This window comes from Notolepis coatsorum, assembly GCF_963971535.1.
Source record: "Notolepis coatsorum genome assembly, chromosome: 3".
NCBI classification, from domain to species: Eukaryota; Metazoa; Chordata; class Actinopteri; order Aulopiformes; family Paralepididae; genus Notolepis; species Notolepis coatsorum.
Genome location: NC_140167.1, coordinates 194477753 through 194549841, shown reverse-complemented (window position 1 = coordinate 194549841; position 72089 = coordinate 194477753). Strand labels below are relative to the sequence as shown.

General features: G+C 45.5%; 4 protein-coding genes across 4 annotated transcripts; all 4 read right to left on the bottom strand.

Moving 5' to 3' along the window:
- Positions 1 to 42586: 42586 nt before the first annotated feature.
- Positions 42587 to 44664, bottom strand: LOC311224718 (trypsin-1-like; the record flags this gene model as incomplete). Its single annotated transcript, XM_084309805.1, has 6 exons — positions 42587 to 42634; positions 42773 to 42874; positions 43017 to 43153; positions 43257 to 43507; positions 43617 to 43767; positions 44529 to 44664. 6 exons carry the CDS (start codon positions 44662 to 44664, stop codon positions 42587 to 42589), a joined length of 825 nt encoding a protein of 274 aa, XP_084165931.1.
- A 4007-nt stretch (positions 44665 to 48671) lies between these two features.
- LOC311224866 (trypsin-1-like) lies at positions 48672 to 50703 on the bottom strand (the record flags this gene model as incomplete). Its single annotated transcript, XM_084310000.1, has 6 exons — positions 48672 to 48719; positions 48811 to 48912; positions 49055 to 49191; positions 49295 to 49545; positions 49655 to 49805; positions 50568 to 50703. 6 exons carry the CDS (start codon positions 50701 to 50703, stop codon positions 48672 to 48674), a joined length of 825 nt encoding a protein of 274 aa, XP_084166126.1.
- Positions 50704 to 52803: 2100 nt separating this feature from the next.
- On the bottom strand, positions 52804 to 54835 carry LOC311224399 (trypsin-1-like; the record flags this gene model as incomplete). Its single annotated transcript, XM_084309365.1, has 6 exons — positions 52804 to 52851; positions 52943 to 53044; positions 53187 to 53323; positions 53427 to 53677; positions 53787 to 53937; positions 54700 to 54835. 6 exons carry the CDS (start codon positions 54833 to 54835, stop codon positions 52804 to 52806), a joined length of 825 nt encoding a protein of 274 aa, XP_084165491.1.
- Positions 54836 to 56935: 2100 nt separating this feature from the next.
- On the bottom strand, positions 56936 to 58929 carry LOC311225202 (trypsin-1; the record flags this gene model as incomplete). Its single annotated transcript, XM_084310408.1, has 6 exons — positions 58809 to 58929; positions 57919 to 58069; positions 57559 to 57809; positions 57319 to 57455; positions 57075 to 57176; positions 56936 to 56983 (listed from the first exon to the last, which is right to left on the bottom strand). Exons 1-6 carry the CDS (start codon positions 58846 to 58848, stop codon positions 56936 to 56938), a joined length of 729 nt encoding a protein of 242 aa, XP_084166534.1. The 5' UTR covers positions 58849 to 58929.
- Positions 58930 to 72089: the final 13160 nt, after the last annotated feature.

The following is a 72089-nucleotide window of genomic DNA, read 5'->3' as shown; positions in this document are numbered from 1 at the left end:
TTCACACTGCAGACCGATGCTAGTGGGATTGGCTTAGGAGCCGTACTGACCCAGCAGAGAGACGGACAGGACCATGTTCTTGCTTTTGCCTCAAGATTGTTGAAGCCAGCTGAAATCAACTATTCTGTCGCAGAGCGAGAATGTCTTGCTGTTGTATGGGCCGTGGAGAAGTGGCGGGCCTTGATCGAGGGTCAACGGTTTGAAGTAATTACCGACCACGCTGCCCTTGTTTGGGCTTTCAACAACCCCAAACCCACATCAAGGCTCATCAGGTGGACCATTCGGCTTCAGGATTTTGATTTCCAGGTGGTATACCGGAAGGGAAAATTGAACGTGGTACCTGATGCTTTGTCACGGGCATTCACAACCCCAGACTCCATCGCTGTGGCCTGTGTGACCAAGCAGAACAAAAGTGATTCTTCGGGATGCGATCTACCAGCGGATTGGGCAGAGATTGCTGACGCCCAAGCTTCTGACGCAGAATCCCAAGCGTTGATGGAGGAGATAGGAAAAGGAAATCCTAAAGCAGGTCGGATAGTCTATGTTCTTGAAAATGGAATCCTGTTCAGACAAATACCTGGTCAAACTCTAGGCCACAAGTTACAGCTTTTCGTGCCTAGATCACTAAGGGAGTCCTTTCTGAAGTATTATCATGACAACCCGCTTAGTGGTCACATGGGAAGGCTGAAGACACTGTTGCGACTGCTGGAGGTAGCCTACTGGCCTCAAGTCAGGAATGATGTGTGGGCCTATACAAAGAACTGTCTCATATGCCAGCAGTACAAACCTGGGTGTCAGAAACCGGCGGGTTTCCTTCAGTCCACCACGGTCAGCGAACCAGGGGAGATGTTGGGGATTGACTTGATGGGTCCTTTCCCCAGAAGTAAGAAGGGGAATCAGTATCTTCTGGTTATAGTAGACTACTGTTCTAAGTGGGTGGAACACTTCCCTTTACGAGACTCCAAAACACCAAAGATAATACATATCCTCAGACAGGAGATCTTCCTTCGCTGGGGAACCCCAAAGTACCTCTTATCTGACAGGGGCCCACAGTTCACCAGTCATCTCTTAAAAGAACTCTGTCGCCAGTGGGGTGTAGTAAAAAAACTGACCACAAGCTACCACCCCCAAACTAACTTGACCGAGAGAGTCAACAGAAACCTGAAGACCATGGTGGCCTCTTACGTCAAAGATCAGCATCAGGATTGGGATCTGTGGTTGGGCGAGTTCCGCTTTGCCATCAACACCGCCTACCATGAGAGTACTAGGTTCACTCCCGCAGAGATTGCGCTGGGAAGAAAATTGAAAGGACCTCTGGCGCGACTTCTATATCAGCCTCCCAAGCCGGACCAAAAGGCATACTCCATGTTAGAAAGGCAACAGCAAATCCTGCAACAAGTTCAGCAAAATGTGGCTCAGGCCCAGGAGCATCAAGCTCGAAACTACAATAGAAGAAGGTCTCCTGTCACATACCAAGTAGGAGAGAAGGTATGGGTTAAGCTGCACCCACAGTCTGATGCCAAGGCCATGTTTATGGCAAAACTTGCTCCAAAGTGGAGAGGGCCAGCCACAGTTCTCAGACATTTAGGGTCAGTGAACTACAGAGTAGCCATGGATAGCAGTCCCACCACCCATGAAACCTTGCATGTTGAGAACATGAAGATGTTTTATGGCAGTGGTACTACGCTTGGTGGGGGGGATGTGTAACATGCGTTACTTTATGAAGAAGATGTCAATGTGTTGATAAATGAAGTGTGGGCCCAATATGTTAGGATATGCCAATGTCAGCATATTTGGGTCACTTGACCTTTAAGATTCCAGGTATGGGTGTGGTTAGGGGCGGTCCCAACCATCAGGGGGCCATCTTGGATTGGAATCATGGCCTCATGGAGTTTTGTTTGCTACTGCTATTGTGAGAGGAAGGAGGGATTTTGCCAGGCGGCCTCCTAAAAGATTCTTCAGTAACCAAGGACAGGTCAGCTGCAGTGGTGTTTCCCAGTGGATTACTTCTTTTTCCTTTCCTTTTCTAAGATGTGGATCAACCCAGGACTTATCACCTTTTGGACACTCAAAGGTTTGAGTGTTGTTGGACACTGCTAACTCTACCATGCAGGCTGCATGGTCTGGTAGGCCTGAACATTATACACGGTACATTATATATGGTAACATGGTACATGGTAAACATACATGGTAACAATACATGGTAACATTATACATGGTACATTATACATGGTAAACATACATGGTAAACATACATGGTAACATCATACACGGTACATTATACATGGTAAACATACATGGTAAACATACATGGTAACATTATACACGATACATTATATATAGTAACATGGTACATGGTAAACATACATGGTAACAATACATGGTAACATTATACACGGTACATTATACATGGTAAACATACATGGTAAACATACATGGTAACATTATACACAGTACATTATATATGGTAACATGGTACATGGTAAACATACATGGTAACAATACATGGTAACATTATACACGGTACATTATACATGGTAAACATACATGGTAAACATACATGGTAACATCATACACAGTACATTATACATGGTAAACATTTATGTTGGGGCTAATGGACTGTAAAGCTGACAGGACCGTTCTTATTGGTTTGAGATGATTTTTGTTGTACCATAGTTGCTATGGGGTACCCCATTTATTTTGATCCTCTTTTTGGTTAATACAACACTTTGAATTTAACACTGTTCCAGTACTCTCATTCTTTATAGCTGAACAGGTTTGTTTATTATTATCAAGCTTGTTACAAGTGGACACTAGAAACACCAGTGGCTGCTCTATTTTAGTCTGGAGATGATCAACACAGTCCTTCCTTATTACCTCCATGACATCGGTTTCGACAAAGCCATGCTTTTTACTCTCTGACGCAATGTCATCGTCGATTCTAGTCCTCACAAAATAAAAAGGCCTGTCTCTCTTTAATATCTCATCCACAATATACAAGCTGTTTTCTTTCACTCTCATGGAATCCACAACGATGAACATGTCATAGCGGTCAAAGTCCATTTTCTTGATGTAGCTTCTGGAATTGAGTGAAGAGTTGTCTATGCCTGGAAGGTCCCAAACCCTAAGTGTCCTGTAAGGGTTTGGCCCGTGTTGCTACACGGACACATTGGTATGTTGCACATTACTTCCTGACTGACCTACTATTAAAGAGTCAACGTAATCACATCTCTCCGTCTATTATTATATGTAAACTAAAGGTACGAGGTTTACACAACATGGTGTCAGAAGCGGGGTCCCGTGACGGCTGAACACGTCTTTCAGCGCAGCCACGACTGTCTCCGCCGAAGCTACCTTAAGATGGGCAACTTCTATATATCGTGAGAAAAAGTCCACAATCACCATATAAGTCTTCTTCTCCCAGAAAAACAAGTCAGTAGCGACCCGCTGCCTGGGCCTTTCTTGCACTGGTGTGGGGACCAAGGGCTCTCTGCGTCCTGCCCTGTGTTGTGAACATGTGTCACACTTTTCCACCAGCTGATTGATGTATACCGACAGTCCGGGCCACCAGAATGACTGGTGTGCTCTTGCTCTGCACTTGACAACTCCTTGATGTCCAGCGTGCAGGTCATTAAGCACCTCCTGTCTGATGCATTGGGGAATCACGATCCTCTGACCACGCAGCAGTAGCTCACCAGCCAGTGTGAGGTTCTCTCTTTCTGGCCAGTATGTCCCCAACTCCGGTGGGAGGTCATGCTTCTCAGGCCAACCTGTCTTACAGTATCTGATGAGCTTTGCACAGACAGGGTCAACACCCTGTTTCTCCTGTATGCTCCTCAGCCTAGCTTCCGTGGCTGGGAGGCTTTGCACAACTGCATCCACGAACACTTTGACTTCTGTTTCCCGTGTGCTTGACAGGAGCTCTCGACAATGTGTTTGCTGTTATCAAGCACTTACCGGGCACATGTACAATATCGTATGTGAATCTCATCAGTCTCAGCCGAAACCTCAGAACTCTGGGTGGGAGCTCATCTAGTGCTTTGTTACTCAGCAATGGCACTAGTGGCTTATGATCAGTTTCCAGCCTGAATCTGACCCCCAGAAGGTAGGATGACAACCGCTCACATGCCCATGTGGCTGCCAACGCCTCCTTCTCTATCTGGGCATAATTCTTCTCTGGGCTTGACAGGCTCCTAGAGATGAACACGACCGGCTTCCATATCCCATCTGTCTGTTGCTGCGTCAGAACGCATCCGATACCGTAGGACGAGGCATCGGCCGATACGCACGTCTCTGCTGTAGGTGAGTACGGGACTAACACCCGCGGGGAAATTAACTCCGCTTTCAGTCTCTGAAAAGCTTCTTTTTGTGGGGCCTCCCAGACCCATTCATTCTTCCCGCACAACAGGTCTTTGATTGGGCGAGTGTACGAGGCCAGATAAGGTAAGAACTTGCCTATATATTGGGCCATCCCCATCAGTCTTTTCACTCCTTCGACGTCGGTAGGCTCAGGCATCTCCAAGATTGCTCTGACCGTAGCTGGATCCGGGGCCACCCCGTCTGCTGTGATGCGGTGACCCAGAAACATTATGCTGTTTTTTGCAAACTCACATTTTTCACTGTTCAGTGTCAGGCCTTCTGCCTGCAGTGTCTTTAGGACCCTGTGCAATCTCTCATTATGCTCCTATATGTCCTTTCCGTACACCAGTATGTCATCAGCATGACACTGGACACCTGTGCAGCCTTCTATCATCTGTGACATACGGCGTTGAAAATGCTCTGGGGCCGATGAAATCCCAAACGGGAGGCGATTGAATGCATACCGCCCGAACGGGGTGATGAAGGTTGTGAGTAGCTTGCTTTCCTCTGCCAGCGGGATTTGCCAGAAGCCAGCAGTAGCATCCAACTTTGTGAATATCTTCGCCCCTTCAAGCATGGCAAGTGTCTCATCCACCGCTGGGAGGATGAGTCTCTCTCTTCTGACATATTTGTTCAAAGGTGTCATATCTACACACAGCCGTATTTTTCCTTTAGTCGGCTTGGGAACCACGACTATGCCTGCGCACCACGGTGTGGGTCGTGTCACTTTGGAAATCACCCCCATCTTCTCCATACGCTCCAGTTCTGCTCTCACTGTCTCTCGTAGGGGCAAGGGCACACGACGTGGAGTTGACAGGGCGTATGGGACAGCATCGGGCTCTAGCTCAATTTTATAGGGCTCCTTTAGCTTCCCTAAGCCTGAGAATACGTTGGGGTATTGAACCTTGACATCCTCTTGCTGGGCTGCGACTGTGTGCAGCCGCTTTATGAGTCCAAGCGCCTCTATTGCAGGAAGGCCTAGGAGGGGCCTGGTTAGTTCTTCCACAACATAGATTATTTGTGCTGTTGTTCTCTTTCTAATGGTTAGCTCACCACTGAAGCAGCCTTTTGTATTTAACTTGTATTTTCCTGGTCCATACAGTACTTTTTGTGGTGGCTGTAGATTTCCATGTTTTTCAACTGAGTGCATGCTGCTCGGCACCGCTGTGACCTGGGCCCCTGTATCCAGCTTGAATATGGCCTCCTGTCCATTCAGCTCTAACAGTTCCAGCCATTCATCTTCAGGTTCCTCTAGGTTTACTACGTTCAGGAACGCAAAGTCCTCCTCTTCATCTTGAGAAGTCTCTGTGTGTGCCAGTGTGATGTCATGGACCCCTTTTCCTGTTCTGCATGTCTTTGCAAAGTGTCCTTTTTTATGACACACTCTACACTCAGCATCTCGGGCAGGGCATTCTTTCCACATATGTCTCTTTACATTTCCACATCTGCCACATCCAGGAGACTGTGTGTCAGTTCTGTATTGTTGTGCTTTCTGCCATCTATTTTTTTGTCTGGCCTCCACCTGTGCAGCTGCCTGCTGCTCAGTGCCTCTTAAGACGGGCTGTTGTTTCTTTATTGCTGCACTCTGCTTCACTTTAGTCATTGCCTTTTCCAGAGTTAAATCTGCATCCATTTGCAGGTTTTCTGATAGCTTGGCATCTCTTATGCCTACTACAATCCTGTCCCTTATCAAGTCTTCTCTTAGGGTTCCAAATTGGCAATGTTCAGCCAGTGTGTGTACAGCAGTGATAAAGGATTCAACATTCTCACCCGGTTCTTGGTTCCTTCTGTTGAAACATGCTCTTTCAAATATGACGTTCCTCTTACTGACACAATGTGCGTTGAACGCATCCGTGACGTCTTTGTATTTCTTCTTCTGTCCCTCTGTGAGCGGCAAAACACTTAATATGTCCTCGGCATCGTCTCCCGCCGCATACATGAAGGCATTTACCTGGAATTCTTCTTCAAACCAGACGCTATTCTATAGCGTTCAAACCGCTTCATCCATCTCGGCCAATCGTTAATGTTATTGAAGTCGAACCTGCCTGGCGGAGCCAACTGTGGCAGCGACGGCAACGGGGCTGCTTCATCTCCCATTCCGTCGTCGTCTCTCTTTTTTATTTTTATTTTTATTTTGTATAGTTCGTCTTCTTACTAAGTGATCCCACTTCTGACACCACACTAAGAAGGGGGTGTTTGGGATGCTGGTACATGGTTGGCTTCATTGTTGTCTCCTCCATGCCAGTGGGTGCCCCCTCATCGTGGTTCAGTCCAAGCAGGGCATTTACAAGTGAGGATTTCCCAGTCCCTGATTCTCCAGTTACAGCGATGTCCAACTTCAAATGGTGAAATACCTCCAGGACGAATTCCCGCCTCTGAGTGCCATTCATTACTTCCTCCCCAGACATTCTGCTGAATAAGTGTTGGGTGGTAAGTTGGTAACGCATTACAGTAATTGTATTACCTTTTCCCAGTCAAGAGTAGTGTAACGAATTACTACCTCAATTTGATCCTGTCAAAAAGCAACTCGTCACTCCATTACTTAGATTTTTGCCAAGACCAAAGATGACAAGAACAATCAATTGTTGATCTGTAATCTATCCAAACTGTGCTCAAGGTTTAGGTGCGCATTGTGAGATAGTCCAATGTCAAAAGTCATCCGTTTAAGCTGTGATTTTGAAGCCTGAAGTAGTCTTCGTTACCGAACTGCTGCGGGGAAAAAGCTGCTGGTTTTCAGTTAATGAGCTTTCACACCCGAGGTGCTGTAGCGAGCACCGCTCCTGTTGAAAACAATGATCTATAGCGCCGTGCTGCACTGTCATGAAAGGCCCTGGAGGTGTGGTACCATGACGTGATCATTCACACACAGTAGCCTATATGCTGTAGTAGTGAATTCTGGGAAATGCACAGTATATGCCACCAAACAGGTCTTGTTCATTGTTGAAGGCTGACAGTGAAGAATTTGTAAGCGATGTGATCAGTTATCACACATCTTAACTGGTTGGGCTGCATGGTACAGGAATGAGTTGTGTTGCATACATTTCCCACCATGAAAAAGAGCACGACTTTGCATGTTGTTCATTTAACTTCTAGCACATATCATAAATTGATACATCTAGTGATCTATGCACAAAAACAATATTCAGAATGTTCAGGGCCCCATTATCCCTTTTCACTGTCAAACCTTTCTCTCTCGCTGCATGTCTGTGTGTGTGTGTGTGTGTGTGTGACGGATCACACTGGTCTGCGTTGTGTTTGATGTTAAATGTTAATGTCCCGAGGGGGAGTCGAACAGGGGGCTCCTGCGTCCGCGGGCGACGACACAGGCCGCTGCACTAAGAAGTGAATTCACTCCTAACTACCGTACCTATGCGTCTGTTAACCCTGTTATGGGGAAGTGAGTTTAATTTACCAGCCCGCACTGCCACAGTCACTCGTCAACACACCTGTTTCCGTGACTGTGGACATACCCACAGGCTTCCCCGTTACACTCACCTCCCTAAACTCACGGCCCTCAGGACATCCAGGTCACTGGGCACCACTGTGACGGATCATATTGGTCTGCGTTGTGTTGATGTTAAATGTTAATGTCCCGAGGGGGAGTCGAACAGGGGGCTCACGCGTCCGCGGGCGACGACACAGGCCGCTGCACTAAGAAGTGAATTCACTCCTAACTACCGTACCTATGCGTCTGTTAACCCTGTTATGGGGAAGTGAGTTTAATTTACCAGCCCGCACTGCCACAGTCACTCGTCAACACACCTGTTTCAGTGACTGTGGACATACCCACGGGCTTCCCCGTTACATGTGCGTGTGTGTGTACATGTGCATGTGTGTGTGCTACCCGCCCCCCACCCCAGGCAACTGTAAGCCACAGACAGTGGTGAAAATCATAATCCATCATAATCTGCTCAGTGAAACCGCTGCAGTTCATCTATGGTCATCACCTGCACACACATGTCACTATGTCACATATTAACAAATCAACAGTATACGTTACTAAAATAGGGTGTGACATATTCCTGGCATCCATCAAGTTCCCTGTTTATTTGTTATTTATTGTTTTCTCTTGATTATTTTCGATTCTCCACTATTTCTGTCACCAGGTCTAACAAGAAGTCCCAGAGGTTGAGGAAGGGAAGGGGTCATTCGCCCAGTGCAGCACATCCTTTGGTCTCCACTCATTCATTCATTCATTCATTCATTCATTCATTCATTCATTCATTCATTCATTCATTCATTCATTCATGCATTCATTCATTCATTCATTCATTCATTCATTCATTCATTCATTCATTCATTCATTCATTCATTCAATCAATCATTCATTCATTCATTCCTAGGAAAACACATCCATGGGTGTCTGGCAGTCAAGACTCCAAGCCCAAGCATCAACAGTGTCTCCCCTGAATCCCTAATCCTTTCCCCCATTCCCTAACATTCATTCAAGGGTCCTGCTTCATAAATTCTTCTCTGTTGTACCTGAAAGTTGTTTATATATTCACATAAATGTTGTGTGTTACTTTATAGCTGCTGGACTCCATACAGAGTCATTTACATTTTAGACATGTCTCTACTTATCATTTACCACTGAACCTGACAGTGTTGTCTGGCCTCGCTTTTACTTTACAACATGAACAACATGCAAAGTCGTGCTCTTTTTCATTGTGGGAAATGTATGCAACACAACTCATTCCTGTACCATGCAGCCCAACCAGTTAAGATGTGTGATAACTGATCGCATCACTTACATATTCTTCACTTAGCCTTCAACAATGAACAAGACCTGTTTGGTGGCATATACTGTGCATTTCCCAGAAGGAAGAAATGTTTTGTGACTAAATTATGCATTAATTAATATAGTGTTTGCATCTAATAAAGAAAGTATACATAGATATTGTATCATGCATTCAAAGTTTAAGGGAAAGAGTTTACAATTGATATTGAAAGTATTATTATTCAAGGCCCTCGACCTGGCATACCGTGCGCCAAAGGGAACCGCTCCCGCCTACCTCCGGTCAATGGTCCTAGCTACACACCCTCACCCCTACACTCTGCATCTTCTGGCCGTCTCAGACCCACTCCTATCCGAGCTCCGGGAGGGTCATCAAAGAGAAGTCGCCTTTTCTCTGTCCTTGCCCCACAATGGTGGAATGAACTACCCACCCCAGTTAGGACAGCCGAAACCCGTCCAATCTTTCGCCGTCGACTAAAGACGCACTTCTTCAACCACTATTTTTTTTAAATCTAACCTAACTAACCTTACTGTCAGGCACTTGTCCTAATAAACTAACCTACACTGTAGCACTCAACACTTTGATGAACATTGTTACTCAGCTGATAGAGTTGAGCCTTTCCTGATGACTTGTCGTACAGAACTTGTAAGTCGCTTTGGATAAAAGCGTCAGCTAAATGACTAAATGTAAATGTAAATGTGGCTGGCTGAGTGGTGGTGTCCATGGCAACAATTTAAATGAAAGGAGTTAGAGAGGTATGAGGATATAGCTGGGGTACTCATGATGCTTACCTAGTACAAACAATATGACATGAGAAAATATTTTGCATGCCACCCAACAGGGTTTGTTCATTGATGACAGCTGAGCCAACAAATATTTTAGATCATTCTAACCAGTTTCGAAAAGGCGGTTCAACCAGTTCCAAGGATTTCAGTTCCAACCACTTATGTTTGGCACTCACTGAATACAAAGTGTTGAACCATGTAAGTGTTTGAGTCAGTTACAGTACCTCCAACATTATCAAACAGTGACCTCTCGGCAAAAGAGGCCTGCTAGTTTTGGTCTGATGTGTGTTTTGGAGTTGAGTGGGGATAGGGGAGGGGTTGCTATTGCTGGGCTACCTTACCTATAGCCTACCTTATTACCACTGTGTCCTTTATGTTAAGGTTCGTTGGTCCTCTCTGCAGATGCATAATAATATCTTTCTATCTATATATGTTGCAATGATGCTAGATTGGAATTCTGGACCCTATCTAACCTGCTCAAATGAGGTCCCTCATGCACAGTCTGAACTTGAAAGTCAGCTTTTTGTTTTAGTGCACCAACTTCCTGTAATGATCTTCAGCATAAATAAAAAATTCTCTGCTGATATGGTCAGTTTAGGCCAGGATTTTAAATCTTCCCGGGAAAGTGGGTAATTGTTCTGATTTTACCTGTTTTTATTAATTAATTTTGCTTATTTTATTGTGTTTCTATTGGTGCCTGTTGAAGTCAGAGGTTCTATGTAGGATGGTTAGTGACTGTCTAACTGCATATATAACTGTTTCCACTAGAGGGCGCTCTAGGCGGAGCCACTCAAGACACCACCAGGTGGCGAGTATAAATAGAGATGTCTCCTCCTACTCTACCTCTTTCCCCCCCAGCCTCTCAGTGAGAGGAGACCTCATGTACTGCTGCTCATACCATGTGAATGAATAAACCACGCCGCTTAAATGCTAAAGATAGAAACCATGCCTCTTGACCACATTATTGTCGCCCTATAGCCGGATTCTGTCAACAGTGCCTATTTTATCGTTGTGTGTACTTTTTATTCTTGTGATTTTTATTAATTTTGTCTTACCTTTATTATTCATCTGTCTGTATTTATTGTGATGCACTGTAAACTCGATGCAGTTGAAAATGAGGCCAACCTCAATTGTGCTTGAGTGTAGGAAGGAAATATTATAGCTATATAGACAATTTGTGAATCAATATCAATATCCTCTTCATTCAGTTATCAGATGAATAGCCTACTGGGCAGCAATATGGAAATAAATGTATGGAAAAAATAAGCAAAATAAATCGTATGATTCTTTATTCATATCAATATCATCTGTCCAGTTGTTGTGTGGCTGATGTGGGATAATGATCCCCTCCCCTACAAAAGGCATTCGACACTGACAATCACACCATTCTGATTGACAAGCTAAAGGCAATTGGTTTTGATAGTCTATCAGTGAGCTGGATACAATCCTACCTGGAGGGGAGAGAACAGATGGTGGAGGTAAACGGTACCCTACCCCCCCCCCCCCCCCCTCCCAGTGAGCTGTGGTGTTCCACAAGGAAGCATACTAGGACCGCTACTGTTCCTAATTTATGCAAATTACATGTCATCAGCTTGTGACTGCAACTTGCTCCTGTTTGCGGATGACTCAGCCCTGCTGGTCTCTGACAAGAACAAGTTACAGGTTGAAAAAACCCTCAGCTCGGAACTAGGCAAAATCTGCATATGGCTCGCCGATAACAAACTATCATTACACATGGTCAAAACAGAGTCCATTCTCTTCGGTTCAAATAACAAACTCAGCAAGACCGACGGCTTCTCAGTTACAGTGGGTGACAATATTGTCACAAGGAAAGATGAAATTACCTACCTGGGTTCCATCCTAGAGGCTAATCTTTCCTGTGACAAAATGGCATCCAATGTAATAAAAAAAAGTCAACCAACGAACTAGATTCTTGTACCGGATCTCCTCTCTGGTAAACAAGAATACTCTTGGCAGGAGCACTCATTCAAGGGTACTACGACCTCATGTACGGCATGCAAATTTCTCGATTCTGATTGGCTGAAACAATCAACTTACACATGGGTATTTGTAACAACCTCACGCTCTTGGTCCCAGGACCCGCCCACAACCGCATTACTAACACTCCGCCATGCCAGTTTTTAGAAGTGAAGCAAGATGGCGGACAAACCGGACAGTAAACATTACGAAAGGATATGGATCAATAGGGTCATAAAGACTAAATGAAAAACGATTCTGTCACAGCGAATGTGTTAGTTGCTTAAACAATGTTGGATGATGAATGGGGGGCGGAGCTGAGCGATCATGGAGTAGACGTGTTTTCACATGAGCTCCCTTCTACCGTGCTGAATATACGTTTCTCCCCATTAGTCTTTATTTTATTTTTATTTGTTTTTTATCTGTTTGCTAGGTCGTCGTGTTTAGTATACATTCATCAACTTTTTTCGACTTTCTACGATGGCGGGGGTGGAAACCAGAGCCATGAAAGAATTAGGCACGACACCGACACCGCCGAGCATGGCCGTACCGTCTCCCGCTGTCGGGGAGTTAAGCGAAGCTGTGCTCTTGGTCATGACCAAGCTACACGCAGACTCTGAGACACGCATCGCTGAAGCACAGAAGAAAGTACACGCAGACTCTGAGGCACGCATCGCTGAAGCACAGAAGCAAGTGCTGGCGGATTTCTGTATCAGCCTCCGTCGTGAGATATCAGAAGAAATACGGCTGGCGGTAGTCCCGCTGACAGACAAGATGGAGACGATTCACGCTGCCTCATCGGCTAATGCTAACGAACTAGCCATGCTAACGACGGAGGTATCATCACAATGTGAGAAGATGGCGGGTCTTGAATCCGCCCTGCTGGCTAGGCAGGCTGAAGTCAACAAACTACAGTCGGCGATGGAGGAGATGCAGTCCCGGGATAGACGCCACAACGTCAGGATTGTTGGAGTACCGGAGACCAGCGGTGAAGGCCGTCTCTCTGAGACCATGCCCGAACTGCTGCAGAAGATACTAGGGACGGACGTCCTCCCCTCGCCTCCTATCTGTGAGTCGGCCTATAGAGCGGGCAAGTTTTCTCCCGGCGTGAACAAAGAACCGAGGCCCATCATAGTCAAGCTGAACAGACTCCAACAGAGAGAAATCATCATGCGGTCGGCTCGTACCAGAAGGGGTACTCTGAGGTTTGGCGATCACAAAGTGGCCATTTTCGAGGACTTTACACCGGAGGTTCAAGCTCAGAGAGCCGAGTACAAGGTGGTCCTGACTAAGCTATGGAGACTAGGCCTGAGGCCCACGTTATTCGCTCCCGCGAAACTATCTGTGTTGGAGAAGGTCGGTGGTCAGCGTTTGTTTTGGTCGTTGGCTAAAGCGAAGGAATATCTCGCGAAGACACCCGAGTCTGTTGCTTGATATCTATGGAGGGTGAGTGACTTGGCGGTTTGGGCCTATATACATTGATTAGGTCGACTATTCACAAACACTTGCTGTCATGCCCAGACATGCTAACTGTCCTCTGCCCATCCAACTAGCGGGGCTTCCCAATGACTTCTGTTACTTGCTAAAGCTGACCTCATGGTCGTACTTGTGTATCGCCTCTTTGGAAGCTAACGAGCTAGCTGAACAATGTACATAGTAGGCTAACGTGCTATCCGGATTCGTCACTAGCTTACGCGCTAGCCTCGGGCTAGCCAGCGGGCTTCGACTATGGTCTGCGCTGAGACATTCGTTAATGGTTACGTATTTTGGTTGCTGTTGCTGTTCAAAGGGACATTGGTTTGCACAGTTCAAGAGTGACCGAGTCCCTAACTAACTTCTGGTATGCTTTTTATTTTTATATCCAGGTTGTTTTGAGCTTTGGTGATCCAAAGTAGATGCCAAGGACGGTTGAATATGCATAAACAATATTTGATAACAGGTTGGGTCGGGTATGGCTTGCACTTAATGGCTATATGGTTATATGGCTTGCACTCTAGCCATTACCCTCTCTTCCTTTTTTTTTTTTTTCTTTCCTATTGTCGCTGTTTTTATGTCATCTATATGCGCGATTTAAATGTGATCCGGTTCTACCTTGGACTAACTACTGACTCGCCTTAATTTTGTTTTGAATTTTCCGTGAGGCACTTATGCTATAACGTTGATACATTAATATGCAGACTCCAGGGTAGATGGTTACAGGTTGATGCTGAGTAATTGTATAATAATTAGTGTCGCTGTTTTAAGGGCAATTGAATGAGCAATTAACCTGTGACCCGAACCTGCCTTGGACTATCGGCTGGGATGCTTTAATTTAATTTTGTATTGAATTTTCCTATATGTTTTAATGGCATTTGAATGAGCAATTTAAATGTGATCCGGTTCTACCTTGGACTAACTACTGACTCACCTTAATTTTGTTTTGAATTTTCCGTGAGGCACTTATGCTATAACGTTGATACATTAATATGCAGACTCCAGGGTAGATGGTTACAGGTTGATGCTGAGTAATTATATAATAATGGCTAATTTTTCCATTATAGCTGTCATGTTAGGGCCAAGGTTCATGTTGGCTCTCGAACGAATATACATAAATATGTGATAACAGGCTGGGTCAAGTTTAACTTTGCTTGCACTTTAGCCATAACCCTCTTTTTCCTTTTCCTATTATTGTCGATTCTTACATAGGTTATGTCATGTCAGCCGTTGTGCCTGATCAGAGGGACTGCTTCAGGGGTGCACTTTAACCATAACCCCTTTTTTCCCTTTCTTATTTTTGTCATTGTTTAATTGACATTGTTCACACAATTTTGCACAATTAACCTGTGACCCGATCCTGCCTTAGACTATCGGCTGGGATGCTTTAATTTAATTTTGTTTTGAATTTTCCTGTACCCATTTGGGCCATAACATTGCGACGTTGAAGCGCAGATTCGGAAATAGATGGTTGCAGGTTGATGTGGAGTTATTATTTAATGATGGCTATTTTTACCATTATGGTTGTCTTATGTTAGGGCCAGTGCTCAGGTGGTTTTCGACCGATATCTTTATTGAATTTAATTTTTATTATTATTTGTGTTTATTGGACTAGTGGGGGTTTACTCAGGGGTTTAACTAGAGGGGGGTGGGAGTGGGAAGCGTCTTATTGATCCATGTCTCTAGTGGGAAGTGATAGGAAGATGACCATCCTCAGTGGGTGGGGCATAGGGTGGGGATTGGAGAGTGGGTATAGAGGAACTTATAGTAGGACGGGTGGGTTAGGGTTTAGAGTAGAAGGGGGGGGGGCTGTAGCTGGGGTGGTATTTTTATGTGTTCTATGTACTGTTGTCTTATATATGTGTAAGTGTTCCTCCTCTGAACTCCTGGGATTGACCGTCCGGGCCCGCCGGGATCGGCACCTCTGTACTCAGCCTGGCTGCACGGGTATGTTCTCTACGCACTTATACAAGCTCGACCATGGCTAAATTGAATATTTTAATTTGGAACGCAGGAGGGCTTAACGCCCCACACAAGCGTGCCAGTGTCCTTTGGCTATTGAAGAGGAGAAATATTGACCTTGCTCTCCTTAGTGAGACGCATTTAATGGTAGGTGACGTGTCAAGACTGGCAAATCGGCAATATCACGTTATCTCCGCATCCTCAGCCGATGATAAGACGAAAGGAGTAGTCATAGTTACAAGACGTAACCTTGATATCAAAATCTTGGATGTATGGTCGGACACGGAGGGAAGGATTACTATAGCAAAAGTTGAATTCTTGCATAGGAAGATGGCTATAATAGCATTGTATGCTCCTAACACATTTGATTCAGCGTTCTATAATACAATCACGAAGAATATGTTGGAACTTAATGGATACGCTCTCATTGTGGGTGGCGATTTTAATGCGTGCTGGGATGCGGAGATGGATAGGTCTGGGCCCTCTGAAACGAGCGACCAGAAACGGGCCTCTAAGGCCCTCAGGATGTGGGCCAAAGACACGGGGCTCTCAGACCTCTGGCGCTTATGCAACCCCACCCTCAGAGATTACTCTCACCTGTCAGCCAGACACAAAAGCTTCTCTCGAATTGACTATGCATTCGCGTCCCCTAATATGTTTGATAGTTTCGATGTCTCATTGGTTCCCTTGGCTCTCTCAGACCACAAGGGGATTTTCCTTACGGCAACCTTTGGCAGGCTCTCCGCAAGAGCTCCCAGATGGCGTTTTAATTCGACCTTGCTAAAGAACGATGACTTCTGTTCTGAGTTCAGGAGTAAACTAGCAGAATTCTTGCAGATCAACGTTGGCACAGTAGAAGACCCTAGGGTCCTGTGGAACGCATTGAAAGGATTCATCAGGGGTCATGTCACACTATTTGCCTCCAATTTGCGAAAATCCCGGTCAAAAAAGCTAGAAGGACTGGAATCATTATATGCGGACCTATACGCATCCTTGCAAACTGACTATAATGAACGACTAAACACACAACGTAAGATAGTCAAAAAAGAAATAAACTCCATACTTAAACAACAGTCTGAGTTTTTGATACATAGGACAAGACAAAATTACTATTTTCACGGCTCCAGACCTAGCCATCTATTGGCAATGAAAATACGCTCAAATGATCATTTCTCAGATATCCCCTCGATTAGGACGAGCCAGGGTGCAGTCACTACTGATTCGAAAAAGATCAATGACACTTTTAAAGAGTTTTACTCACAGTTATATAGCTCAGAGGGTAATCTGGATGACTCTAGATTTGAATCGTTCATCGGCGGGCTTGAGATACCCCACATTTCTGAGGAAGAGGCCAAGGAACTGGGGAGACCGATTACTCTCGTAGAATTGAGGGAGACTATTGTTGAAATGCAGAGGGGTAAGGCGCCAGGCTGGGATGGTATTCCACCCGAAGTGTATTTAGCTTTCTGGGACCAACTGGGTCCATTGATGCTCGATATGATCAATTACGCTATCGAACAAGGGGAGTTCTCAAGAGATGTCAATATGGCGTTGATTTCTTTACTTCTCAAAAAGGACAAAGATCCCAATGATTGTGGTAGCTATAGACCCTTGAGTCTTCTCGGGGCCGATTTAAAGGTGTTTGCCAAGGTGCTGGCCCGTCGCCTGCAGAGATTTATGCCTGTATTGGTACACTGCGATCAAACTGGTTTTATCCCGGGGCGTCTGGCTGCAGATAATCTTAGGAGGCTGTTGCATGTAATCGATAACAGTAAAGACAATACAACTCCATCCACAGTTCTGTCTTTGGATGCCATGAAGGCGTTTGACAGACTTGAGTGGTCATACCTGTGGAAGGTACTTGAGGTCATGGGTCTTGGAAAGAGTTTTATTCATATGATTAAAGTCCTGTATGCCTCGCCGTCTGCGATGATACTGACAGGCAAAAACTGTTCCACACTCTTTCCAGTCTCCAGATCTTCTAGACAGGGTTGCCCTCTGAGCCCGGGATTGTTCGCGCTTTCCCTCGAACCTTTGGCCCAATTTATTAGGCAATCGGAGGACATCGTCCCCATAATGGTCAACAATACTCCACACAAAATTGCTCTCTATGCGGATGACCTGCTGATTTTCATGGACGACCCCTCCCGGTCGGCCACAAAATTATTGAGGATAATCGACGACTTTGGTAAATTGTCAGGTTTTAAGATTAACTGGAACAAATCAGCCTGCCTACCTCTTAATGAACTGGCCAAGGCGGTACGACTACCAGCTGATATCCCCATAGTAGAACATTTTAAATACCTGGGCATAGAGATATTCCCCACGCTGAACCAAACTACTAAGTACAACTTCACGGGTACTTATGATAAAATACGCCAGGATCTAGACAGGTGGTCGTCCCTTCCTAACTCCTTACAAGCCCGGGCTTCCATAATCAAAATGAACATCCTGCCTAGGATAAATTTTATTAGCTCAATGCTCCCCCTGCCCCCTCCAATAGACCACTGGCGCAAGGTACAATCGATGGTATCTAAGTTTGTCTGGAATAACAAACGCCCGAGAATCAAAAGGGCTACTACTCAACGTAGGAAACAAGATGGGGGCCTCGCAATCCCTGATTTTAAACTTTATTTCTGGTCCTTTTCACTGAGACCTCTGATGTGCTGGCTAGACCCTGTAGAGGCTGTATCGTGGCGCTCCTTAGAAGCGGCGGCGGTGTCTCCGCTAAGATTGCAGGATGTAGTGTACTCCACTGTCTCTATTGCGAAATGCCGGCTGAGGTATGGACCGATCATAACTCACGTGATCCAAACGTGGCGTAATGTACAGAGGTCGTGTGGGGTTAAATGCCCTTGGCACCTGGACTCTCCAATTTTTAATAACCAGCAATTACTTGTTGGACACAAGCCGGTTAATATTCCTCAATGGCAAAGGAGGGGAGTGCATACTCTGGAGGATATTTATGATAAGAACGGCCTCCGTGCGTTTCAGGACTTAAGAGAATTTTATGATCTTCCCGGCGAGTCCTTCTTTCTTTACCTTCAACTAAGGTCAGCACTGAGGGCGCATGGCGTACCGTGGGCTCAAGCCTTGCACCCACACCCCTTCCTCAGGCTCATAGTGGACAGGACGACATCCAGAGGGTTTGTCTCCGACTTTTATACGCTCTTAATTCAATCCACGTATAAAAATTTATCATTGGATACAATCTGGCGTGTGGATATCCCGGAGTTGGACCCCGAGTTTGACTGGGATGATGTTTGGGCAAATGTGGCATTATCTTCCCGCAACCCCAATCACCAGCAAATTAATTTTAATTATATTCATAGGACCTATCTTACACCTAGGAAGCTATTTGCTATGGGACTGATAACCGACTCTCGGTGCACTTTGTGCTCTCAAAAGGCCACTGGCACTTATATGCATATGTATTGGGATTGCCCACCAGTGGCCCGCTTCTGGAGGTCAATAACGGACAAACTTTCAGATCTGTGTGGCTTAACTATCCCATTCTCAGCTGTTACGCTACTCCTGAACGATATAACGACACTACCCGCGTCCGTACAACTGAAAAGGGTTGTCCTAGCGGGCGTCACAGCAGCGAAGAAGCTAATAGCAATGAGATGGAAGGAGCCTGAGAAGCTTACAATGATTAACTGGTCCCTAACTCTATTGGATGTGATTTATCTTGAGATATCCACAGCCCGGGTGATTGGGGTGGGGCAGGCTGGAATTGACCTGTGGTTCGCAGCAGCTGAGAAGGTAAAGACCGCAGTGTGCGGCTGAGCGGGGTTGGGGTGCGTGTTCGGGTGAGTCCGGCGGTCTCTTGGGAGGGGGAGGAGGAAGTGTTTTTGTCTGTCTTGTCCCTTGTCTTGTCATCTTGAGTTTAGCTGGGGATATTATGGGGGGGCAGCTATTTAACTAGTTCTTCACTGTTTGGCCACTTTTACACGGTCTCTGTGAGTCTATGGAACACCTACAGGTTTTTGTTTTTTTCATGAAGGTTCATTGCTCTGGTTTCAGGTCGTGTTCCCCCAAAAAATGGTCCTTGTGGTGGGTTGGAGATGTACGTTTTATTAATATGGGGTCACACGGCCGGGAATCGGGACTGAACACTGGGAAAGACCATTTATTAGATAGTACCCCTTGGAATTAATTTAGTAGGTTGAACTCTGGTTTCTTTTCTTTTGTCTGTATAATTGTTAGTCATTATTATTATTGTTTTTGTTATTTTCTTGTGAAGTTCTATGTATTGTGATTGTGGTTAATGTGTTGTCTTGTTTCGTGAGAATGTCAATAAAAAAATTTGATCAAAAAAAAAAAAACAATGTTGGATGATGTAATTGATGGGTCATGACTGAGTCATTGTGGAACAAAATAAAAATCGCGCAAATTGATTGATTAATTGCAAAATTCTTTAAAAAAAATCTTTTACCTACTTTCTATAGAAGCAGCTGGGAGGTGCGCTGTTTTAAGTGAGCGTGGACTATTGAATTGATTGATTGATTGATTGATTGATTGCTAATTTAATTACTGTCCGCCTTGTTTCCAACTGGTTAAGTTTAGGCCCTCTTTCGAAGTTGGTTAAGGTTAGAGTTTGTCTTTAGAGCAGGGCGATAGACCACCAGCCCTGATTCCAAACTCTGACCTTAACCAACTTCGAAAGAGGGCCTAAACTTAACCAGTTGGAAACAGCTAATTTTATTACTGTCTGCCTTGTTTCCAACTGGTTAAGTTTAGGCCCTCTTTCGAAGTTGGTTAAGGTTAGAGTTTGTCTTTAGAGCAGGGCGATAGACCACCAGCCCTGATTCCAAACTCTAACCGTAACCAACTTCGAAAGAGGGCCTAAACTTAACCAGTTGGAAACAGCTAATTTTATTACTGTCTGCCTTGTTTCCAACTGGTTAAGTTTAGGCCCTCTTTCGAAGTTGGTTAAGGTTAGAGTTTGTCTTTAGAGCAGGGCGATAGACCACCAGCCCTGATTCCAAACTCTAACCTTAACCAACTTCGAAAGGGGGCCTAAACTTAACCAGTTGGAAACAAGGCGGACAGTAATAAAATTAGCAATCAATAAATCAATCAATTCAATAACCCACGCTCACTTAAAACAGCGCACCTCCGGCGGCTAGGTGGCGCAGTGGGCAAGGCGCTCGCCACCAACGCAGGAGATGCTGGGTTCGAGCCCAGCTCTCTGCGTTACTACCAGCTTGGCTGGTCGTTCATACTAATACAATTGGCAGTATTAGGGGGAGGGAAGCTGGTGGGTGGGGATCAGACGTTGTGGACAGCGACTCCTACAGGTTGGTTGGTGCGCCTGCGCAGTAGAATCAGGGAGCGACGAGGGCGGCGTGTCCCTCCCACACAGACCCTCGCCGCTGAGAGATCGCGCTGTGCAGGTGAAAAGATGCGACGGCTGCCTCGAGTACTGGAGGGGACACGTGATGCAAGGCTTCATCCACATTGCAGCCGGCTTGTGGGAGGCATGGCCTAACAACGTTCGAGACAGGGAAGGGTAGAATTGGACAATACGAAATTTGGGACGGGAGAAAACATTTAAAAATGGGGAGAAAAAGTTTAAAAAAAACAGCGCACCTCCCAGCTGCTTCTATAGAAAGTAGGTTTAAAAAAATAAAAAATAAACTCTTATATGGCAAAGAAATCAGCCCCCCCCCCCCCCCCCTATAGGGCAAAGAAAACTTTTTTTAATTTGTTTTACCTACTTTCTATAGAAGCATCTAAGAATGAAGTTCTATAGAAAGTAGGTTCAAAACTAAAGAAAAGTTGGATGTAGGGTGACCAAACCTCCCGATTTGTGCGGGACAGTCCCGCATTTCAGCCCTCTGTCCCGCATGCCGCAAGAGAAGAATATTGTCCCGCATTTCAATACGTGTCCAGCAAAAAAAAAAAAAAAAAAAAAAAATTATTATTATTATTAATAATTATTGTTGTTGTCCGCATTATATATACCAGGCGCGAGCTGTTTATTTCCGGTCGCTCAAGTTGCGCTGCAATAAACAGCTTGCGCCAGGTACTGTCTATATATGCAAGCTGTTATTGGCTATTGGTTATTGGTTATTGGGGGATGACGTGACTGTATGCGAGGTCTACCCCATACCCTGCGTCTGGCACTGACAAGTCCAAAAGCTTGTTGTTTGTTATTGGCACAACCAATTTAAAATTAGAAACGGTAAAGGATCATGAAATATCAAACGGCCACATACATACTCTAGCTACCAAGCGGGTGAAGACTGATCTGTTAGAGGAGAGTGTTGCGGTCAGATCCCTGGTCTCAATGAAATCAGCTCAGATGGACAAGTTGAAGATGCTGTTCGCAACTCACGCAATCGGGAAGGAAGACCGTTCACCGACTCGCAAATATTCAGCACCATGGACAGCTGCCCCAGATCTCTCTCTCTCTCTCTCTCTCTCTCTCTCTCTCTCTCTCTCTCTCTCTCTCTCTCTCTCTCTCTCTCTCTCTCTCTCTCTCTCTCTCTCTCTCTCTCTCTCTCTCTCTCTCTCTCTCTCTCTCTCTCTCTCTCTCTCTCTCTCTCTCTCTCTCTCTCTCTCTCTCTCTCTCTCTCTCTCACACACACTGAATAGAGGACTAGACATTTGTTGGATTGTGGTATTCTTCTATACAGTGATTATGAGTATAATAAGCAATTAATACACAACACTATTGTGTTTTTAATACATTAAATGCTTATATTTTTATCAAAATGAATACATTATGTAAACATGATTATTGTATACATATATTCATTACTGTCCCGTAATTTCAACAAATGTCCGCAAAATCGACACGCTGTCCTGCATTTGGATCATATGGATTTGGTCACCCTAGTTGGATGTGTTAGTTGGATGTCTAGTTGAAAGACAGTTGGATGTCTTAGTTTGTTGGATGTCCAGTTGAAAGACAGTTGGATGTCTTAGTTTGTTGGATGCCTAGTTGAAAGACAGTTGGATGTCTTAGTTTGTTGGATGTCTTACTGAGAACAGTTGGATGCACTTCCGAGCTGCTTCCACATGGAGGCAACTTCTCTTCTTTTTTTTTTGGGAACTACTTTTTCTGGTGGATGGTTTTTTCAATAAATCTTCAAGACTGTGGCTTTAATGTGTGTTTATTGTATAGCAATAAGGTTGGATGAATGTGCCAGTTGTATAAAAGCCATTACACCACGTGCAATCATGGGTTGTGAGAATTAGACCAAGCCTAGGGGGGTCTAACGACCACCCCTAGGCATGGTCTAATTCTCACAACCCACTCCTGCGCGTGATGTAATGCTTTACTATCCAATCCAATCCAATTAAATCACATGTGGACATTAAGATTCATTTTGGGATTACCAGAATTATTTGAACACTGCTAATTTCTTTGCAAAAAAAAGTTTTGTAACATTTGCAAACGGTAACATACATAGCTCGGTAATTAAAGTAATATGAATTTAATCCTTGAGACAAAAAGTATGTTTTACGTTTTCAGATGAACTGTGTTTTCAAACATATTTATCTAAAGATAGTAAATTGGAATGTTATGTATTCATACTCTGGTTAAAAACAGTAGAGGTTGAGGAGTGGACCAGTACTTGTATCACATTCACACTCCAAGTGATCTAAATTGACTTTACAATGGGAAATAACGGAGGGTTATGTATATAACCTAGTTCTATGAGTTAAATGGTGCGCTCAGCACCTGTTCTGCACTGTACTTCACTTCGTGCACGAGCACTGAATAAAAAATTCCACCATGTACCTTTACATCCCAACATCCGTCTGACCACACCCCCTTCCGCTTACCTTCATAAACAGGTGCGTGGTCACCTACTCGCCTCCTTCCCAAACTTTCACCACAAGGCGAGATCAAGGGCCGCAGCGGCGTCCAGGTGCTGAGCGCACCATTTAACTCATAGAACTAGGTTATATACATAACCCTCCGTTCTATGACGTTAATGGATTGCTCAGCACCTGTTCTGCAACAGGGGCTGAGCGGGAGCCATAGCCCGACCAATGTACCCCGCTGAGGCCCCCCACAACCATCAGACCGGGGAGGACCGAGCCCCCCCGACCCTCCCTAATGGAGGATACCCTCCCTATTGGAGGTTCACGGGAGGGCGACGGATCCGACCATGCGAAGAGGCACTCAAGCAACCCAACGCACAGGGTGAGCAGACTGTGGCTTGACCCCACGACTACACACACGCACAACCCGCATGCCACCCGGGAACAAACGAGGGAACAACCCCGTTACTGCCCCCAAAATCACGGGGTCAAGAGCAAACCCAACCCCGTGGCAAGGCCGTAGCAGCGGAGCGCGAAGGAAGACCCAGACCCACTGAAGGGACTGGGTCCCCTGGAAAAAGGGGGCCCGGAGAGGTCAATGACGCCAGGCATCAAGACCCCACCAGGTGGTCACTTAGTGACACCGCCCCCCACATCGCCAGCGTATTCGGACAAGGCCCCTCCAAGAGCGGGCCCTTACCCCCCAATAGCACACCGCCCGGCATACTGACCCTGCAGAACAGGCAGTCAGCATGGCCGTAAGCACACAAAAAAGGTTAACCAACGGAAGCAGGCAGCGTACCGGGGAAACCAGGCAACAGGCTGTAACCTGAGCCTGGAGCACTGCGGACGAGACGGGCGCCAAAGGAGTCAGCTGGAAAACAGCCCTCCCGGCGGAAGGGGCGGACGCTGGCATTGTTGATCACCATGACGAAGCCTCCATCAAAAAAAAACCCACCCAGAGGGGTCGAGGCAGAGAAGGCTGATACGATTGGCAGACGTCATGAACGTGCAGGGGCACACTCAACCGGGTAACCTGGGAGTTGACACTGCTCCAACACACCAGGGAATCAACCACCCTGTCGTTACCAGATGCGGTGGTTGTTCCTATAACCCCTCAAGAAAAAAAGGGTTATCCCAGGTCTATGGTATCAACGAAACTTTACTTCGGACAGGGCCCAGCGGCCCGGGAAGCACACAGGGTTACCAGAGGAGGTCCAGAAGACCACCCCAACAGCCCCCTCTCTGCCATGCATGAGAGAGGTGCGGAAAAGAGAACCAGCCCCTCATGATAGTGCCAGGTACAAAGTACCCAACAAGGGTCTCTATAACGCCTAACCTTGTGACGCCCCGGGCCGACCCGGCCTTTTTCCCCCCTGGAAAAAAGCCCAAGTCCCTCAGGGTACCAGAACAGCAGATCTGCATCCTCGGCGGACAAACGGGTTAACGGACCTGGACCAGCGTGACCAGAACCAGTCCCGTGCCCTAACCACGCCGACATGCCTACTCCAGGAGAAGGGGCAGATATGCGTGTTGATCTAAAACATGAAAAGAGGGCGCCACCCAGACGGGCCGGTGTGAACCGCGCTCGGTGGCCCATCCCAAGGGTGTGAGACCCCTCTACATATGGTCAGATCCATTCCGTTATCATCCCCCAGATATGAACGAGAATCCGTCGAGAACCAATAACAGGTTGTCGGAAGAGGAAAAAACCTCCATCCCAGTTGCTTTATAAAAACTCTGTTTTAACCACAAGCAACCAAGGCGTACTAGCTACCCGCATGATCCTTAAAGGATAACTCCACTTTTTTTTTAAATTAGCTTATTTAACATCTTCCCTGGAGTTAGACAAGAAGATGCATACCTTTTTTGTCTCTGTGCGTGCATTTTAGCTTTGGGAATAGACGCTCCGTTAGCATAGCTTAGCTTCATCACTGGAAGTGGGGGAGGACAGTAGCCTTACAGTGCCTTACAGTGTATTGCAAGGTCTGACATTGACCAAACTTGATATGCATGACCTTGGTGGGCTCTAGGTCAACTCCTGAAAAGGGGGTCAATGTCAATGCCATAATTTCAGTGCGCCCCTAACTTTTGATTGCAAGGTCTGACATTGACCCCCTTTTCAGGAGTTGACCTAGAGCCCACCAAGGTCATGCATATCAAGTTTGGTCAATGTCAGACCTTGCAATACACTGTAAGGCACTGTAAGGCTACTGTCCTCCCCCACTTCCAGTGATGAAGCTAAGCTATGCTAACGGAGCGTCTATTCCCAAAGCTAAAATGCACGCACAGAGACAAAAAAGGTATGCATCTTCTTGTCTAACTCCAGGGAAGATGTTAAATAAGCTAATTTAAAAAAAAAGTGGAGTTATCCTTTAACAGAACACCCCGAGCTAGCACTAAGCGTGCGTCGGGACACAACCACATCAATGAACAGGCTATTTAGACCTTTCAGTGAATCCCCAAGGCGCCCAGGGGAAACGACAAGAGGGGTGTGGTGCTTCCTATACTCCAACTCTTTTTATTAAAAAGAAGGAAGCACCAACAGACATGAATCCCATTTTACACAGCCGAGGGTAAAAACTGTTTACATTTTTACATCCAGTCACCCCTATCACAGAGGACTTCAGACCGAAATTCCCCAGAGAGCCTTCCCACGTGAGTCGTAGAATGAAAAAGCCATGGTAACTACGAGTCATGTGACCAACTGACTCAAGTTACACATAAAATCGAGAGTAGTGGACCCGTAAATCCTACGCTCTATCCCGACACTTTGACACAACAGATCGTACGTAAAGATCTAACTCACGGAAGCCATCGTCATAGCAACGTGCGTAATGACGTATGCCATGACGGGGGGAAACCCAACACTCAACGCCTGTTTTTAATAGGAGCAGAGTCAGGGCAACCCTTCCCCCGTCCCCCCCCCCCCCCCCCCCTCCCTGCCAAGGCGCCTAACGGCTTGGCCCCGACTGGCCTAACAGGAGATGAGAAAAAAAAACCTGACCAATCAGAAGAGGGAAGGAGGGGTTTATTCGGCACCCCCTCACAAACCCTTCCCCCTACACACAATAACAACTGTAGCATATGAAACCTTTGGTAGAATGCTAATGAAATAGCGCAAGCCAATACAATGCACGCTACCCACAGATAACTGTGAACAGGGTTTACAACAAAACCAAGTCGCGTGTGTGTGTGAATCCTACACCCACATTCCATGTTGTACATAGAAAAACACTGATAGAGAGAGCGAACGGCTGGGCCGTGGAACATGTGTATACGAGCATTACTGCAACTAACACAACAGTGTTGTAGCTCAACATTACTTCTTGTGTAAGCAACAGACCATACAACTAGCCTCTACCTGCATTTGGAGTGTCAGGCCGAGGTAGAAACCTTTCTATAACCGAGTGTAGGCTGCAGACCTTGCTTAAGCTCATAACACGAACACAACCCTTCTATCAATGTATACTAGTGAAGATTCACACTTTGCAACCTCATCATATGTTTTGGTGAAGAAACACACAGTTTGTTAACAAAAAATACAGTCCCCCTTTAGAGGGGACTTTTTTATTTTCGAACAAAATTCAAAATTATATGAGAGGCCGGGGAGGGGATTAACAGAGGGGACCACAGGGGGAAAAATTCACTGGGCCTAGCGGCGCCTGCCGCCTCGAGCCGCTCGGGATTTGCCACCCCGGGAAGCCCCGGAGGGACGGTAGACAATCGGTGGCTGGTCACGGCGATCCCTACCGTCTCCTCCAGGCGCAGATGGGCCGGCTGCAGCAGCGGCGCCTTCTCTCCTCCTGGCCTTCTTCGAAGGGCCAGCAGTGGCGGTGGTAGCAGTAGCAGCCACGGCGGAGGAAGTTCGACGACGTGGTAGCCGTCTGACTCCACCGGCGATGTCGGGAGGGGGAAAATGGGGTTGGAGCACGGAGCGCTCCTCTGCCATTTCTCTGCACGTTGAGGTCATCAATTGCAGGGCCGTCCCGAACAGTCCAGCATCGGAGAGGGGTGCCGTCAGAAGAGGACTTCTTTTCTTCTCTGGTACACGGGCCTGCTCCAGCCAAAGGTGGCGCTGGTTCAGAGTCGCCAGGGCGCGCATTTTCCCAGCGGCTATGGCCTGCAGCTGAGTCAGATGCAGGATAGCTCCTGCCGCCTGGGTGAGCTGGTCATGTTGTTCATCACTCAGCTCCATGGAGCCCGTCAATACCCCGGACACGAATCTTGCCAGCTGTGCGACGTTAGACGCAGCAGCCAGAGATTGTGTTCCGGCGATAAATGACTGGTCGCTCCAGTAAGCCAACCGCCTCGCCGATTTCCCTTGAGGAATCGGCTTGCATAATGGCTCCCACACCACCTCCGGACAGAGAAGCGCGGCCATCGGCCTATCAAGCCGTGGCACGCCCTCTCTCATACCGTCGACCAAACCCGCCACCCGCGTAAATTGTACGTAGGCGGGGGTGAGGCCCATGATGTGGGATACCACCTGGCCCCGACGAACATAGGCCCCCATTGAGGGGAAAAATGGATAGACAACGTCCACCCCTCTCACCAGGCGACGTTGCCAGAGATGACCTATTAGATCATCAGGGACAGGAACAGGCAGTGGCTGCGGCAGCGGCATGCCGTTTGCAGCGGCCGCCACCGCCATAAGCTCGGGAAACAAAGCCCGCAGTTCCCACTGCAGACTTTCCTCCACCGAGCCCGCATCCCTCACATGCAGCAGGCTTCAACTGGTCAAGGAGCCACATTCCGATGTGGCTGATAGTAGGGCATCCTGCCGATGAGTCCGAGGGTCTTCCCCGACATCTTCAAACAAGGCACCCCAAGGAGACATTTCACCCCCCTCCAGTGTTACCTGGACGGGCGGGATACATGTCTCCACCGGGCCTTCAAATAAGAACCCGTCTGCCTCTACTATGTAATCCTCTGTTTCTATCGGGCAGGTAGAGACCGACGCATCCTCACTGGGCTCCAGCAATTCACCAAACCCAGGCCGTTCGCGTCTGCAAGCCACCATCTTGCGACGGGAGCGAGCAGACGCAAAAAGTTTGCATCTCAAATCCTCCGGAACCAAAGGAACCGGCCGCTCAACAGCGGACGATTCCCCGGAAGCAGAGGAACCAGAGCCACGACCAGGCCATCGCAGAGGCGACGGCACCGGTGCACCAACTCCTTGGAGAGGCAAACTACCCATCGGACGCCTACCGGGCGTGGCTGTCAACCACGAGAGAGGCAACAGCCCCGCACCAGAACGCACGACGGAGGCGGAAATGGAGAACCGCTGGTGGAGAGTGGCTCTGCGACTCTCCGAAGTAGACATTATGACTTCGATTTTTCTATCGAATATTTATGAGAGAAGAAAAGAATAAGCACAATGTAAACACGTCTCAACTTTCTTCAGCTAACAACCTCGTCAAGTGGGGATCTACCGAAGGCACTTCCTTGTGGTGAAAGTGAAGAAGGAGGCGAGTAGGTGACCACGCACCTGCTTATGAAGGTAAGCGGAAGGGGGTGTGGTCAGACGGATGTTGGGATGTAAAGGTACATGGTGGAATTTTTTATTCAGTGCTCGTGCACGAAGTGAAGTACAGTGCAGAACAGGTGCTGAGCAATCCATTAACGTCATAGAACTGGGCTGTAAAAAAAAAACTAAACAGACATAGTTTCAAAGGTTCAATTATGTTCAAGCTTGAATTTACAAAACATCCCTGGTAGAAGTTCAACTAGCTATAGCAATACATATTGTCTTAATTTTAAAGTATTGATAATAAAGCATTTGACACAAATATATGTAATTTATTGTAGCATTTGTTGTTTGTTGTTTTCTGAAAGGGCAAAACATTCAAGATTAAAATATTTTGTTAATGTAGACATAAGTAGGGGGGGGGGGGGGCATTTCCCCCAGACACCCCAACACAGTCCCCAGACATCCCAACACCAACTAAAAGATACAAAGAAATGAAAAAGGAGTCTGAATATCCTTTTTGTGTAACACGTCAACATACCTCAGTGTCTTATCTAATATTATGGACTTTTATTTAAATGTTTTATAATAAAAATATCTACAGTAGGTCCCACTACCATGTCAGAATGTATCAGGTCACATACAGGTCAAATTGTAGTGCATGATACACAAAACTGTTATGGTTAAACACCACATACATTTCTTTGTGTGTCTTTGCATTCCAGGCCAAGGAAACGGATTCTCTGCTCACATCTGTGCAAAGCCTACATGATCAAATAAAATACTGTATGTAACAGCTGTACAGTTCCCAAGCTACAAGGCCCCTTACCTAGAAATAGATACAAATATAGAGTGCCCAAAATTGGCACCACATGTCATGTGTAAACACATATGGCTCACTGTGTGTGTCCAGCACACCAAGCAGAGTTATGTCAAAAGAAAGTCCCAGAACATGGAAACCTGACTTCTCCTGCAAATAGATCTATCCTATGCAGTTTGACATTCATTGATCATTGATGTAAGTCATGCACAGGGTTACACCAGCTATGTGTACATTCTCTCTACTATTTCCTGACCACTAGAGGAGGGCTGCAGTTCATAAACAAACATATAAACATAAATATGCCTCACGTTACTGGCACAATCAGTAATTGCTATTGTTTTGTTAGGCATCGACAGTGACCTATATATGCTGTAAAATATAATATATAAATGTATATATATGGTATATACAGCACTATTGTACATGTACAGAGTTATATGGCGGGTAGACTATAGTATGAGGTAGGTTATGATTATTATGATTACGGGCAGTTGTAGACAGTGAAAGCAGTAGGTAGGTATACTGGCAAATTCTACATGTGAATGCGATAACTTGAATAGCTTCTATTCAAATCTTTTCAAATTTGGTAGGTTGTGGGTTTCTTTGATATTGATTGTGTAATATGTGAAACCTGTTGATATTTGGCTGCATGTGCACTTGTGCAATAGTGTAGCCCAAGGTGAGGGGGGCATCCCTAAACGGCTCTTTTCTTCTTTCAGAACAGGCTCACTGTCACATTCAGATGGAACACGACCACATGTGTCTGAATTGATATTACAACACCACATGTGTCTGAATTTATATTACAACTGGACTGGTCCAAGGTGGTAAATGATCATCCACAAAATAATAATGAAATATGCTGCATCCACTTTTTCAAGCATGAGAAATAAAAGTTACAGTGAGAGTAGACGTGCGCTTCCCTCTCTGTCGGACCGTGCAGACTAGAGGCTGACGTGAGAATGTCTCTCTCTTTCTCGTGAGTTCACACACACAGGTTTTCCATAAAAAAAAAGTCAGACTACATTTTCTTCAATGCACCCAGGTAATTAGTAGAGATGGGTAAAACTCACAAAATTACTATTCGATAGTCACTGTGAACTGTGGTCATCGCTAACAGGCTAACGTTATTTCCAGGAACAAAAGCATTCATTCCTAAAGTAACATTGTTGATGCTTGAAATGTCTGAGCGTCCACGCTAACATATGTTTTTTTTTAGCTGGTTGCTGTCATTTCTTTTTTTTTTATCTACTTTTTCTCCCATTTTCTATTTTTCTCCCATCCCAATTTCGTATCGTCCAATTCTACCCTCCCCTGTCTCGAACGCTGTTAGACCATGCCTCCCACAAGCCGGCTGCAATGTGGACTAAGCCTTACATCACGTGTCCCCTCCGGTACTCGAGGAAGCAGCAGTCGCATCTTTTCACCTGCACAGCGCAATCTCTCAGCGTCGGGGGTCTGCGTTTGGAGGGCACGCCGCCCCCGTCGCTTCCTGATTCTGCTACGCAGGCGCACCAACCGACCTGTAGGAGTCGCTGTCCACAACGTCCGATCCCCACCCATCAGCTTCCCACCCCCTAATACTGCCAATTGTATTAGTATGAACGACCAGCCAAGCTGATAGCAGTGCGGAGAGCTGGGCTCGAACCCAGCATCTCCTGCATTGGTGGTGAGTGCCTTGCCCACTGCACCACCTAGCCGCCCTATTTCTAACAGCTAGCGATATAGTGGATGGAGCTAGCATATATTTTGGAAACAAAAGCATTCATTCTGAACATTACATTACTGATGCGTGAAATAAGATGGCAAACGTACAAAAAGACTGTTATGCTACCTGGCTAGCTAGCTACATATACCCAGCATGCCATTCAGCGGTGTAACAGTTAATAGGGTCCCCTCTCAAGTCTCAATACACTCTACACATTGTGAGTAGGGTCCAGCTGCAGACCCAGAGATGCGCCTCTCACGCGGCACGCCTCTGGCAGCCTCAAAGCACATCAAAGGCACTAAAAACAAGATTACAAACATCACAAAACAAACTGGTCAGACTACTGCTTGACCTTACTCCTAAAACCCACCTCACCCCTGCCCATTTTGACAACCTAGGATGGCTTAGAGTAGACGACAGAGTACAGCAACTTGCAATGGGCCTGGTCTACAAGATACACTACACCGGTACCCATGTACATGTCGAGGTACTTCCCAAAGGTCAGTGAATTCCACGACCACAACACCAGAGGGAGTTCCACAAATCATGTTAAACCCAGATTTGGCTCAAACACGGGACTAAACACGTTTCGCAATTATGCCCCATCAATGTGGAACGCCCTACCCACAGCCGTAAAAAAAATTTAATCACTTTTCAAAACCGCTCTCAAAGAGCACCTACGAGAGGATGCAATTCGAAACTGGCCACTGTAAACATCCAACACCCCCCCCCCCCCCTCCAATGTACAGTTTCTTCCCCCTCAAATGTATATACTCTCTTTCAGGGTGCGAATCATGGGGGAGCTCGGTGAGCCATGGCTCCCCTAGATCAGACATCAGCTCGCCTGAAAACATGATTTGTGAATTTTTGGGGGGTCTCTATATTACTGAAAATAAATGCTATTTTTGCCATGCATTTCTCATTTTTCTGTAATTTTCTGTATCATCATCGTGTATAATAATACAATTAGGCTATTTTGATGTATGATTAATGATTTGCGCACTAATTCACTGTAATAGACAATAGCATAAATCTGCACTGCAGATATACCCTATATCGGCACTGCAGATATACCCTACTCGTAATAGATGGCAACATGCTATTCTTGCGTTTACCATTCGGAGCGTGGCGGCGCTGCAGCCTGCAGGCACAAATCAAACTTCATCAAACAAGCGTAATGTCGAAAGTTAAACGAAATATGAAAGAAGTAAGCCTTCTAACCGATTTTGGTTTTACAAAGAATGCAAAGCAGCCTGCTGCGGGGACTACTTCTGTCACATGCAGATTTTGAGAATTGGGCAGATCTTCAACATCAGGTCGGTGGCGATAATGTTGCATTTGCCTACTACTATAATAATGTTAGACTCAATGTGTTTGGTCGTGGAGTGGACTTGTTGTTCGGTATTGGTTCATCCGTGTGTTTATGTGTAAATAGGACTGTTGTGTGTGCATTTTTGTGTTGGATCAGAGGGGTTAATCTGAGCATGTGTATTTTAATATGTGCGTCTTCATCATGCCTGCAGACCTGTGTGGTGTGGACTATGTGTGGTTCTGTAACGTTACTCATACCCAGAGTCATATTCTATGACTCTGCTCATACCTATAGCCTAATAGGGCCCGTGTCGACCGGGGACGTTTTATGAGTTGTCAGCTCCTGTCTGTCATTCATTTCTGATTGATTGATTGATTGATTGAAATGTTTATTAACAGATTGCAGAATGGGTACAGTACAGTACAGCTCAATACATACAATTGTTAAGGGGATGCAGACCAGAGAAAGACTTTCGTCTTGTTTACATCAGGGTCCCCCATTTTCAATTCATCATAACATATATGACATACATGACATACAGATAGACAGTACTGCTACATCTATACATTTATGACATATCAGATTTGCAAATACAGTACTGTTTGTGATACAAAAGTGTCCAGAAAAGGAGTGTATATACATTTGGCGTAGAAACTGTACATTGGAGGAGGTTGGTTGGGTGGGTTGGGTGAGGGCTGTACATTGGAGGTGGGGGGGGGGGGGGGGGCTTGGGGGGTTGGGTAGGGGACACACACACATTTTACACTGTACATTGGAATATTGACAAAGCCTTACTTGGTCATTTACTGTACAACTAGGTTAGGACATTTGTAGGGGCCAGTTTCGAATTGCAGTCTCACGTAGGTGTTTTTTGAGAGTGTTTTTGAAGGTGGGTAGTGATTCACATTCCTTTACAGCTTTAGGCAGGGCGTTCCACATTGATGTGGCATAATTGCGAAACGTGTTTAGTCCCTTGTTTGAGCCGAATCTGGGTTTTACATGATTTGTGGAGCTCCCTCTGGTGTTGTGATCGTGGTATTCACTGACCTTTGGGAAGTATTTTGACATGTACATGGGTACCTTGGTCGCGTAGTGTATCTTGTAGACCAGGCCCATTGCAAGTTGCTGTACTCTGTCGTCTACTCTAAGCCATCCTAGGTTGTCAAAGTGGGCAGGGGTGAGGTGGGTTCTAGGAGTCAGGTCAAGTAGTAGTCTGACTAGCTTGTTTTGAGATGTTTGTAATTTGTTTTTTAGTGCCTTTGAGGTGCTTTGGTACCATGAGGTGCAAGCATAGTCGTAGTACCCTTGAATGAGTGCTCCTGCTAGAGTCTTCAGGGTATTCTTGTTTACCAGAGAGGAGATCCGGTACAAGAATCGCGTTCGTTGGTTGACTTTTTTTATTACATTGGATGCCATTTTGTCACAGGAAAGATTAGCCTCTAGGATGGAACCGAGGTAGGTAATTTCATCTTTCCTTGTGATAATATTGTCACCCACTGTAACCGAGAAGCCGTCAGTCTTGCTGAGTTTGTTATTTGAACCGAAGAGAATGGACTCTGTTTTGCCCATGTGTAATGATAGTTTGTTGTCGGCGAGCCATATGCAGATTTTGCCTAGTTCCGAGCTGAGGGCTTTTTCAACCTGTAACTTGTTCTTGTCAGAGACCAGCAGGGCTGAGTCGTCCGCAAACAGGAACAAGTTGCAGTCACAAGCTGACGACATGTCATTTGCATAAATTAGGAATAGTAGCGGTCCTAGTATGCTTCCTTGTGGAACACCACAGCTCACTGTGAGGGGGGGGGGGATAGGGTACCGTTTACTTCCACCATCTGTTCCCTCCCCTCCAGGTAGGATTGTATCCAGCTCACTGATAAACTATCAAAACCAATTGCTTTTAGCTTGTCAATCAGAATGGTGTGATTGACAGTGTCGAAGGCCTTTTGTAGGTCCAGCATGACCATGCCGCAGTATTTGCCCGCGTCCACCTCTTGTTTGATGTGGTCGTTCAAGTAGAGAAGGCATGTGTCAGTGGAGTGGGATGTTCTGAAGCCAGATTGGAATTCGTAGATTAGATTTTTTTCCGCGAGGTACTTTTCGATCTGTTCGTATACTATTTTTTCCATGACTTTCGAGATGGATGTAAGGATAGAAACAGGGCGGTAGTTACCCGGGTCTAATTTGCTGCCCTTTTTGTGCAGGGGTGTTACTCTCGCAATTTTGAAGTCCTTGGGGACGTGTCCCTGTTTTATGGAGAGGTTTATTATGTGTGTGATGACTGGGGTGATGGCTGCTGCTGAGTCTCTGAGGAATTTGGAGGGGATGTTGTCATGGCCAGTGGCCTTGTTTGGTTGGAGGACGCTCAGTTTTTTGAGTACCTCATCTGTAGTTACTATTTCCAGTTTGAAGTCGTCTTTGTGGACGCCTAGGTTCTGTAGTATGCTACTATGTGTTCTACCCCATACTGCCCTGAGTGGGAGGGTAGTTTGTTTACCAGTGTTGTGGCTATGTTTGTGAAGAAAGTGTTTAAGTAATTGGCTACATCCAGCTTGTCTGTGATGAGCTGTTGTCCGTCTTTATGTTTATGTTTGAGAACCTGGTTTTGAGTTTTTTACTGCAGCCTAGTTGATTGTTGAGTAATTTCCAAAGTTCACGTGGTTTATTTTGTTTTCCTCGGTTTTGTCATTGATGACATTTTTTTTAGCAGTTTTGATCATGGAGTTTACGTCATTTCTTAGTCTGTTTCTTTCTAGTTTGAGTTCAGTCACGTGGTCTTGGAGTTCACTGCTCGTGCTTTTGGTAAGCTTTGACTGACTTTTACGAAACTCAAAGCATTTTTTGTCTCTGGCTTTCATAGCGGTCAGTATTCAGTGTGCATCCATGGCTCAGCGCGATTTTTACCCTGGTGGTTCTTAGGGGGGCCATGTTGTTTAGTATTGATGAAAATTGGTTTTGAAGCCAAGCCAAGTTTCTTCAACCAGTGTACCATTGAGTTCATCTGACCAGTCCAGACTCTCCAGTTCAAGGTTAAAGGCCTCGCTAGAGTAGGTTTTGAGGTCTCTAGATGTGACTGTTTTGTGACAGCCAGCCTTTAGTTTTAGCTTTTTGCGGGTACAGAATATCATATAATGATCACTTAACCCGCATGCTATAACCCCTTTATTGGAGATCTTGGACTTGTCAGAGGTCAGTATGAGGTCAATGGTAGTCTGAGTTGATTCACATATCCTTGTGGGTTGGGTGATTAGTTGGCTGAGGCCGTGCAGATCACAAAACCTATTGAAGGATTTGAAGACTTTCTATGCTACAGACGCGACCGGCGCGCTCCTTAACCCAGCGCCGTGCCTCGCGTTTTTGGGCGGAGTGCTCCCTACTAAACTAGTTCAGAGAGGAGAGGGGCGCGCTCATCAAGGTCACTTTTTTCGACCGATCAATCAACCAACATCGAGGAAGTGGCGACTGTGGCGGAGCCGCGGCAGTCGCAAGACCCAGGAAAACGTTCTGAGCTTTTTTAATTTTTTTTGCCTCCCACCCCCCCCCCCCCCCCCCCCCCCCCCCGGGAGCTCCCCCGAAAATCATGGTATGGTTCGCACACTGCTCTCTTTTAGAAACTCTGTCTCTTAAACAGTACTGTATATTTGTATATCTTGTATGTCATAAATGTCTGGATGTAACAGTACTGTATATCTGTTTATACAACGGCATGCAAATTTCTCGATTCTGATTGGCTGAAACAGTCAACTTACACGTGGGTATTTTTATTTTAAATCTTTTTAACAAATGTTTTTTATTTTCCCTTTTTTAACATAAAACTAGACAAACAATACAGTAACAGTAAAAATCAATGATAAATCACAGGACAATGACAGAAATAATAATAACAATAATGACAGTCCAGTAATTAAATCAAAATAAATGTAGATTAAAATACATACAAATAATAAATACAATACAATACAATACATATGCTCTTGCTCGCTCTTCCTCGCTCTTTCCTTCCCCTTCCCTCCCCCTCCACCCCTCAGGACCCCCTCTTGGACTATACATCCACTATTCCATTTAACATCAGAAATTTCAAGTTCATATGCTTCCCTTTATTTTCTCCACCACAGCTAACCAGATTGCTATGCTGGCTTCATTAACACCTAAAATTTGTGCAGTAGATATCTTTAGATAAATCACATCAAGATAGGTAAGAACCCACACCTTCCGGCACATTTTATCTGGTTGAATCCAGCGTGACGCTATCAACTTTTTGGCAGCCGTAAGACCGGACAAAATTAGTCTTTTTACATGTACAGAGGACGTTGATAACTGAGAAACATCATTCAACAACAATACAGAAGGCAGTATAGGTATGGTCAGAGATAGAAATTCTGATAATTGAGTGGTTATTTTTTCCCAGAATATCTTAACAGGAGGGCATTCCCAATACATATGCATAAATGTACCAAGAGCACCGTTTAAACATAAGGAGCATCGAGGGTCTTGTCTGAGCCCCATTAGGTGCAAACGTCTAGGAGTCAGGTAAATTCCGTGAACAAAATTAAGGTTAATCTGTTGGTGATCCGGGTTACGTGATGATAGCCGAACGTTTGCCCAGACTTCATCCCAATCAAAATCTACTTCCAAGTTTGGGATATCCTTCCTCCAAACCAAGTCTAGGGGAAGGACATCATATGAGGACGTAAGTAAGTGACGATAAAAGTCAGAGACGAAACCTCTCGATGTCTCCTTTTCATAAAAGAATTTGTGATATCTGTGGTGCTCAAGTGGAATCTTTAATGGGACTCCGTGAGCCTTTAAAGCTGCTCTTAATTGTAGATCGAAAAAATTAGTGGAGCTGGTGAGGTTAAATTTGTTAGATATATCTTTATAGCTGCAGAAACCATGGTCATCGAAGATATCCCCCATATGCCCTTCTTTTCCCATCTAGGAAATCTGAGGTTGTTGTGCAATAAGGAGTAAATTGTTATTAAATAGGGGAGAATGACTATGCCATTTATGGTGGTTAGTACACTTTTTCTGTGTGTCACGCCATATCCGGATCACATGTGTAATAAGAGGGCCAAATCTCGAGTTGCATTGCTTAATTAATAAGTTGGTGTACACTATATCTTGCAGTCTATGTGGTGCCACTATGTTCTCCTCTAATGGTCTCCAGGATACAGATGCTTGAGAATCAAACCAGGTGATCAGTGGTCTTAAAGAGAACACTTTAAAATAATAGTTGAAGTCTGAAAATGCTAAACCCCCGTCGGCTTTATTTCTCTGTGCAGTGGATCTTTTTATTCGTGGAGGTTTGTTGTTCCAAATAAATTTATATGCAGCGGAGTGTAATTTTTGCCAGTAACCAACAGGGGGGGGGGGGGGGGGGGGGGGTAACGGCAACATCGAGCTGAAGAAGTTAATTCTGGGTAAAACATCCATCTTAACTATTGATGCTCGGGCCTGCAATGAGTTTTTTTGTTTTGACCACCTGCCGAAGTCATTTGTGATCCTATCTAGGAATCCGGAATAATTATACTTCACCGTTTGGCATATAGTGGGGAATATTTCAACTCCAAGACATCTAAAGTGTTCTACCATTGGTATATTTGTTGGGAGGGTGGTGGCTTTCGCAGTCACATTGAGTGGAAGGAAGGCCGATTTTGGCCAGTTTATCTTAAATCCCGATAGATTGCCAAAATCATCTATTACTTTGAGAAGATGAGGTAGGAGGTGGTAGGGTTTTGCATGAACAATATTACATCGTCCGCATATAAGCTAGGTTAGGTTAGGTTTACTTTATTTGTTCAAGGGGGACAGTGTACATTAATAAAACATTTTACAAATGTAAATGCACCCAATTTTAGCCAAAAGGCTAATTTCCATTGGTAGTCCCCCTGCCAGAAGGTACAGGCAAAAATCCTGTGTAAAAAAAGGGTTAGCAATAAAAACAGAATAAAATCAAGATAAATACATTAGAATAAAAACACAACAAAAGCACATAGACATAGTAGGGATACAGGTCACAATACAGTCATGGACACAAGGACAGAGCACATCATGACATATTAAGAGACCCAGACATAGACAGACGCACCATATCCATATCCACACACACATATACACATACAGACACCTCAGTGTTGACAGTTCTGGTTATCAATGAGCCATTCCCTAACCCTGCACTTGAATGAATGGTATGATGTGGACACTCTAATTGTTTGAGGAATTGAGTTCCATTGGTGGGATGCTCTGTATGAGAAGACGGCCTGGCCAAATACACTTTTTTTGAAAGGGATTGTACAGTCCCCCCTTGCCGCACCTCTAGTGTTCCTGGTTGAGGCAGACTTGAGGTTGATTAAACCGGACAAAGGAGGAGGAGCCAATCCACACTTTATTTTAAAAACTAGACAGACGTTTTGATATAGGGTCAGGTTTTCCCAACTGAGTAGATTATATTTGTTTAGAATGTGACAATGATGGTACCTGAATGGTTTCTTGTCTAGAATTTGTATTGCTTGTTTGTAAAGTGATTGAAGTGGTTATCAAACAGTATGTGATGTGGGAAAGAACCATTGAATGAAAATATAGCTTTGCTGCCTCTGTTGAAAGGAAGTTTCTTATGTACCTGAAGTTTGATAGGCTGAACTTTACCTTATTGCAGACTTTTTTATGTGATTTTTGAAGCTAAGGTTTGGGTCTATGTGTAATCCTAAATACTTATATTCTGATACGACCTGTAATTTCTGACCGGAGATGAAGATATCCTGCTCTGCAACTTCTCTGTGGCCCTTGGAGAAGAACATACAGACAGTCTTAGAGACATTCAATTGTAAACAGCTGTTCTTAAGCCAGGATGTGACATTCACCATGACATTAGACAATTTTGTTGCAACCTCTTCTGTGGTTTTACCGTGTGTAAAGATCACTGTATCATCAGCATACATCAGTACATCACATTGGCCACACACAGAAGGCAAATCGTTAATGTACATGCTGAACAGGATTGGACCCAAGACAGAGCCCTGCGGGACACCAGTTGACATACAGATGGCAGTAGATTTATGATTTTCAATTTTGACAAGTTGGGAACGGAATGAGAGGTATGATTTGAAGAGGTTGAGGAACTCTATGGAGAAGTTGAAATTAACCAGCTTTTGGAGTAGAATAGTATGGTTAACAGTGTCAAAAGCTTTCCTTAGATCAAGGAACACAGCCCCCACAACCCCACCCCTGTCCATTGAAGCATTGACTGTCTCTAAAAAGAAGCATGTTGCTGTTTCTGTTGAATGGTTAGCCCTGAATCCAAATTGCATTGGGTGCAGTAGGAAGGAGCTGTTATTGAGATGATCAGTGACCTGTTTGGCAATCAGTTTTTCAAACACCTTGGACACTATGGGTAGAATACTGATGGGTCTGTAATTGGATGTCATGAGAGGGTCACCACTTTTAAATAAAGGGACCACAACTGCAGGCTTCCATGGGTTAGGAAAACTTCCTTGATTGAAACCCATATTGATTATATGGGTCAGTGACTTCACTATAGAGGAGTTTATCTCTTTCAGCATGAGTGTGTCCATGCCATATATATCCTTAGCTCTTGAGGATTTGAGGGATGATTTTGGTATGACTGCTGGTTCATAAATATTTACAGTAGATGGCAGATCAGGACTACTGTCCTGAACTGCGAAGCTTTGGGCTATTGCGGCCACAGACTCTACAAAATACTGATTGAGGGCCGGTGCTACATCTGATGGATCCTGTAAAGTTTTGTCATTGACCTTCAGTTCAATTGGCTTAATTGCAGCTTTGTTTTGACCAGTTAATTTCTTGATCTGACTCCATATAACCTTTGAGTTACCGTGGGCATTTTCAATAATTGAGATGAAGAAATCTGCTTTTGCTTTTCTCAGTTCCCTTGTTGTTTTGTTTCTCAACATTACAAATCTTTGTCTATCGTGAGACAGCTTTGATTTTGTGGCCATTTTTAAAGCAATGTCCCGTTCCTTCATTAGTTTCTTGACCAAATCGTTCGCCCAGGGGAGAGTCTGTTTCTTATTTTTGCGTTTTATCCTAATTGAAAATGTATTGATTGTAGATTGCAATTTTTCCGTAAAAACTTGACTAGTTGTCTCTAGGTCACTTTCAAGCAGTAGATCGTTCCAGTTTAAGTTTTGTATGGCTAATCTAAACTTCTCTTGCTTGTGTTTTGGAATGCCAAAGGATTCACTTTTCCCAGCATTTGTATTGAACCGCTTGCCTGTTAGTTTTCTTGATATCAGCACCATATTATGGTCTGACAGCCCTGTTATCATATTGTGTGTTTTTGTAATTCTTTCGGGTCTATTAGTGAATATTAAGTCAATCTGAGTGCTGGTGCTGTTTGTTATTTGCGTTGGGCCTTTAACCATTTGAGTTAAGTTAAAACTGTCAGTAATTTGCTTGAGCTTCTTCCTTGTTGCCTTGTCCTCCCAGTTCAAGTTCAAGTCACCCATTATAATGACCTCTCTCTTAAAATCACATTGACTTAGTACATTCTTAAATTTATCATAAAAGCTAATATTGGAGGAAGGTGGTCGATAAATCACTATAAGTGTAAAGGACATCTGAAGCTAATATGATGCTGTGTGCCCTTAATTGAGATCAGCTCTATGGACTGGGATTGTCTTATGTACTGTGCCAAAGGCTCTAGGGATAGAGCAAATAGTCCGGGACTAAGAGGACAACCCTGTCTGGGTATTTTTCATAACCCAACGCTCTTGGTCCCAGGACCCGCCCACAACCGAATTACTATCAATGCGCGTTCGTGGTTTTAGGAATGGAAGCAAGATGGTGGACAAGCCGGACAGGAAACATTACGAAAGGATAATGGTGATAGGGTCATAAAGACTAAATGAAAAACGATTCTGTCACGGCGAATGTCTTAGTTGCTTAAACAATGTTGGATGATGTAATTGATGGGTCATGAGTCATTGTGGAACAAAATAAAAACCGTGCAAATTGATTGATTGATTGATTAATTGCAATTTTCTTTCTTTTAAAAAATTTCTTTTTTACCTACTTTCTATAGAAGCAGCTGGGAGGTGCGCTGTTTTACAGTAAGTGAGCGTGGACTATTGAATTGATTGATTGATTGGTTGCTAATTTTATGACTGTCCGCCTTGTTTCCAACTGGTAGGTAGGTAGGTAGGTAGGTAGGTAGGTAGGTAGGTAGGTAGGTAGGTAGGTAGGTAGGTAGGTAGGTAGGTAGGTAGGTAGGTAGGTAGGTAGGTAGGTAGATAGATAGATAGATAGATAGATAGATAGATAGATAGATAGATAGATAGATAGATAGATAGATAGATAGATAGATAGATAGATAGATAGATAGATAGATAGATAGATAGATAGATAGATAGATAGATAGATAGATAGATAGATAGATAGATAGATAGACAGTACAGTATAATGTTTGCTTGTGACAAAATATTTGAAAACTCCTGTGTTAGAGTATGGCTCTAAACAAAACGTATGTTTAAAACAAGTTTAAAGTCAGAGAGTTTGCCACTACTGTGTAAGAGATAAATGTACTGATGAATTCCTAATAAAGTAAATGGAAACTGTACCTTTCATGTAACGGACAGGATGAATAGAGAATGATGAAGTATTTATGAATATCTATGAATGTTAAAGGGGAACTATCTTATAAATGGCCTTTTCCAGTGTTTAGTATTGTTTTCTAGCAATGTGGGGTTGTACCAACAATGTCTAGGTCTCAAATTCTCATTTTGGCGCATTCCTCCAGTTCAGCTGAGACAAGATCCTCCCCCACTAAACCAAGCCATTCTGAATTTAGCGGATCTGTGACAATTCTGATCTGCCCGCCCACAATCAACTGTGATACGTTTATATGAGCAGTGAGTGCAAATAATGCCAAATAATGCCTGTTCCCTGGGGGGCTCCAGTTTTTGTCCAGATGACATCCGATACTATGTCATCCAGCCTGACAAATGCAATGCGTTTTTTTTTTTCAATCCTTTGAAATGAGGATTCACACTCATGAATGAAATAATACAGTGCAAAAACACAAAGTTATCATTAATGCAAGACTTTATTGATTCTTCATCTTTAACATACTGTAGAAGGTTGAAAATGGATTGCATAGAGATTTGAAAATCATATGGCCGTAGTGGAGGTAAACGGTAGAGGTAGGATTGGTGGACGAAGCATCAGACTTAGTAGCTGGCCATGGTGCTCTCCAGCCAGTCGTTGAACAGGCACACCTGACAATAGAAACAGGAAGATGTTAGCAGCAGTTCGCAAGACACAAGAAAGCGGTAACTATGGACACACACATTATGGAATATCTCCTTGTTTGTTCTGTGTGAGCAATGTGGTAGGCCAAATAAAAAGAGTCGTACCTTGGCGTAGACACCAGGGTAGTCCCTCTCGGCACATCCGTAGCCCCAGGACACAACACCCTGCAGCTCACCATCGCACACAACAGGGCCACCGGAGTCACCCTGAGAGAAGGGGAAAGGAAGAAGGAGATGGATGGGATTCTTACAAGAGTTCAATAAAGTTCAACATGCTGAATATAACACCATAACAATGGATGGTGAATGTTGTACAACTGATATAATGTTATGGAATTACTGTACATACCTGGCAAGAGTCCTTGCCTCCCTCCAAGTATCCAGCGCAGAACATGGCGTTGGTGATCTGGCCAGGGTAGGAGTTGTCACAGTCCTCATGAGACAGGATGGGGATGTTCAGGCACTGCAGCTTGTCACCGTCATCCACTGATGAAACAGAGTGGACAGGGGACATTGAATACTACTGAGGAAATACACTGGTGAACATTTAGCAAATCTGTCAGTTCCCAACGTTGGTGTTGCTACTCACTGGAGCTCATGGTGTTGCCCCAGCCAGAGACTAAGCACATGGTGCCAGCAGGGGCACAGCTGGTGGGCAGAGCCACAGGCTTCACAAACTTATTGAGGGTGGCAGGCTTGCTCAGCTTGATCAGCATGATGTCATTATCAATGTTGTAGGAGCTGTAGTTGGGGTGGCGGATGACACGGGAAGAGGAGATGAACTGCTCGTTGCCCTCGGTAACCCTGATGTGGTGCTCACCCATACGCACCTCCACACGGCTGATGAAGGGAGACAATGGGTGGATACAAATGCAGATGATTATTGGTGGTGCCAATAAATATATGATTTTCTGTTCAATACATGGTACATTAGTTATAAGGTACTTACGACTTGTAGCAGTGAGCAGCAGACACAACCCAGTTCTCGTTGACCAGAGAACCACCACAGAAGTGGTAGCCAGAGTTCAGAGACACCTGATGGGGCTGGGAGTAGGGCTTGCACTCATACCCTCCAACGATCTTGTCATCCTCCGTGGCGACTGAAAACACATCCAGGGAAGTAATCATTACATTCTTTATTATCTACCTACAAACATCTTTCATGTTCAGGGATGTGGGTAGTTCTCATGTGGGGGACATCGTTGGTTAATCTGTTTTCTTCTCCTCACAGTCTCCCTCATGTGTCCCCCCCATAAAGAGCAAAGCAATGTTAGAAGGATTTACATTTGTCACAGAAGAGTTGTGTTTATATGATTTTGTCCAAACCCAACTGGATCCAAGGGGGTTTGCATTGGGCCATGCTAAATCTCTCACTTACAGTAATTACTCTGGTTTTGGTAAGGTCTGGTAGACGAATATCTTTGTAAAATAAATATAATTTAAAGAGGAGGCGGGGAAGATATTTTTGGTCAGTTTCAGACATAAATAGATCCAAATATCATGTTCAGTTATGGTCAGGGTTGATTTGGGTCTGTCTTGAACTTTCTGGCCCAAGTCAAGCTCTATGCAGCAGCTTGATTCTATGTAGACGCTATTGAAAATAATTAAAAGCTCTGCTACTGCTCCTATACTACAGAGTATCTAACGCTCCATCAATGTAGTGACTCTCTGTCAATTTCTCATGACGATGGAAAAAATGGAATTTTTATGATAAAAATATCCATAAAAAATAAAAACTAGTTAGTAATTAATAAGAAAGACCTTCAAATCTAAAACCTTCCCTGCCAGATTCTCTGGTAGCACTACATAAAGCAGTACACAGTGAATGGCTAGCTAAACAATACAAGGAAGGCATGCTTACAAGCAGCTCCGATGAGCAGAATGAAGACCAGAGACATCATGGTTGCTGGATGATCCTGTTGATGAGAGAACCTCACCTGGATCCCTGGTTTATATCCACAGTCTGGAGGGTTGACCTGTTCTCCAGCCCTCCTCATTGGTCAGTGGACAGCCAATCACATTTGAGATGCTAGCATTAGGTGATTCATTACTAGAATTGCCTCAAGGCAAGGCAAGTTAATTTATATACTGTAGCACATTTCATACACAAATCTATGATATTCTGGACGTTTATTCCAACTATGTGCAGCATAATAACTCAATGCTGCTTTGTCGTGCTTTGTTTTTAATCCTAGGAACATTTGGCAGACCAGTCCCTGATGACCTAAGAAGTATAGAGCGTTCATACAGTAGGATCGAAGCAAGTCAGAAATATATTTTGGGCGTAAACCATTGAATGATATATACACACAGGGCCGCCTGGGAGAAATGCGAGGCCCTGTGCGAGATTTAACGCGAGCCCCCCCCCCCCCCCCCCCCCCCCAAAAGGTAAAAAAAAAAAAAAAAAAAATTATATATATATATATATATATATATATATATTTTTTTTTTATACAGTCAACATATTCTTAAATAATAGCGCTGCCCGAGGCGGGGCATGATACAGTCAACATATAGCAAAAGAGAGAGCGAGAGAGAGCTCCCGTTCTACAGTCAATATACAGTGTACAGAGAGAGAGAGAGAGAGAGAGAGAGACACATTGGAAAGAAATTGAAATGCTATTTGGCCCTAAACAGAGAGTACACAGTGGCAGAATACCTGAGCACTGTGACTGAAGATCCTTGAGCACAGCCTAGCCATCGAGAAAGGCCGCCATAGGCAGACTGTGTGTGTTAGAAAGAGAGAGAGAGAGAGAGAGAGAACATGTGTGTTTGTCATGTGTGTGTGTGTTAGAGAGAGACTATAGCATGTATGAGAGATTCAAAAGGACAAAGATCAACAATCCAACAAGAAGAGCGTCTATACCAGAGAAACCAAAGCAGCAAGGAGCCAATGGCCGACATCAGCTAAATAGGCTAGCCAGGTACTGTGACACCAGGCCACGTGACACACAGCTTTGGCCAACGGCCCAACGCTACCCAAGCTACACAAACGACCATTCACACACAGCACATGTCGTATCTCCAAATGTTGTGAAGTAGCATATGTTTTGCCTGGAAAAAAACATCGTTATTAACAAAACATTCGGGAGGGGAAGGAAGGAAGAGTGGGGTAATGTCATGACATTTTACCTGCACGAGGAACACAGGTCTCCACGTTGACGAAAGGCCTCTCGCTGTCGGGACAAAGCTATGGCCAGAGCCTTGTCATGGTGCAGGCCCGACTACATCTTCTGTCAAAGATGATGTCGTAGTCAGAGTGCCAGGGCCTGCTATTCTCAAGGCTAACTGATAGCATCAAACGAACGTTCCCAGCTGACGCTAAACAGCTAACTGGCTAACAGTTAGCTCAATCAGGCACCTGGCTGCATGTAGTAGCCGCATAGCTTGCTTCTGCGTTAGCTAACAGCTAACAAGCTATGCGGCTACTGTCTACATACAGCCAGGTGCTCTCAGCAGGCACACACAGTTAGCTACTAGTAGTACTATATATTAGCTTGTCGACCAGTTTGGCTCCAGAAAGAGAGAAAGATAGATAGGTCAGGACAGGTCCACGGCGGGTATTTAATCATAGGTTGACTCACATAACGCAGTATCAATGAATGCGGCGCGGCCGGCGCCAATGGTGAAGTTGGAAGGAGACTTGGCCCACGGTGTAATTCTTCTTCTTCTTCTTCTTCGAGTACTTTCCGGCAGACTGGACACCTTTCGGCATATTGCTGCCTAACAGATTTATCTGCTCACAAGTTCTCTTCTCCTTCTTTTGAAAAGACATCCACTCGCCTCGCTCTTCTGAATAGCGCTGAATTATCTACCTCGTGTGTCTTCTTCTTCTATTTGGTATTACGGCGGTCGGCGGACGGGCCGGAAACACTATCCTAAAATCTGTAGAGCAGCAAATCCGCAGAAACCGGAAAACTGCAGTCTGCAGAGCCAGGAAGTCAGACACATTCTACAAACGTGTCTAATGTGAAATATATAAGCATATAAGCAAAACTAGATTTTAGGTCTGTGATGAAAAAGGGCCTCGCGGGAAGGGGGGCCTCGCAAAAAAATTAAAAAAAAATTAAAAAAAATAATAAAAAATAATAAAAAAAAAAATAAAAAAAAATTTTTTTTTATTTTTTTTTTATTTTTTTTTTGCGAGGCCCCCCTTCCCGCGAGGCCCTGTGCGACCGCACTGCTCGCACACCCCCTGAGGCGGCCCTGTATACACAAGTAACAATATTGTGAAGTAGTTTATCCTACTGGAAATGAACGTGTTGATTCATTTTTCTAGGTCTTGGACTAGTAACTTCTAATTCTAGCTATATATTTTAAATGATAATAGCCTGATGTTGTAATTGACTTGACGGGAGTGTTAACATTTAAGTCTGGGTCAATAATAATACCCATTTCTCATAATGTTGGTGTGTACCGTTAAATATGAAATTCTTTAAATGATTCCCAAAGTTGGCCTGTGCTTCAACACATCAGTGAGTTTATTATTGTACAATATATCTGATATCTCAATATTATTAATGTAAACATGTTGAGCGTAGCTAATATTACAGTATAATTTACTATTAGGATTTGGGTCACTTTACAGTTTTGATGTAACATTAAACATAATGTTTTGTTAGCTAAAGAGGTGCCAATAAAGTTACTAATAAACAAGAAAAATGTTCTTCATTGTCAGAACATAATAATGGACAGCTGTTATACATTTCTGTATTATTTACCCAAAGTCAAAGTTTGACTTGAATCAAATAAAAAGAACACAACAAAATTGCATTATCAGCAATGCTGCTAAAAGCCATACAGTCGTTCCGTTGCAGCTGTTCTATTTTTTTTACTGGATAGAGACATGCCTCATAAACACTGTATCCTCAAATGATATCAATCTGTGACAATGTCATGGATGAACTCAAAAAGGGTTTTTGATAGATCTCACCAGAGGGATGTAATCCGATGATCAATGAATAGAGATATGCGTTTGATGCATACTGTATAAATAGTGACAGAACAGCATAGAATAAGCCTGTTGAAACATTGTCAGATTTGCACCAAACAATACCAAGGAGGCCTGTGGCCTGAATGAACTTCAACGGTCCTTAAAGCTTGAGTTTCTCCCCTCTGTTGCAGAGTTTTGAAGACCTTGATCTCCAACCTTTGTAAATCAACTTGTACGTGTTATAATTAATTTGTCATCTTTGCTTTGGTCTACCTATAGTCTTGATGTCTCATTGTTATGATATAATATCCTGTGTGATTTGATATGCTTTATTTATATGTATTCATTATGTACACACAACGTGACTGTAAATAAGGGAAACCTCAGTTGCCGTTCGAGTTTAAATAAAGTTTGGAAATGTCTCCTAGCGTTGTAAGACGTAACGGTATATAACCACCCTTTAAATTTCTCATGAACACATTTGTTTTTCCTACTCCTCCTGGACCAGTTGGTTTTCCAAACCACTGATCAGATTAGAGGCATGGTCAAAAGGTGTCCTTGCGGATTCAGGCTGTTTTTTGGGGGACATAACCGGCCACAACAGCATATATCTTGTTATCTGTAGTCAAGCAGAGGGGTGGCGTATTGACAGGCCACTTGACCAGCTGTAATTAAAGGAAAACAGCACCATTTTTGATGGTGGGTGCCATGTCATTCTTACTTTGATATTAGTTTATATATCACACCAATGTTTAAAATGCATTTCCCTTATAGATATACTGTGTTTGGCTGCCAGTTTCACCACTTCAGCAGGCTTTCCAGTATATCTGCCAAGTTAATAACTTTAAAACCTTGTGAAGGTTCACAATTCACCACAGCTGGAAATGGCATGCTATAACCTGTGAGTATATAGGCTAATGTTGATCTTTAAGGAAGAAAAAAAGATAGAATAGACTCAAATTAAATACTTCAAGTGCTTTATTTGGCAAGGCATAACCAGTACAAAAGATGAAACATGAACAACACATGATGTTAAGTTGTGTGATTGAACTGGAAATCCAATGGGATCATTTAGTAGCTGGCCATGGTGCTCTCCAGCCAGTCGTTGAAGAGGCAGACCTGAAGGGGAATAGCAGAGTTAGTGAATGTAATGAGGGGAATGTTATCTCAAATCAAATAAGTAAATACAACACAGTATGATGAGTCGTACCTTGGCGTAGACACCAGGGTAGTCCCTCTCGGCACATCCGTAGCCCCAGGACACAACACCCTGCAGCTCACCATCGCACACAACAGGGCCACCGGAGTCACCCTGAGAGAAGGGGAAAGGAAGAAGGAGATGGACGGGATTCTTACAAGAGTTCAATAAAGTTAAACATGCTGAATATAACACCATAACAATGGATGGTGGATGTTGTACAACTGATATAATGTTATGGAATTACTGTACATACCTGGCAAGAGTCCTTGCCTCCCTCCAAGTATCCAGCGCAGAACATGGCGTTGGTGATCTGGCCAGGGTAGGAGTTGTCACAGTCCTCATGAGACAGGATGGGGATGTTCAGGCACTGCAGCTTGTCACCGTCATCCACTGATGAAACAGAATGGACAGGGGACATTTAATACTACTGAGGAAATACACTGGTGAACATTTAGCAAATCTGTCAGTTCCCAACGTTGGTGTTGCTACTCACTGGAGCTCATGGTGTTGCCCCAGCCAGAGACTAAGCACATGGTGCCAGCAGGGGCACAGCTGGTGGGCAGAGCCACAGGCTTCACAAACTTATTGAGGGTGGCAGGCTTGCTCAGCTTGATCAGCATGATGTCATTATCAATGTTGTAGGAGCTGTAGTTGGGGTGGCGGATGACACGGGAAGAGGAGATGAACTGCTCGTTGCCCTCGGTAACCCTGATGTGGTGCTCACCCATACGCACCTCCACACGGCTGATGAAGGGAGACAATGGGTGGATACAAATGCAGATGATTATCGGTGGTGCCAATAAATATATGATTTTCTGTTCAATACATGGTACATTAGTTATAAGGTACTTACGACTTGTAGCAGTGAGCAGCAGACACAACCCAGTTCTCGTTGACCAGAGAACCACCACAGAAGTGGTAGCCAGAGTTCAGAGACACCTGATGGGGCTGGGAGTAGGGCTTGCACTCATACCCTCCAACGATCTTGTCATCCTCCGTGGCGACTGAAAACACATCCAGGGAAGTAATCATTACATTCTTTATTATCTACCTACAAACATCTTTCATGTTCAGGGATGTGGGTAGTTCTCATGTGGGGGGACATCGTTGGTTAATCTGTTTTCTTCTCCTCACAGTCTCCCTCATGTGTCCCCCCCATAAAGAGCAAAGCAATGTTAGAAGGATTTACATTTGTCACAGAAGAGTTGTGTTTATATGATTTTGTCCAAACCCAACTGGATCCAAGGGGGTTTGCATTGGGCCATGCTAAATCTCTCACTTACAGTAATTACTCTGGTTTTGGTAAGGTCTGGTAGACGAATATCTTTGTAAAATAAATATAATTTAAAGAGGAGGCGGGGAAGATATTTTTGGTCAGTTTCAGACATAAATAGATCCAAATATCATGTTCAGTTATGGTCAGGGTTGATTTGGGTCTGTCTTGAACTTTCTGGCCCAAGTCAAGCTCTATGCAGCAGCTTGATTCTATGTAGACGCTATTGAAAATAATTAAAAGCTCTGCTACTGCTCCTATACTACAGAGTATCTAACGCTCCATCAATGTAGTGACTCTCTGTCAATTTCTCATGACGATGGAAAAAATGGAAGTTTTATGATAAAAATATCCATAACAAATAAAAACTAGTTAGTAATTAATAAGAAAGACCTTCAAATCTAAAACCTTCCCTGCCAGATGCTCTGGTAGTACTACATAAAGCAGTACACAGTGAATGGCTAGCTAAACAATACAAGGAAGGCATGCTTACAAGCAGCTCCGATGAGCAGAATGAAGACCAGAGACATCATGGTTGCTGGATGATCCTGTTGATGAGAGAACCTCACCTGGATCCCTGGTTTATATCCACAGTCTGGAGGGTTGACCTGTTCTCCAGCCCTCCTCATTGGTCAGTGGACAGCCAATCACATTTGAGATGCTAGCATTAGGTGATTCATTACTAGAATTGCCTCAAGGCAAGGCAAGTTAATTTATATACTGTAGCACATTTCATACACAAATCTATGATATTCTGGACGTTTATTCCAACTATGTGCAGCATAATAACTCAATGCTGCTTTGTCGTGCTTTGTTTTTAATCCTAGGAACATTTGGCAGACCAGTCCCTGATGACATAAGAAGTATAGAGCGTTCATACAGTAGGATCGAAGCAAGTCAGAAATATATTTTGGGCGTAAACCATTGAATGATATATACACAAGTAACAATATTGTGAAGTAGTTTATCCTACTGGAAATGAACGTGTTGATTCATTTTTCTAGGTCTTGGACTAGTAACTTCTAATTCTAGCTATATATTTTAAATGATAATAGCCTGATGTTGTAATTGACTTGACGGGAGTGTTAACATTTAAGTCTGGGTCAATAATAATACCCATTTCTCATAATGTTGGTGTGTACCGTTAAATATGAAATTCTTTAAATGATTCCCAAAGTTGGCCTGTGCTTCAACACATCAGTGAGTTTATTATTGTACAATATATCTGATATCTCAATATTATTAATGTAAACATGTTGAGCGTAGCTAATATTACAGTATAATTTACTATTAGGATTTGGGTCACTTTACAGTTTTGATGTAACATTAAACATAATGTTTTGTTAGCTAAAGAGGTGCCAATAAAGTTACTAATAAACAAGAAAAATGTTCTTCATTGTCAGAACATAATAATGGACAGCTGTTATACATTTCTGTATTATTTACCCAAAGTCAAAGTTTGACTTGAATCAAATAAAAAGAACACAACAAAATTGCATTATCAGCAATGCTGCTAAAAGCCATACAGTCGTTCCGTTGCAGCTGTTCTATTTTTTTTACTGGATAGAGACATGCCTCATAAACACTGTATCCTCAAATGATATCAATCTGTGACAATGTCATGGATGAACTCAAAAAGGGTTTTTGATAGATCTCACCAGAGGGATGTAATCCGATGATCAATGAATAGAGATATGCGTTTGATGCATACTGTATAAATAGTGACAGAACAGCATAGAATAAGCCTGTTGAAACATTGTCAGATTTGCACCAAACAATACCAAGGAGGCCTGTGGCCTGAATGAACTTCAACGGTCCTTAAAGCTTGAGTTTCTCCCCTCTGTTGCAGAGTTTTGAAGACCTTGATCTCCAACCTTTGTAAATCAACTTGTACGTGTTATAATTAATTTGTCATCTTTGCTTTGGTCTACCTATAGTCTTGATGTCTCATTGTTATGATATAATATCCTGTGTGATTTGATATGCTTTATTTATATTTATTCCTTATGTACACACAACGTGACTGTAAATAAGGGAAACCTCAGTTGCCGTTCGAGTTTAAATAAAGTTTGGAAATGTCTCCTAGCGTTGTAAGACGTAACGGTATATAACCACCCTTTAAATTTCTCATGAACACATTTGTTTTTCCTACTCCTCCTGGACCAGTTGGTTTTCCAAACCACTGATCAGATTAGAGGCATGGTCAAAAGGTGTCCTTGCGGATTCAGGCTGTTTTTTGGGGGACATAACCGGCCACGACAGCATATATCTTGTTATCTGTAGTCAAGCAGAGGGGTGGCGTATTGACAGGCCACTTGACCAGCTGTAATTAAAGGAAAACAGCACCATTTTTGATGGTGGGTGCCATGTCATTCTTACTTTGATATTAGTTTATATATCACACCAATGTTTAAAATGCATTTCCCTTATAGATATACTGTGTTTGGCTGCCAGTTTCACCACTTCAGCAGGCTTTCCAGTATATCTGCCAAGTTAATAACTTTAAAACCTTGTGAAGGTTCACAATTCACCACAGCTGGAAATGGCATGCTATAACCTGTGAGTATATAGGCTAATGTTGATCTTTAAGGAAGAAAAAAAGATAGAATAGACTCAAATTAAATACTTCAAGTGCTTTATTTGGCAAGGCATAACCAGTACAAAAGATGAAACATGAACAACACATGATGTTAAGTTGTGTGATTGAACTGGAAATCCAATGGGATCATTTAGTAGCTGGCCATGGTGCTCTCCAGCCAGTCGTTGAAGAGGCAGACCTGAAGGGGAATAGCAGAGTTAGTGAATGTAATGAGGGGAATGTTATCTCAAATCAAATAAGTAAATACAACACAGTATGATGAGTCGTACCTTGGCGTAGACACCAGGGTAGTCCCTCTCGGCACATCCGTAGCCCCAGGACACAACACCCTGCAGCTCACCATCGCACACAACAGGGCCACCGGAGTCACCCTGAGAGAAGGGGAAAGGAAGAAGGAGATGGACGGGATTCTTACAAGAGTTCAATAAAGTTAAACATGCTGAATATAACACCATAACAATGGATGGTGGATGTTGTACAACTGATATAATGTTATGGAATTACTGTACATACCTGGCAAGAGTCCTTGCCTCCCTCCAAGTATCCAGCGCAGAACATGGCGTTGGTGATCTGGCCAGGGTAGGAGTTGTCACAGTCCTCATGAGACAGGATGGGGATGTTCAGGCACTGCAGCTTGTCACCGTCATCCACTGATGAAACAGAGTGGACAGGGGACATTGAATACTACTGAGGAAATACACTGGTGAACATTTAGCAAATCTGTCAGTTCCCAACGTTGGTGTTGCTACTCACTGGAGCTCATGGTGTTGCCCCAGCCAGAGACTAAGCACATGGTGCCAGCAGGGGCACAGCTGGTGGGCAGAGCCACAGGCTTCACAAACTTATTGAGGGTGGCAGGCTTGCTCAGCTTGATCAGCATGATGTCATTGTCAATGTTGTAGGAGCTGTAGTTGGGGTGGCGGATGACACGGGAAGAGGAGATGAACTGCTCGTTGCCCTCGGTAACCCTGATGTGGTGCTCACCCATACGCACCTCCACACGGCTGATGAAGGGAGACAATGGGTGGATACAAATGCAGATGATTATCGGTGGTGCCAATAAATATATGATTTTCTGTTCAATACATGGTACATTAGTTATAATGTACTTACGACTTGTAGCAGTGAGCAGCAGACACAACCCAGTTCTCGTTGACCAGAGAACCACCACAGAAGTGGTAGCCAGAGTTCAGAGACACCTGATGGGGCTGGGAGTAGGGCTTGCACTCATACCCTCCAACGATCTTGTCATCCTCCGTGGCGACTGAAAACACATCCAGGGAAGTAATCATTACATTCTTTATTATCTACCTACAAACATCTTTCATGTTCAGGGATGTGGGTAGTTCTCATGTGGGGGGACATCGTTGGTTAATCTGTTTTCTTCTCCTCACAGTCTCCCTCATGTGTCCCCCCCATAAAGAGCAAAGCAATGTTAGAAGGATTTACATTTGTCACAGAAGAGTTGTGTTTATATGATTTTGTCCAAACCCAACTGGATCCAAGGGGGTTTGCATTAGGCCATGCTAAATCTCTCACTTACAGTAATTACTCTGGTTTTGGTAAGGTCTGGTAGACGAATATCTTTGTAAAATAAATATAATTTAAAGAGGAGGCGGGGAAGATATTTTTGGTCAGTTTCAGACATAAATAGATCCAAATATCATGTTCAGTTATGGTCAGGGTTGATTTGGGTCTGTCTTGAACTTTCTGGCCCAAGTCAAGCTCTATGCAGCAGCTTGATTCTATGTAGACGCTATTGAAAATAATTAAAAGCTCTGCTACTGCTCCTATACTACAGAGTATCTAACGCTCCATCAATGTAGTGACTCTCTGTCAATTTCTCATGACGATGGAAAAAATGGAAGTTTTATGATAAAAATATCCATAAAAAATAAAAACTAGTTAGTAATTAATAAGAAAGACCTTCAAATCTAAAACCTTCCCTGCCAGATGCTCTGGTAGCACTACATAAAGCAGTACACAGTGAATGGCTAGCTAAACAATACAAGGAAGGCATGCTTACAAGCAGCTCCGATGAGCAGAATGAAGACCAGAGACATCATGGTTGCTGGATGATCCTGTTGATGAGAGAACCTCACCTGGATCCCTGGTTTATATCCACAGTCTGGAGGGTTGACCTGTTCTCCAGCCCTCCTCATTGGTCAGTGGACAGCCAATCACATTTGAGATGCTAGCATTAGGTGATTCATTACTAGAATTGCCTCAAGGCAAGGCAAGTTAATTTATATACTGTAGCACATTTTATACACAAATCTATGATATTCTGGACGTTTATTCCAACTATGTGCAGCATAATAACTCAATGCTGCTTTGTCGTGCTTTGTTTTTAATCCTAGGAACATTTGGCAGACCAGTCCCTGATGACATAAGAAGTATAGAGCGTTCATACAGTAGGATCGAAGCAAGTCAGAAATATATTTTGGGCGTAAACCATTGAATGATATATACACAAGTAACAATATTGTGAAGTAGTTTATCCTACTGGAAATGAACGTGTTGATTCATTTTTCTAGGTCTTGGACTAGTAACTTCTAATTCTAGCTATATATTTTAAATGATAATAGCCTGATGTTGTAATTGACTTGACGGGAGTGTTAACATTTAAGTCTGGGTCAATAATAATACCCATTTCTCATAATGTTGGTGTGTACCGTTAAATATGAAATTCTTTAAATGATTCCCAAAGTTGGCCTGTGCTTCAACACATCAGTGAGTTTATTATTGTACAATATATCTGATATCTCAATATTATTAATGTAAACATGTTGAGCGTAGCTAATATTACAGTATAATTTACTATTAGGATTTGGGTCACTTTACAGTTTTGATGTAACATTAAACATAATGTTTTGTTAGCTAAAGAGGTGCCAATAAAGTTACTAATAAACAAGAAAAATGTTCTTCATTGTCAGAACATAATAATGGACAGCTGTTATACATTTCTGTATTATTTACCCAAAGTCAAAGTTTGACTTGAATCAAATAAAAAGAACACAACAAAATTGCATTATCAGCAATGCTGCTAAAAGCCATACAGTCGTTCCGTTGCAGCTGTTCTATTTTTTTTACTGGATAGAGACATGCCTCATAAACACTGTATCCTCAAATGATATCAATCTGTGACAATGTCATGGATGAACTCAAAAAGGGTTTTTGATAGATCTCACCAGAGGGATGTAATCCGATGATCAATGAATAGAGATATGCGTTTGATGCATACTGTATAAATAGTGACAGAACAGCATAGAATAAGCCTGTTGAAACATTGTCAGATTTGCACCAAACAATACCAAGGAGGCCTGTGGCCTGAATGAACTTCAACGGTCCTTAAAGCTTGAGTTTCTCCCCTCTGTTGCAGAGTTTTGAAGACCTTGATCTCCAACCTTTGTAAATCAACTTGTACGTGTTATAATTAATTTGTCATCTTTGCTTTGGTCTACCTATAGTCTTGATGTCTCATTGTTATGATATAATATCCTGTGTGATTTGATATGCTTTATTTATATTTATTCCTTATGTACACACAACGTGACTGTAAATAAGGGAAACCTCAGTTGCCGTTCGAGTTTAAATAAAGTTTGGAAATGTCTCCTAGCGTTGTAAGACGTAACGGTATATAACCACCCTTTAAATTTCTCATGAACACATTTGTTTTTCCTACTCCTCCTGGACCAGTTGGTTTTCCAAACCACTGATCAGATTAGAGGCATGGTCAAAAGGTGTCCTTGCGGATTCAGGCTGTTTTTTGGGGGACATAACCGGCCACGACAGCATATATCTTGTTATCTGTAGTCAAGCAGAGGGGTGGCGTATTGACAGGCCACTTGACCAGCTGTAATTAAAGGAAAACAGCAAAATTTTTGATGGTGGGTGCCATGTCATTCTTACTTTGATATTAGTTTATATATCACACCAATGTTTAAAATGCATTTCCCTTATAGATATACTGTGTTTGGCTGCCAGTTTCACCACTTCAGCAGGCTTTCCAGTATATCTGCCAAGTTAATAACTTTAAAACCTTGTGAAGGTTCACAATTCACCACAGCTGGAAATGGCATGCTATAACCTGTGAGTATATAGGCTAATGTTGATCTTTAAGGAAGAAAAAAAGATAGAATAGACTCAAATTAAATACTTCAAGTGCTTTATTTGGCAAGGCATAACCAGTACAAAAGATGAAACATGAACAACACATGATGTTATGTTGTGTGATTGAACTGGAAATCCAATGGGATCATTTAGTAGCTGGCCATGGTGCTCTCCAGCCAGTCGTTGAAGAGGCAGACCTGAAGGGGAATAGCAGAGTTAGTGAATGTAATGAGGGGAATGTTATCTCAAATCAAATAAGTAAATACAACACAGTATGATGAGTCGTACCTTGGCGTAGACACCAGGGTAGTCCCTCTCGGCACATCCGTAGCCCCAGGACACAACACCCTGCAGCTCACCATCGCACACAACAGGGCCACCGGAGTCACCCTGAGAGAAGGGGAAAGGAAGAAGGAGATGGACGGGATTCTTACAAGAGTTCAATAAAGTTCAACATGCTGAATATAACACCATAACAATGGATGGTGGATGTTGTACAACTGATATAATGTTATGGAATTACTGTACATACCTGGCAAGAGTCCTTGCCTCCCTCCAAGTATCCAGCGCAGAACATGGCGTTGGTGATCTGGCCAGGGTAGGAGTTGTCACAGTCCTCATGAGACAGGATGGGGATGTTCAGGCACTGCAGCTTGTCACCGTCATCCACTGATGAAACAGAGTGGACAGGGGACATTGAATACTACTGAGGAAATACACTGGTGAACATTTAGCAAATCTGTCAGTTCCCAACGTTGGTGTTGCTACTCACTGGAGCTCATGGTGTTGCCCCAGCCAGAGACTAAGCACATGGTGCCAGCAGGGGCACAGCTGGTGGGCAGAGCCACAGGCTTCACAAACTTATTGAGGGTGGCAGGCTTGCTCAGCTTGATCAGCATGATGTCATTGTCAATGTTGTAGGAGCTGTAGTTGGGGTGGCGGATGACACGGGAAGAGGAGATGAACTGCTCGTTGCCCTCGGTAACCCTGATGTGGTGCTCACCCATACGCACCTCCACACGGCTGATGAAGGGAGACAATGGGTGGATACAAATGCAGATGATTATCGGTGGTGCCAATAAATATATGATTTTCTGTTCAATACATGGTACATTAGTTATAATGTACTTACGACTTGTAGCAGTGAGCAGCAGACACAACCCAGTTCTCGTTGACCAGAGAACCACCACAGAAGTGGTAGCCAGAGTTCAGAGACACCTGATGGGGCTGGGAGTAGGGCTTGCACTCATACCCTCCAACGATCTTGTCATCCTCCGTGGCGACTGAAAACACATCCAGGGAAGTAATCATTACATTTTTTATTACAGTACAGTATCTACCTATATGTTCAGGGATGTGGGTAGTTCTCATGTGGGGGACATCGTTAATCTGTTTTCTTCTCCTCACAGTCTCCCTCATGTGTCCCCCCCATAAAGAGCAAAGCAATGTTAGAAGGATTTACATTTCTCACAGAAGAGTTGTGTTTATATGATTTTGTCCAAACCCAACTGGATCCAAGGGGTTTGCGTTGGGTCATGCTAAATCTCTCACTTACAGTAATTACTCTGGTTTTGGTAAGTCTTTGTAAAATAAATATAATTTAAAGAGGAGGTGGGGAAATATGTTTTTGGTCAGTTTCAGACATAAATAGATCCAAATATCATGTTCAGTTATGGTCAGGGTTGATTTGGGTCTGTCTTGAACTTTCTGGCCCAAGTCAAGCTCTATGCAGCAGCTTGATACTATGTAGACGCTATTGAAAATAATTAAAAGCTCTGCTACTGCTCCTACTACAGAGTATCTAACGCTCTATCAATGTAGTGACTCTCTGTCAATTTCTCATGACGATGGAAAAAATTGACGTTTTTATGATAAAAATATCTATAAAAAATAAAAAACTATGGGTTAGTAATTAATAAGAAAGACCTTCAAATCTAAAACATCCTCTGCCTGATGCTCCAGTAGCACTAAAGCAGTACACATTGAATGGCTAGCTAAACAATACAAGGAAGGCATGCTTACAGGCAGCTCCGATGAGCAGAATGAAGACCAGAGACATCATGGTTGCTGGATGATCCTGTTGATGAGAGAACCTCACCTGGATCCCTGGTTTATATCCACAGTCTGGAGGGTTGACCTGTTCTCCAGCCCTCCTTATTGGTCAGTGGACAGCCAATCACATTTGAGATGCTAGCATTAGGTGATTCATCACTAGAATTGCCTCAAGGCAAGGCAAGTTAATTTATATACTGTAGCACATTTCATACACAAATCTATGATATTATGGACGTTTATTCCAACTATGTGCAGCATAATAACTCAATGCTGCTTTGTCGTGCTTTGTTTTTAATCCTAGGAACATTTGGCAGACCAGTCCCTGATGACCTAAGAAGTATAGAGCGTGCATAGGATCGAAGCAAGTGTAGCAGGGTGGATTATCCCTGCTTCGTGGGAACTGTGGGGTGCGGTCAATAGGTAGCGAGACACAGTAGCACCCTGGCCAGCTGCACCTCCGTCTTTGGGGTCCGGAGCGTCAACTGGAGGCTGGTAGTGGGGGTGAATGAGGCCCAGGGTTTACAAACCTGGTCCGGTACTCTGGTCTTCCTCCCTCTCTCTGGAGTAGTCCGCAGTACTCCCCAACACACCCTCACCCTCCACAGTTGCCCCTTTTCCCTCCCACACCTACTGACCGGATGGTAGAGAAATAACTGGGTTCCCCCCGCAAGCAGTACCCTCCCTTATGTGAGACGACCAGAACCCTTACAATGGAAATGGAAAAGGTAGAATAGCAAGGGGTTACGATTACATATATTACCCGTAGCAAAGGGTTAGGGTTAGGGTTAGAAATAATGAAAGACACACACACAAGACTCCCATCTACCTCCTTTACTGTTATTTAAAGACTGGTCATCTACAAATATTTAATAGCAATGGGTCCACGGAAGGTAGTTCTACTATTACTCAAGTTGTAATTCAATACCTTGCAAACACTTATATTGTACACCCACACAGTATAGACTCAGGTATTGCAGACCCAAAGTTAATAGACCCAGATATTGTAGACTTCAATATACTTGACTCCTTACCCACGTCTGGGCTAGTACCAATAATAATACCTCTTCTTAGGCTTTACTCATATGGCAGCGTTACGTTTACCCCCAAGAGGGGAAGGGTTAAATAGATGGGAAAGTAATATTACACACACATGGTATCACGCTCAAAGAAAAGGAAATAAAACCAAAGTGTGGGCCCACAATTACCAAAACAAAAGCCCTATGCTAATGCCGGCATGTAATGTTCATGGGGTACCCCTATGCACTGTGGTTAGCAAACACCAGCTTCGCCCGTAGGCTGCGACACACTGTGTAATGTACGATAGGATCCTGGGCGCCGAAGCCCTAATGTTTACTCTACCAAAATGGCGGCCGCGCCGCTCCACCACCGTCCTGGTGGCAAGATGGCGTCGAACACTCGCGCCGCAGGTGCTAGCAGGCGGAGCTATAGCAGAGAGGCAGTGCTGGCTGAGCTGGTGCTGGGCGAACTCTGCTGGTGTTAAAGAACTCCCCGTGTCCTGCAGGCAGCCTGGAGCAGGTGTGCTGCTGTTCTCCGGTGCAGACAGCTGTTGACGCCCGGGCAGACTGCTTGGATGTCCCGTACGTCTCTGGCACGCAGACTATACCGTCACTGTAACTAGGTATAACACGAGCAATGCTACTGTGATCCTTAGCCGCACGCTACTTATACCGCTCACTGTAACTAGGTATAACTCGACTCTTAGTGCCCGACTCTGCACTTAATGTTCATAATATCATAACACTGGTACTGCTAGGAGATCGTCCCCACTAGCCAGTACTTCCTATCACCCGTTGTCCTTTCCCGGGGCACTCCGGCATAAACGTCAGCAACGGGGCTGTCTAGAGCTCCCGTTAGCTGTGTCCTCTCGTGTTCAAGTTCACAGCCGAAGAGAACGACTTCCGCGGCACTTCTCCCTTTATCATCTCTCAGCTCTCTCCGCCACTCTCTGCCTGCTACTGCCCCCTGCTGGTCCCGCCTGCCAGTCACACGGGGAGACGCACTGTAAAATATGAATCAATACTGTCATTTATGATCCGTATTCACATGCTCTTGGGACGGGGACGTTTGTGTCATTGTTCGTGTGAATCAATGACACTAGTTAGAATGTCTTTGTGTACAAAAAGGGATATAAACACAGTCAGCAGTTCTGAATAATATACCATATTTTCCAGACTGCTACATTTCCCCCCACTTTGAACTTGCTAAGTCCTCTGCAAGTTAACAACAAAACAACAAAAACAAACGCATGCATGAAAACGGTCCTGAGACCAACAGTTTCACACATCGGTTGACAATTACACATTATGCCAACAGTTTTACACACTCCCTCAGGAGTTGGACACACTGTTCCGCGAACACGCTCTTGAGCACGTAGTCCTGGCGATACCGAGCGGGTAGCCGACCTCTGGTGCTCCTCTGGGGCCGAGCGGCCTCCACTCTGGGGGGTTCCACCTCCCCCGCCTCCGATTCCGTGTCGGATTCCTCAGTGTCTGTCGGCGGGTCCTGGACCACGGCCTCACCCTCCGGGGCCATCGATGGACCGCCCGCGGCCTCCTCTTCGACTCCGTCTCCGCCGCCTTCCCCCTCCTCTCCTGAAGGGGTCGACTCCACCTCTGACTCGGCGCTTACGGCCTCCTCAGGGGCGTCCCGCAGGGGACCGGGGTGGTTACACGCCCTAGGATGCGGTTCCCGCCGGTGCCCGAAAGCACCTCCGATGTCTGATTCGGACGAGCTCCGCGGTGCCACCGGGATCTGTCGAGGGGCCCTCCCCCGCACTTCCGGGTCAGAAGCCGGGAAGGGACAGGTCTTGAGCTGGTCTCGATGCACGGTCCTTTCTGGACCCCCTGCTTCGGGCCTGACCGTGAACACGGGCGTCCCTTCGTGGCTCTGCTTAACCACCACATATGACGTAGGCTCCCACTTGTCTTGTATCTTATTACGGCCCCGGATTCGGTGGTCGCGTATCAGGACCCGGTCTCCGGCCCGCAGGAGTGCACCTCTGCTCTTCCTGTCGTAAATTCTCTTGCGTCGATGGGATGCCTGCTTCGCCGTGGCCTCAGCGGCCTCCGCGGCGGCCTTTAGTCGCTCGTGGTGACTCTGCACCCACTCATCTAGGTCTGCCGCCCCCTCCTCAATGACGTCTCTGCCCCCTAGGACATCTCGGGGCATCCTAGCGTCCCTCCCGAAGAGCAGGTAGAAGGGAGAGTATCCAGTGGAGGAGTGCTCGTGGCAATTGTATGTAAGTACCAACTCGGGTAGGTGCTCCTTCCAGTCCCGCTTCTTCTCTGCGGGCAGACTACGCAGCATGTCGTGCATTGTCCGATTGAATCTCTCGCACTGCCCATTCCCCTGGGGATGGTAGGGCGTGGTGCGGCTCTTTGAAATCCCATACAGTCGGCAGAGCTCCTTGATGACGCTCGACTCGAAATTTCGCCCTTGATCGGCATGGAGTCGGGCAGGGCAACCGTAGTACACGAACCAGTACTTGATGATGGCAGCGGCGGTGGTCTTCGCAGTCTGGTCTTTGGTCGGTACGGCAATAGTGAATCTGGTAAACATATCGGTCAGCACCAGTACGTTCTCGTAGCCACCCACCGACCTCTCCAACACGGTGAAGTCCATGGCCAGGACCTCCATGGGGGCCGTCACGTTAGTGCAGGTCATCTGGGCCTGGGCTTTAGGGAACACGTCGCGGGCTAATGCACATCGCTTGCATCGCTTCACCCATTGCTTCACCTCTTCTGCCATTCCGATCCAGTAGTAACCTCGCCTCATCAGGACCACCGTCCCCTGTCCCCCGTAGTGTCCCGCGTCTTCGTGCTGGGTCTCGTAGATCCTCCTTCGCAGGGCTGTGGGCACCACCAGCTGGAGAACCTCCTCTCCATCCCGGGGATCGCTTACGCGCCGAAACAGCACTTGCTGATGCAGACGGAGTCGTTCCCACTGCCCGTATAACTTGCGGAGTTTCGGGTCTCCTTCCTTCAGCTGTACCTTAGTGGGGGGGACCCCCTGTGTCACCGCCCGCCACACCGGACCCAACTCGGGATCGTCCGCCTGGAGCTGCCGCATTTCCGCCCAGTCATATCCGCTGTTCCCCTTCTGTGCCGCTATCCGTCGTGCGCCGACACTCGAGACCTCCCGCGTCTCTGTCGGTCTCCCAGGGCACAGCAGGGCCCGCACTTCCTCCGCTGGGACCACGACGTAGCCCTCGCGGGCGACTAGGGCGGGGACGGACAATGGAGCGGCCCGTTCCTGGAGACCCTGACGGGTGTGGGTGCCAGCCGCGGCTATCATTAGGAAGTCTTTCTCAGTGTCTTCCACTTCAGGTTCTGATCGCATCGGCATGCGAGACAGAGCGTCTGCGTTCTGGTTGAGTCGACCAGGTTTGTAGTGCACCACGAAGTCATACTCCGCGAGCTGAGCGTTCCACCGCTGCTCCACTGCTCCCAGGTTGGCCGTGCCGAGGTGTCTCAACGGGTTGTGGTCGGTGATCACGGTGAACTGGGCGTACATCAAGAGGTCTCTGAACTTCTCGGTGACCGCCCACTTCAGGGCGAGGAGTTCCAGCTTGAACGCACTATAATTTTGGTCATTCCTTTCGGACCCACGCAGGCCTCGGCTCGCAAAGGCGATGACTCGCTCTACGCCCTCCTGTTTCTGACTGAGTACCGCTCCCAGTCCCAAGTAACTCCCGTCGGTGGTCACTATGAAGGGGAGCTGGAGGTCGGGGTAGGCCAGCACCGGGGGTGTCAAGAGGCACTGCCGCAGATGGTCGAAGGCCGTCTGACACTGCGGCGTCCACTTGAAGGCCTCGGGCCGGCCCTTGGCGAACCCCTTTTTTTCTTTCCCCATCAGGGCGTGCAGTGGCTGGGCCACCTGGGCGAAGTGGGGCACGAACCGCCGATAATAGGACAGGAACCCGATCACCTGCCTCACTTCCTTCGCCGAGCGCGGCGCCGGCCAGTCCTCCAACGCCTTCACTTTGTCGGTGTCGACCTGTATGCCGGCCGCGGAGACCACGTGTCCCAGGAACTTGACTTCGGTCTTCAGAAGGAAGCACTTCCGGGGCTTGAGCTTGAGTCCATGCTCCCGAAGCCGTCCAAACACCAGGTCCAGCTTCTGACAGTGGCTCTCGAAGTCGCTGGCGAACACCAAGACGTCGTCTAGGTAGACGAGTAGGACGTCGAAGGCCAGGTCCCCCAGCACGGCGGTCATCAACCGCTGGAACGTCGCTGGTGCGTTACACAGTCCGAAGGGCATACGAGTCCACTGGTAGAGGCCGAAGGGCGTCGTGACAGCCGTCTTCTCTTGGTCTTCCTCTTTCACCGCCACCTGGAAGTAGCCGGCGGTGAGATCGAGCGAGGAGAAGATCTTGGCTTGCCCCAAGGCGTCTAGGGACTCCTCGATACGAGGTAGGGGGTAGGCATCCCGGTGTGTCACGTTATTTAGGCGGCGGTAATCGCAGCAGAACCGCACGGAGCCGTCTTTCTTTATGACGATCACGGCTGGTGACGCCCACGGACTGCAGCTCTCTACCAGGACACCCAGGTTCACCAGATCCTGCACGTGTCTCTTTACTTCTTGGAACACGTGGGGCGGTATTCGGCGGTGCCGTTGCTTGACCGGGTGTGCGTCACCAGTGGGGACGTAGTGTGTGACCGTGGTTGTGTAACCATAGTCCCCGTCGTCAACGGAGAACACCGCCTTGTGTTTCTCCAATACTTGATTCAGCCGGCTCACTTGGGCTGGTGTGAGATCCTGCAGGTTCGCCTGTACGTCCACGGCGAGCCTGTGGGTCTTCCCGTCCGGCTCTGCCTCTGGCGGGCTGGCTCGAGTCTCAATCGCCGTCACTCGGACGCCTCCGTCTACTTCCTCTACGGTCACCCTCTCCTGGGGCCGTACCTGACGGGGACAGTGAATCTCTGCCAGTCTGGACCGGGGTCGGAGCACAATCTCGACGTCGGTCGGGTTCAACACCCGCACAGGCACTGTCCCCTGTTGGGCGTAGGTCACCACGTTCGCCACCAATAGTCCGGGAGGCAGGTTGGCACTCGGCGTGTTCTCCAGCATCACGGGACGCCGCATCCCTGCTGTCGTCGCGCAACGGCCTGAGACAACCATTTCGCTGTGCGGGGGAATGACCACAGACTCTCTGCCGGCCACCTTGACGTACCCCATCTTTCCCGGGGCGGTACACTCTCGGCCTTCTTGGGCCAGGACGGCGACCACCCGGCGGATGGCGATGCTTCTAGCTTCGACACGTCTTCGGGTCACCGGCCGCATCCCCTTGATCCCTGCGAACAGGCCATCTACTCCGCCGAGCACGTTCATGCCCAGCAGTCCCTGGACAGCGTCTCCTAGGTCCCCTCGGCCTGGGTCGTCTTTTAGTATGAATATGCATTTCCCCGTGAATGTCATATCTAGGCACTTCACTTCGGCGTAGAGACACCCCACCACTGGGATCTCCAACCCGTTGGCGGCGATGAGAGTGATCCAGTTGGCGGGGGTCAACTTCGACTTCGGGAAGTGTCTTTGAAAGTGGCTCTCGTACATGGTGGTGACTTCGGCGCCGGTGTCGAAGAGGCAGCGGGTCTCGACCCCGTCGATCTGGACGTCTAGAGTGAGGCATTCCCCTTGCGCGTCTTGCGTCTCGGTGCCCTCCGTGGCCGCGCCGGCGACTCCGGTTATGACGGCGTCGACTGTCCTTCGTGCTCCTGGTCGGTGCCCTGACGAGCCCGGAGCTTCGGGGTTGGGAGTAGAGGCGGGGCGTGGCTCGCCGGCCGAGCGGGGGCATTCTCTGCTGATGTGGCCCGGCTGATTGCAGGCATAGCAGATCAGCCGGCCGTCTTCGTCTCGGCGGGGTTCTCGCGTCGCGTCGTCTCGGCGTCGCCGTCCGGTGGCGCCTCTCCGGGGCGCGTCCCGCTCCCGTGAGAAGGTCTGAGCCAGTTGTTCCTGGCGCACGCCTAGTTGCTCCATTCCCGCCTGGATCTGCCGAATAGTCTCCCGCAGTGAGTCAACGCTCGGCGGGGTCTCCCGTCCCTCTCCAGCCGCGGCGTGGACTAAACCCCGGGGGGGACCCTTGTCGGCGGGGTGGACCAGCTCGTCCTCCGTCCAATCGATCGCCGCCTGCAGTACCTGGGGAAATGGCCGCGTCCCGTCCTCCCTCATGTACTTCCGCATTTCTCTCCTCAGGGCATCGTCCCTGAGGCCCACCACAAACCGCTCCTGCAGCAGGGCGGTGGCGTCGGCGACCAGCGCGGGCGCCCGACGTCGTAGGCGACGGATCCTCTCCTGCAGGTCGTAGGCGAACTGGCGTACGGTCTCTCCGGCGGCCTGTTTTCGGTCGAAGAACTCCCCCAGGCGGACGCTGACCGGGACCTTGTCCCCATAGGTTTCTTCGAGTATCTTGAACAAGGCTTCCGTGTCGGGGGCGGTTCCCTCCGTCAGGAAGCGTACCGTCTGCTTCGCCTCGCCTTTGAGGTGGAGCTGTACGACCTCCGCTTGTTCCTCCTCGGGCACTCGACTGGCACGGAGATGGGCCCTCATTGCCTGGATCCAGTCCTCTACAGGCAGTTCCCCCCTCTCCTGTTCACCTCCAAATTCGCTGCACTTCCGCTCTCGTTGGACGTACACCACCGGGGGGGGCGCTGGGGGAAGCTGTTGGATCATGGCCTGGGCCAAGGCAAGCGACCCTCGGTGCCTGGCCTGCTCCAGTTGTTCGTGTTGGTGGTCTAGGGCTTCCGCCTGGTCTTGGAGTTGACCCTTTAGGAACTCCACTTCGGCGGTCAAGGTCTGCACCGTCTCGGCTCCCCCCTCTTCCTCTTTGAGCGGGGGCGGCGAGTCACCTCCTTGCGTCACCCGGGACGGCCCGGCTTTGGCATCGGGCTTCGGGGTGTCGTTGTCCGACATCTCAGGTCTCTGGGTCGTCACTTACAAGGGAGTGGAGTAGGATGTTGATCCTGTTCGTGACGCCAAATGTAGCAGGGTGGATTATCCCTGCTTCGTGGGAACTGTGGGGTGCGGTCAATAGGTAGCGAGACACAGTAGCACCCTGGCCAGCTGCACCTCCGTCTTTGGGGTCCGGAGCGTCAACTGGAGGCTGGTAGTGGGGGTGAATGAGGCCCAGGGTTTACAAACCTGGTCCGGTACTCTGGTCTTCCTCCCTCTCTCTGGAGTAGTCCGCAGTACTCCCCAACACACCCTCACCCTCCACAGTTGCCCCTTTTCCCTCCCACACCTACTGACCGGATGGTAGAGAAATAACTGGGTTCCCCCCGCAAGCAGTACCCTCCCTTATGTGAGACGACCAGAACCCTTACAATGGAAATGGAAAAGGTAGAATAGCAAGGGGTTACGATTACATATATTACCCGTAGCAAAGGGTTAGGGTTAGGGTTAGAAATAATGAAAGACACACACACAAGACTCCCATCTACCTCCTTTACTGTTATTTAAAGACTGGTCATCTACAAATATTTAATAGCAATGGGTCCACGGAAGGTAGTTCTACTATTACTCAAGTTGTAATTCAATACCTTGCAAACACTTATATTGTACACCCACACAGTATAGACTCAGGTATTGCAGACCCAAAGTTAATAGACCCAGATATTGTAGACTTCAATATACTTGACTCCTTACCCACGTCTGGGCTAGTACCAATAATAATACCTCTTCTTAGGCTTTACTCATATGGCAGCGTTACGTTTACCCCCAAGAGGGGAAGGGTTAAATAGATGGGAAAGTAATATTACACACACATGGTATCACGCTCAAAGAAAAGGAAATAAAACCAAAGTGTGGGCCCACAATTACCAAAACAAAAGCCCTATGCTAATGCCGGCATGTAATGTTCATGGGGTACCCCTATGCACTGTGGTTAGCAAACACCAGCTTCGCCCGTAGGCTGCGACACACTGTGTAATGTACGATAGGATCCTGGGCGCCGAAGCCCTAATGTTTACTCTACCAAAATGGCGGCCGCGCCGCTCCACCACCGTCCTGGTGGCAAGATGGCGTCGAACACTCGCGCCGCAGGTGCTAGCAGGCGGAGCTATAGCAGAGAGGCAGTGCTGGCTGAGCTGGTGCTGGGCGAACTCTGCTGGTGTTAAAGAACTCCCCGTGTCCTGCAGGCAGCCTGGAGCAGGTGTGCTGCTGTTCTCCGGTGCAGACAGCTGTTGACGCCCGGGCAGACTGCTTGGATGTCCCGTACGTCTCTGGCACGCAGACTATACCGTCACTGTAACTAGGTATAACACGAGCAATGCTACTGTGATCCTTAGCCGCACGCTACTTATACCGCTCACTGTAACTAGGTATAACTCGACTCTTAGTGCCCGACTCTGCACTTAATGTTCATAATATCATAACACTGGTACTGCTAGGAGATCGTCCCCACTAGCCAGTACTTCCTATCACCCGTTGTCCTTTCCCGGGGCACTCCGGCATAAACGTCAGCAACGGGGCTGTCTAGAGCTCCCGTTAGCTGTGTCCTCTCGTGTTCAAGTTCACAGCCGAAGAGAACGACTTCCGCGGCACTTCTCCCTTTATCATCTCTCAGCTCTCTCCGCCACTCTCTGCCTGCTACTGCCCCCTGCTGGTCCCGCCTGCCAGTCACACGGGGAGACGCACTGTAAAATATGAATCAATACTGTCATTTATGATCCGTATTCACATGCTCTTGGGACGGGGACGTTTGTGTCATTGTTCGTGTGAATCAATGACACTAGTTAGAATGTCTTTGTGTACAAAAAGGGATATAAACACAGTCAGCAGTTCTGAATAATATACCATATTTTCCAGACTGCTACACAAGTCAAAAATATATTTTGGCCTTAACCATTGAGTGATATACACAAGTAACAATATTTTGAAGTAGTTTATCCTACTGGAAATGAACGTGTTGATTCGTTTTTCTAGGTCTTGGACTAGTAACTTCTAATTCTAGCTATATATTTTAAATGATAATAGCCTGATGTTGTAATTGACTTGATGGGAGTGTTAATGTTTAAGTCTGGGTCAATAATAATACCCATTTCTCATAATGTTGGTGTGTACCATTAACTATTAAATTCTTTAAATGATTCCCAAAGTTGGCCTGTGCTTCAACACATCACTGAGTTTATTATTGTACACTATATCTGATATCTCAATATTATTAATGTAAAAAATTTGAGCATAGCTAATATTACAGTATAATTTACTATTAGGGTTTGGGTCACCTTACAGTTTTGATGTAACATTAAACATAATGTTTTGTTAGCTAAAGAGGTGTCAATAAAGTTACCAATAAACAAGAAAAATTACCTTCATTGTCAGTGTTGACAGAGTCACCTGGGGAGCAAAAATAACTTGGGCCTTTACATTTGATTTTGATTTGATTATCAATAAGGTAGGATATCTGGAACATACAAACACAATATTTTTTAAATCACATGCCATGAAACTCGGGGACCTGGCTGAATTTAAGACTGCACAAATCATGTTTAAAGCACGAAACAATTCACTCCCGGATAACATCTAAAGATTCTGTGATAGAGAGGGGGGTTACAATTTAGAGGAGAGTCTAACTTCAAGAAACAGGCTGTTCATTCAACAATGTATGTATATTTCAGTTTGTGGAGTGAATATGAGTTGCATAAGATAATAGAGTGTGAAGGTGTCGTGTATGTCATATATTATGATGAATTGAAAATGGGGGACCCTGATGTAAACAAGACGAAAGTCTTTCTCTGGTCTGCATCCCCTTAACAATTCTGTGTATTGAGCTGTACTGTATTGTACCCATTCTGCAATCTGTTAATAAAGTTTTCAATCAATCAATCAATCAATCAATCAAGGGGGTAGGAATACATTACACTTCATCCTACTCCTGCTTGTTTGTTTTTTAATCTGTGTATTACTTGTTTTTAATTATTATTTATTTTCAATTTATGTTCGAAATAAATAAACACATTCATTCAAGATATTGTGTGAGCAAAAGTATAGTTAATTTACTCATACTCTCTGGTAAACAAGAATACCCCGAAGACTCTGGCAGGAGCACTCATTCAAGGGTACTACGACTATGCTTGCACCTCATGGTACCAAAGCACCTCAAAGGCGCTAAAAACAAGATTACAAACATCACAAAACAAACTGGTCAGACTACTACTTGACCTTACCCCTAGAACCCACCTTACCCCTGCCCACTTTGACAACCTAGGATGGCTTAGAGTAGACGACAGAGTATAGCAACTTGCAATGGGCCTGGTCTACAAGATACACTATACGACTAAGGTACCCATGTACATGTCAAAATACTTCCCAAAGGTCAGTGAATACCACGACCACAACACCAGAGGAAGCTCAACAAATCATGTTAAACCCAGATTCAGCTCAAACAAGGGACTAAACACGTTTCGCAATTATGCCACATCAATGTGGAACGCCCTACCCAAAGCTGTAAAGGAATGTGAATCCCTACCCACATTCAAAACCGCTCTTAAAGAGCACCTACGGGTGGCTGCAATTCGAAACTGGCCACCATAAATTTCCAAACCCCCCCCCCCCACCCCCACCCCCTCCTAATAGACAGTATCCTCCCCACCGCATGTATATATTCTCTCCCCGACGTATGTATATTTCTCTCCCACCCACCCACCCACCCCCTCCAAATGTACAGTCTCCTCCCCACCGTATGTATATTTCTCTCCCACCCACCCACCCCCTCCTAATGTACAGTCCCCTCCCCATCATATGTATATACTCTGTCAGGATCTATGGGTAACAGTACTGTATATTTGAATATCGTATATGTCACAAATGTAACAGTACTAAATACCTGTATGTCCCTATGCCATAAATGTCATGTATGTTGTGTATGTCATAAATGTCAATATGAATTGAAAATGGGGGACCCTGATGTAAACAAGACAAACGTCTTTCTCTGGTCTGCATCCCCTTAACAATTGTGTGTATTGAGCCGTACTGTATTGTACCCATTCTGCAATCTGTTAAATAAAGTTTTCATTCATTCATTCATTCATTCATTCATTCATTCATTCATTCATTCATTCATTCATCATACAGTATGTACATCCTCTGGCCTCGCGCGGATCTCACAGTTGTGCCCGCACAGTGCAATACTCCAATTCAGCCATTGGGTGAGTAGCGCTGTTGAGCGGCCCTCACAGCGCGGCCCTGAGAGCGCGGCTGGCTCTGCGGCTCTGCAGCTGCATGCTTCTCATTCTGGACTAGCGGTTCTTAAATTACGGGTCACGACCCAAAGCATTGGCAACGTGCATAATGAATGGTGGCGTATCTAGCGGACACCTTTGACCGCCTCAATGCGTTGAATCTAGAATTTATACCGCATTCAAGTATCTGTTGGGTAGACTATTCTCTTGGATATCCGACCTCCGCACATTCATTCGATTTTTGGTCAGACGGATTATTATTACACCTGTGTTTAACCTGCTATGACACATCAAAATGGCCGCTGTGAAAAGTGTTAATTCATGTAGCATCAGGATCTCGGCCCGGAATAATTTATTTTAAAATGTTTCGGTACTACAGGCACGTTGGAACTTTAAATCGGTAGGGGGTTGCTTTTTTTTTTTTTTTTTTTGCACAGTGGAGAAAAACAGAGTCGGGACACATTTCCTTTAGTCTAGCCTGTACCCCCCAGACATGTTGCTGGCCCCGTCAAAACAGTATCCTATCAGCCTCTTCATGGGCAGGTCGAGGCGTAAAAGAATGTCTTTTATACACAAAAACAGCGTCTCGGCTGTTGTGTCTGGGCCGGGCATTGTAAAAACCCCAAAAGAAATTCTGAGCTTCCAAGTTGTCATCGGCGAACTGTATATTACACGAGAATTGTTCTTTTCCAGTGACATCAGTGGTTCCGTCAGTGCTCAAGCCAAAGAATGGGCTTTTGGATGCTTTGCCTCTAATTTGTCACTGAATATCATGGGCCAGGGACGTGCACAGGACTTTAGAGGGGCAGGTGCTCAAAGGCTGAAAAGGGCACTGGGCCTGTGCTATTTTTGGGGGCCCTTTTTGGGCATGGAGGGGCCTTTTTATGCTTTTTGGGGGGTTTTGGTGATCAAATATTGAACTATAATAATCAGTGCAGGAGCTCACTTATCCTTGAAAGACACTTTTATCACTGACTTAAAAGGCCCATACATCTCCATAAATGTTCAGGGCGGAGGGAATAAGTGCTTACCCTACAGACCCCAAGTCTGT